Raw genomic sequence first — 69,904 nt, forward strand, 5'->3', positions numbered from 1 at the left:
AGGAGGTTGTTGGGCAAGCAAACACACAGAGAGAGAGATGTATAATAATTTCTGTAATAAATAATTACAGAAAGTATAACGCTAGGTCTAATAATAATAATGACATACAGTATGATAACAATAATAAAAATAATATGATAAAACAAGACTGCAAGACTCACAAGAAGGTGAGGCAGGCAAGGATCAAAACTGAGATGGCAGCATGCAAAATCAAAAATTCAATTAACAAACAAAGTCTAGATATACAAGAAATCCAAAATCACAAGAAGAAGGTGTGAAGATGAGCCAGTAAACTAAGTCAAGTCAAGTCAAGTCAACTTTATTTGTATAGCCCATTTTTACAAGCAGTTTGTCTCAAAGGGCTTAACATAACATCAGCAACATCCTCTGCCCTTCGACCCTCACATTGACTAAGGAAAAACTCCCAGAAAAACCTTTAACAGGAAAAAATGGAAGAAACCTCAGGGTGAGCAACAGAGGAGGGATCCCTCACCCAGGACGGGCAGACGTGCAATGGATGTTGTACAGGCAGGAAAGCAGTTAACAACATGAGAACGACATTATTAAAAAGACAAGTAAAACAAAATCTCAACTGTTTAGTTTCACTTTTGATACCACCTCAATATGATTTTAACATTTCACAACTAAGGAGGGAGCACATCCTTACTGTGCTAATTAAAATTAAGGTGTACTTGGGGCAGCATTACATGTGCTCTTGTTGTCTTCATTGATGTTCTGGATAAGAGGATTAGTTAAATGTATAAAAATCACAGCAATAATAAAACAAATCTGATTCTACTGATAGATATTGTGTAAAGAATCATTGGAACTACTTTGAGCTTTTGCAATACATTATATTTTTAAAGCAAAACCATAAGCTCAATTCAGTACACAAAACTGACACTTGCTGTTTAGGCTACAGCAGCATTTGTTTGACACCCATACAGAAACACACACATAAACATTCCCAGTTATAGTAAGTTATGAGAATAACATCATCCTAAATTTTTGGGGTTTCTAACCTCTTTCCTTATTTCACTTAAGATTTGAAATATTGCTCCCTCAGCTTCATTCCCTACTTCCTATAGGCATGGTGAGAGGAACAGATTTCAGGCTGTTGCCTCTGGTTGGTACAGCCACTGTGGAGCGAACAGAGATCTGGATCAGATAGTGGGATGCAACAGAAGAGAGGGTGGGGTGGGGTGGAGGTGAGGAGGGGGGCGATGAGACAATCTGTTACATCTCAGGAAGACTGAGCCAAGTTCTAAGCTGACCTTTCTGCATCAAAGCCAAACACAGAAGTTCCTAACAAATCCATCATATTTTTTTTTTTTCTTTTGAGCCCTGATGCAACATCTGATTCTGAAACTAATATTGTATTTCATGCAACTATTGCATTCAAGGTCTACTGGCTTACACAAATTTTACATTTTTTCTTTTCTTTTTGTTGATTTTTTTGAATTTGCAAAAGAAATTTGACATAAAGCATAGTTCAACACCCCTTGATTTACAGCAATTTACAAGAATTATAGAATTACATTTGAATCTGGTCTTTGAGGGAGAAATGAGAGAATCAAAGCAGCAACAAGAATTTGCAGGAAGACCTAAACCTCTCTTAACAAAGACATATAGGAACATGAAATCTTAGTCCAAATTAAAAATCAATACTACCAAAAGTTAATTATAAGGAGGTTGGCATGGTGGTGCTGGAGCTCAACTGCAGGGGCTAGGGACTGAACCTTCTGACCAGTGGAAGATCACTATGCTTCCTAAGCCACAACTACAATATCCGTAAAAACAACGTTGGATTTGAAATATGAATGACCGTTTACAATCTGTAATAAATTCTAAATTTAAATTCTGAAATTATTACAAAGAATACAGACAGGCCGTACCTCTTGGCCTTATTTGTCTCTCTAAGTCATTGTGGACTTCAGGAGGAACCGGCCCAGCCACACCCCTCTCACCATCAACAATGTAGCAGTGGAGATTGTCAGCAGCACCAGGTTCCTGGGGGTGCAGATAACTGACTCTTTAACCTGGTCCAATCACACTGGCACGCTGGTAAAGAGGGCCCAGCAGCGCATGCACTTTCTTCGCCGGATGAGGAGAGTACAACTACCCGCTCCCATCCTCACCACCTTCTACAGAGGAACTATAGAGAGCATCCTGACCAGCTGCATCTCAGTCTGGTCAGCGGCCTGTACTGCCTCTGACTGGAAATCACTACAGAGGGTGGTGAGGACAGCGGAGAAAATCATTGGGACTCCACTCCCTCCTCTCCAGGACATTGCAAGGAAACGCTGCCTGACCAGGGCCCACAACATCACCAGTGACCCCTCCCACCCTCACCACGGTCTGTTCTCACTGCTGAAGTCTGGCAGAAGATTCCGCAGCATGCGGTGCAGAACAACCAGACTCGCAAACAGACTTCATATGACTTCATATACCATAAGACTGCTTAACATAATATGATCACTTCCCCTCCTCCCCCACACATACACCACTCAGGACTGCAGCCAATTTATTTACTGTGCAATATATTTATATTCTGTACAATCTACAAAATTACTCTTTATTACTAATACTCACTGTGCAATAATAATTACATATGTATATATCCTGACTGACTTTTTATACAAAATATCTCCTTTTTCAAGTAATTTTTACTGCATATTTATTGTGTATATATTATATTTTTTACTTTTTTTCTTTTAAAGAATATTGTCGGTAATTCCTGCTGTGCTTGAGCCATTGTACTGAAATTTCGTTTCGCGATGAAAATCCAAATGACAAATAAAGAAAGTCTAAGTCTAAGTCACTTTCCTTGTAATGATATTCAAACCAGAGTGTAAACACTTACAGTGTGTAGGCACAAAGGGTCTCCCAAGTTCACCCAAATGGTTTTCATTCGCAACAACCTTTCATGAAGGTTTATACGCTGTGTTGGGATGGATGCAGATACTATATCTCAAAAACTGGACAAATAACTTCACTAAATGCTCATCATGCCAAAGTTTCCTCAAACATCAAGGCCAATGAAAGCAGTTTTCTGGCTTGTGGTTAACCATACCCCTCACTCAGCTTATGGTCTGACTGGCCATGATGAACTGTGTAAACTGTAAACCAAAGGCAGCTGTGTTTATGTCTCGAAACTGAGATATTTTCTCATCACTTTAGTGAACTCCTGACGTTATTACAGTCGGCAACCGTGACCTCCTGGGACTGAAACCTGGTCAAAGGGCAAGCTGTGGGTTTCAGGTCCCACACTTAGATGTTTGGCATAGCTGTGAAAAATATTCAGTAAATAAACAAGAGAAAAATAGACCCCACCTAAACGTCCTTCTCTATGAGTAAAGTTTGCTGAGAGAATGTACAAAAAAGTATTAGGAGGACAAGAAAAGTGCTACAGCTATGTTTTTTTTAATGTGTGTGTTTCTGCTGGGGGGTTTCGGTTGGTGGAAAAAATGGGCTTTTAAGAATGTATTTAAGTAAGTAGCTAATAATAATAAAATAAATGGAACCAATAGAATAGTGTCATATTAGTTTTTAGAGCAGCTGTAGCGGTTTTCTTTAAAAATAAAAATGTCCTCACCATAATATCTTTGATACAGTCCCTAAAAACTACAGCAACAAGCTGTTTGAGGGGTTTCTTTGTAAATTAAAACACATATTTGTGAGCCATTTGTAAAGATTTATCTTATTAGGAACCAATGAGCTTGGGAATGAGAGCCAGTGACAGGGTGAGGGACATTGTTGGTTCGGGATGGGCATTGCTGGTTTGGGTCTTTACATATGCACATGCACATAAAATAAGAATAACATTATTCTTTAAGCTTTCTACAGTTATTACCGCAATTTACTTTACCGTGGGCAATGTCATCTCATCAAACACTTGCTGAGGACAGACAGTAAGACATTGTATTGAGATGCCATCTTCTTTCACTGAGGAGTGGAACCAACCTCAAGAGATTACAAGAGAACAGGACAAAGCAGACTTTGAGACAATACACATTTTTTTACTTTGTAGCTTTTGTGCACAATAAAGCTTTATTCATTAATAGATAGATAGATAGATAGATAGATAGATAGATAGATAGATAGATAGATAGATAGATAGGTGTACTTATACTGATCCCAGGCTGGGAAATAATTAAAATTAGTCAGACTGTATAGACTGTTAGTTAAAGCTATATTAGAGCTATAAAACTTTCCCACTTACAGAAAGCATAGTTACATTCAGTCCTCCCCAGAAAGGCACAGCCCAGCACCATCCGTCCACTCAACATTCTCTTGCAACACCATAGATACAGTATGTTTCCAGGGCAAGCCTGACTGTGCTAAATAATGTGGCCTGCTGCAAGAACTGCAGGCTGGTAATACAATGCAATGTTTTCAGGCAGTATTGCACTTAAGTTCAACATTTCTTTCAGTGTGGGAATGTTGTGCATAGCTTGAAGCAGGTATGTGACTGGAAAGCACAGTGAAGCATCAGTAGAGGGTTGAGTCAGACCCACCAAAGCATATGCCAGAACAGCAGGAATGCATAGAGATAGCAATGGTTAGACAGATATATTTTATATATCTGATATATAGATATACTATATATCTATTATACTAGATACTATATAGATATAGTTTCAGGAAGAATACGGGTGACACCTGGTGCATCTCATTTCATTATCACTGAAGTTAGTAAATGACGGTGTAGACAGTCTCCTCACTCATTAAATAATTGGCCTTTGCTGTGTGATGTAGCACTACTACTGACAGCTAATGGATGGATTGCCACAGAATTTGAAGCAGACATTCATTTTCTCCAGACAGTGAATCCCACAATCAGTTTGCAACCAAGTATCTGCAAAATTAATGCTCTTCGTGTTTGCTACTACCGGTAATCAGCAAATGTTAGCATGCTAGCATGTATATTTAAACATTGTCTTTATCATAATCAGTACAACCAAAATTACCTCTATTTTGATTTGTGTCAATTGGGTATTACATTCATGAGAAACAGACTTTGCTAGAAGATTGTAAGCACACAGTGCAAGAATGCAGAATTACCTTGTTTCTTGAGGCTATGTAATGCATGTCTTCAGAATTACTTATAGTCTGGTGTTCCAAAGAAATGCATGTAAATGCCAGACCACGGCTTTGGTATGCCCACTATCCAACCTGTGACTCCAGTGCATTTAATAAATTGCTGTCTTTCGTTCAGTCAAAGAAATGTGGCACAGGTACAAAAGATTGTTGTGCACAGAGTCATGAAAAAGACTGAATATTTGTTTCTATTTACATTAATCCTGTAGTTTATTGTATGTGACAAACTGTCATGATATTGATGATAAGACAATTATCTATTAAAATACAGTTAGTTTAGCTTTGTGATGGTCTCAGGTTAATTTAAGCATTTTCCCTTTGAGACACACTGGCTGCACCCCACATGGCTGTGCCAGTACACAGTCAGTGATTTTCAATTTTTAACAAGGGAGATGGCCCAATGGAAGAACCCCCCCTACCCCCACACCAACAACTAACCAACACACACACACATACATATGTATATCTTCCAAAGGACGTTATTGTTGGATGCCTTAACAAACCCACAATGAACCCACAGAGAATTATCACCAACTCTGTAGTCCCATCAGCTCTACAGGGCATTTTTATGTCTTTTAGCTGTTTACAACAGCAGAAGGCAGCTGTTTTCATTCAAAAAACTCTGACAAACCCACAGCGTACTACACATCAGACAAACATCAGCAAAGTTAGCTTTCAGCTGGTGTACATAGTAGAGCATTTAGCAGCTACAGACTGCCATGTTTCCTTCAGGAGTTGGTGAAGACCAACAAGGAGCTAAAAGGACAGGGAATGTTAATATGTTTGTCAAATGGCCTTAAATGTTTCCAAATAAATGTGAATGTTCCTCTTGGCTTACTAGATGTGTTAACACACATTTTATTTACAGCTTGTAAGCAACAACAAAAAAAAAGACTGATAACCACTGACCCCTACTGTACCGCAGTGTTTACAGAGCTTGAAGAGAGTAAACATGTTATGACGTGAGTGTAGTGAACTTTAGGACTCATATCACATCTCACTGTGGATGTTCCCTTTCCCGACTTTAATCCTGGTCAAGTCACTAGAGGACAATAAGAGACAGAGAGAGCTGGCATGGTGCCTACACAACCTACGTCAAGATTGTCCTTACCGTAATGATTCACTTCCTGTTTGGCAGCACTACATCTCCCTAGGTAGTCAGTCACAACCCCACATGGATAATTCTGCTTTTTCACAACTCTGACTCATAAGGAGAAGCCATGGCCTCTGAAGCCAGGAAGGATGCCCACCACATGGCCTCCACCAGGAGAACACAAACAGGAGTGGTAAAAATGGTTTATCCTCAGTACAGGAGGTCCTGCCGTTCAGCAGCTGTGAGCTCACTGCTGTCATTCTTACCACACATTCTTATCTTTATGAGACTAATTTTTAATCCATCTTCTCAGAGTGAACTTCAAAGCATTTCACAACACTATCAGGTCTGCAATCTAACCTTTAGAGTATATGACTGAGGTGTGGGCGTGGGTATGAGAGCGTGTACATGGGAAATATGGGAAGCCTAGTGTATGAATAAAATTTTGTCTGCTTGTATACACCTGGAACCCTCTCGCTGTGAGGGACAGTTCCAACCACCACACCAGTGACAGCATTTCATGACTGTACACCAACAGAGCTGGTCCAGTCACCACCCTTTGGTCCTTAGTGAGATAAACAAGTGCTGCCATATTGCATTTTGGGAAACTTAGCATGCAAAGACCACCACAACACCCCACTATAGGCAGAACAAATTTTTCCATTATATATGTTGTATTTACATAACATTAATATAACATTTTCCAAAATTGGAGATAATATTGAAGATAACAGCTGACAGTGAAGCTGATGGTGAGAAAATGGGAGCAATGTGTGAATAATATATGAACTGAATATGAACTGTATATGACTGAATTGTGCACTGGATTCAGTTAAGGGTCCTGAAGCCTTGACCTTAATCCTGGTGCCTATTATATATTAATGTTCATTATTATATATAAAATGATAATGTGAAAACAACCACTGTCAGCCCCTCCACTGCATGAATTTACCACAAAAATGACCACTTATTCTTAGATTAATCACTCAAGTGAATTTTATTAATATAGCTAAAAATCCCAACTATAGCTACTCAAAAAAAGAAGTGAAAGAAATAAAAGAATAAAGAGAGTAAAAGAAGTAGAGATCCCAAACCAGAAGCAAAACCAGGTGTCTGTCAACCGCCAAAAACCCTCAAAGAATAATTGAAAGAAACAAAACAGTCGCTTTGGCCGTCCATGAGGGAATGTGGGAATTAATCTGGAAATGGAAATCTTATGGAAATATCAGGAAAATGCCAGCAGTGGAAATAACTTTTTCTTCTTCTCTGGGAGCGGAAACAGTCGCGTGAGTTAAATGTTCGCTACTTAGGAACTTCAGTAAAAATGTTTCAAAAGCTTTTGAATAACCTGAAGATAATGTATAAATTAATTCCAAAAGTATATTCGAACATATTTTAAATCAAGAAGGAACTTAAGACTCTGTGGCTTTGACGATCAAATCTTAGCACTGCCTCCTTGTTGCATTTCATTGGGAATTCTTTCCAATTGATGCTAAGATGTCACTGACTGGACCTCCTCTTAACTGGTCAATAAGCAGGCGTGCATGAGCAGCTGACATAATTGCTAATTTTAGTCACACTTTCAGTTTTGGAAAAATTGTTGTAGTTGTCTTCCAAAAGCAGGCACTGTAGCTTAGTTGGTCAAAGCACCTTTCTTGTGAACAGGAGCTCCTGTATTCAAATCCCAGTAGCGCCTTTGCCTGAGATGTGGATGGTGCCCATCCCAGCGTGGATCCCTGCCAGCATTCACTGTCCCAGCCTGAAAACCTCATCCTTCCGACAATCTAAAGCTTCTGTGCCAGTGTTGTAAACACCAACACTCCCTGATACCACGTTTGAGGAACAGTAACCAGACAACATCACAAGGAAAACCAGAAAACATTTTCTCCATAAAATATGATCACCAGAATCAGCTTCTTGTGGGAGATCATACCTGAGATAGTGCGAGGAACAGATGTTTGGGGCACAGAGTAGGAATGCAACAAGGAGCATTGTGCATCATCAAAGGATTTTTAAGGTTTAATCTGAAGACAATACGACTTAATTCCTAAATTTATTGTTAATTAAGTCAGGGTCAGTCAATGTTTAATCCCAACTCCTCCAAATTAGACAGTTAAACTATTCAAATCATGGTGGGTGGGATTTAACATTCACTGTTGAACCCCACCCCATTCCATAGACTACAGACAGGTACTCCTCATACAACAAGTACTATACTGTTATGAGTACTGTGTACTGTTCAATCCACCCAACACCTTAGCATTGTTGGGTGTAATTAATGACTTCTGGCATGGCTTTGTATTACATTTTCCAAAACATGTCCTAATCCCTCTGTCACTACTCTTAAACAGGCTACTGTTTACTGTGTTTCTGTGCCATTGGGTGGAGTAGATACAGTGAATACCATCAACAGTACTGCTGTCTATCAAAGCCTCAGCCCCACTGCCACCACATCAGGGAGCCCGGATCAGAGTGATGATCCAACTTGCCGCAGTGCATGCTGGGAGCTCAGGTTCCTCTGAGGCACTTACGTTTCCAACAGTTGCCTTTTTTGTCTCACTCAAACTCACATCTTCCCCGACGAGCCTCTGTCTCGAACGAAGCGCATAACGACACACGCTGAATGAATTCACAGCACACATGCAGAATTTGATAGGGCTGACATCAAACATAGAAGTGGTGTTTGCACAGAGGACACTGAGGGCATGATAAATGTATGGAAATCCCTAATGCTTATATTCCCTTTTGAGACCCACTTGTAATGCCAGTCACATAGAATTTTCTTTCAGGCTTGTGCAGGAACAGACTCTTTCACCTGAACTCATAGGATCACAATCCTGACAAACTTGACTAGCATAGAGAAAGACTTTCTCATGTTGACAGTGACTGGAATGGATGAATTACCACATGGACCTACTGGGCACAGGACTAGGGGATAGGAGATTCTAAAAGTCTAGTTTCTGTTTTGAATAGCCACACTCCTGGCCTCTTTTGACCACATTTTTGATCATATTCTGCTACTACTAAGTCATATGACTTTGCTCTTGTGGTGAATTTCTCATCACCAGCCAGTGTGCCTTCTTTTCACCCACAGCCTAAATTCATCTTTGTCAGTACAGAGTGTGTTCCCAGACTTTCCCCTTGTACCTGAAATGCTATCGTGACTTTTCACACATGTTCTCCATCAGTTGGACTGGCTTGAGTTGAAATGCGTAGCAGAGGTTTTAAGAGAAGAAGACTCAGGTAGAGGAGGGAGATAATCACTCCAACATGCACACAGGAGGGGATTGACTGATATACTGTGCCAGTAAAGAGGCTTTTGAAGTCTGCTGGGGGAAACAAAGCACTGTCTGAGAAAGAGAATTTCAAAGTTTGCAGCAGTTTTGTGTACAGTGTGTAAGAGGCAGGGGTGGAAATGAATAAAGGTTACCATTTCTAAAAAAAAAAAAAACTAAGGAACTAAGGTCATACCAGAACAGCAGAGAGGCATTTAGACTGTTAAAGCTGGGAAAAGTGTGACATGCAGAAATAAATAAAGCATGGAAGGTTGTTATAAGGGAACCGACATGCAGATACAGGCACTAACAAAACCATATCGTCTGTTTCCTTTCCGAGGACATATTTACACAGACCGCATGTGTTTTCACTGGAGGCTCGGTTGTTACGGGCTGGATATTTTGAGCGTGAGTGGTGACAAGTTGCAAAGTTGATCTGGCTCACTAATAAAGGGTCACTGATTTTAGCTTTATAAGTGAACTTGACCTAAAATGTTTTTTACATTTAAAGTTAGACGCAAGCAAATTAAACCCTCTGAGCAGATCAACGTAGGGAACTGATCCCTTTCTAATTTTCCAGATGCAAAGGATCCAATCCAACTTCTCATTTAACAGCAATTTAAAAACCTAAAAATGAAAGCTGAATGGGAAATAGTTACTCAGTTAAAGGAGTATTAAAAAAATGAATGTGTTCTCAGCAAAGTGTTGAGCATAATTGAACTTAATAAATGTTGTGGAGATGTAAATAAATACTGAATTTCAAGCTATTATAGTACAGGTTTTAGCGTAAAGTTTACCATCTAGCTTTTTTATTTGTGTATTTGATTGATTATTTGAGTATTCTTTTATTATTTCCGCTTTTTTTTTTTTTTTTGGAGAATTTATGGTTTGTATCAGTAACTCCCACTCATAATTGTATGTCCGTGACAACACAAAGATTATCAGAGGCAATAAAGGGTGACTCAGATCTGACAATCAGAACGTCACACTAACGCTCAGAGCTTTCACTGCCACAGCGGTCTTGCAGAGTAGAAAAATTATTTATTTGATCAGCCAGTGAAGTCATCAGAATGGTATCATCAGTCGGCCAGCCAGTGTCACTAACACTTCTGTTAAAATAAGAAATAAAGATAACCATAACTCTTAGTTTCAACTTTCACAAAACATTTCTGAAGCTTCACAGCAAAACAGGATAGCAGCATTCTGCTAAACAACTAAAGAAGCTGTTGACTTCATTAAATACATAAAAAAAAAACAACCTATCCTTCACCCTAACCATAACACTAAAATTAAAATAAACTGCAAATTTAAACTAAAGCTCCAAAAGAATAGAGCTGTTAGAGCCCCAAGTAGGGGCGCGTGTATGAATCTGGAACTGAAGCTTATAACAATATGGTACATTGCGTGTTCAAAGCGGATTTTGGGCGGACGCACAACAAAAGAAAACAGACCTCAGATATGTTTTCCATCCTGTGAGCAGCTTGGCCTGCGGTCATGTGTGTACCTCTGCAGACATTTCCTGTCCTCAGTATAGCTGGCTCAGCACAGCCCTCACCTGAGGTTAAACTACCAGACAGCAGGGATAAACAAGGATAGGTCAGAGATGAGCTCTTCATTCTGTCCAAGGAAATTTCTTTTATTTTCTGGTAATGAAAAAGCCCAACATAATGTCCCCCTTTCATTTGGACACATAAAAGAAGATGGAAGCGGGCAAAGTGGACCAAACCGGAGCCTGCAGGGTGTTTTAACTGTGGCAGGGCCTTGTGGCGGAGAGAAACCCTTTGTTTGCGCTTGGCTTAGAATTTGGTGGTAGAGACGAGGGTAACAGTGGAGATGGAGTGTAAGGTGTAGCGCAGGTCTACACTGAATTGAATTTTCAGTGTTTAATATTACATTGTATACCTCTTTTCCTTGAACCACTGAATAAATATGATTTGAAAGAATGCAATCTATTTATGGGTACAGATATTCAATGGTTGGCCTTTAATTAAGAAGAAGAAGAAGAAGAATTAGCTTTATTGGCAGTATATATATTTTTACATACACTGAATTCGTCTTCTGCATTTGACCCATCCTTTGTTGAACACACACATGCAACACCCAGCAAATTACATGCAGTGAAACACACACAGGAGCAGTGGGCAGCATCAAGCGCCCAGGGAGCATATTGGGGGGTTAAGTGCCTTGCTCAAGGGCACATCAGCCGGCTAATGGAGGGGGGAAGCATTTTTCGCATTAATCACTCCACCACACCCAAATTTTTCCTGCCCGTCTGGTGGGGGAATCGAACCGGTGACCCTCCGATCACAAGCTGCTTCTCCAACCTCTAGGCCACAGCTAAATTTCATACATAACCATATTTGATATTCCATAAGGTAATATAAAGCACATTGACTGCATGTCCTGAAGTTACTGAAGTTATTTATTTACTTCTGTTCAGTTATTTTAAACACACCAACAAATAACTCACAAATATAGTGGGACATTTTGCAGCAAAGCTAAAAGCTTCAGAGAAAACAGATAACTATTAGCTTAATATTAACTTAATATATATTTTTAGGCAGCTCTGATGGAGCTCAGGATTTATCATGCTGCTTTGTTACAACTAGTTTATTTTTAACTGCAGCGCCCATGGATATGACTGTGATCCTTGCATCACATACACAAACAACAAGGCTCTAAACATAACAGTGCCGCTGGTTAATGCTAACTCAGAGTCCTGCAAAAGAAGCATGATCCAGCAGACCTGACAGGCCTTTACCAAAACTAAACCGTCACATGTCATGTACGTTTGTTTTACTGCATGTGCACTGCTGTATTTAAAATGTTGCACTGCCTCAGTTCTAGTGAGGACAGCATGTGGATGACTCTGTTACGTTCCTCCTTAGAATGATGAGAACAGTTTAGAACACAGTATAGTTGACAGGTAGACTATGGTGACCACTCATAAAATGACAATTATAAATGACAGTAGGAAGGTTTACTACTGCTTAAATACCTGGTATCTTACCTTTTTGCTATATACTGTTGAATTCAATATAGTGTCCCAATTTAATCATATGATCTTTACATTATCTTATATCACATGGTCTAGACCTGCTATCTTTGGACAGTGTCATGAGAAAACTTTGTTGTTTTGGTGCTATATAGATAAACTGAATTGCATTGAATTGAATCTTGAGTTATTTAGATTGCTGTGGGCCGCATCCATTATTGCAGATAAATATGATTGTAATTAAATGTGATAGCATCTTATTTGTAGTGGTCTGGAAATAAGGCATTGTGAAAATGTAAGCATAGTAAAATTACAGATATTTAGCAGTGAGAACATCATCAGACAAACACCAGGTCATGAGCTAAGGCATTTTGTTCTGATAATTACACGTCATTATATTGTGACTATAGAGTGTCTTGAAATCCCTTACAGGCACCACTTCAAGTGTGCATCTATAGAACAGCTGAATGACTATTAACTTTAATTTGAGTTCGAACTGAGTTTTGATTCACACCAGCAAACCTTTTCTAAGACAGTTAATATTTCATGTGCAAATGAACCTGTCACATCAACCGCATTTTGTTTTTTTTTTTACAGCTTTGCTGACATCTAGTGGTAAATGGTGGTAGTGCATTGGAGCTTTTACACAGCCAGTGAACCCATACACATGGTGTTATTTAATAAGCCGATTAGATCTTTGTGAATTATTTTGGCTGTAATGTCCATGACTCAATTTCCATTTTTGTATTTGATTTATTAATGACTTATTTTTGTATCTCACAATTTGTATCTACATTGACTGCATGTAAATTTGGAGACATGAGTGATCTTGAGTTAATCTTTGTAAAACCCAACATTCTTCTCCTAACATTTCCTAACACACAGGCCTAACTGCTCTCCACCATCTAAACATGAAAACATTAATTGAAAACCAGATCCTGCTTCAGTGTGCCTGAATGTCTACCTATAACTGATGTTACTACTGAGGCTGCTATTCTCACTCCAGCCCACTGCGTAAAGCTTATCTGCACCTCTCACTATACCATATAATACTATCAGAATCCCCTAAAAAGTTTCAGACATTATGACCTATTGGTGAACAAATCATAATTGATTTTCCAAATGAATTTTTCAACTTGCATCGCTATTCTTGTTGTCTTCTCTTATTATTTTGTCAACTCAAGTCAATAACTGTGATTCAGAATTCATAATTAGTCTTTATTTCTAAATAAATCTCTTCCAAACATTATAAACTTCCAAATTCAGGATTAGTCATGTTTTCACTGCAAACATGTGTGATAAATAGAAAAATGTGTCTCGATACAGTTGATCTCTGTCTCCAGGTGGTGGTGCTGTGTATTAAAATAACAGAATAGAACAAGAGTTCATTTCTATCTTGAGAAACTGTTCTGCCTGAGGTAAACATTTATTTTATTTTGTTTGTTTGTTTATTGATTGAACAGGAAAAATAAAATAATAATAATTGATGCCTAGATAGAAATGAGTAATACAACAGATTTTTACACTAGGTCTAACTGAAGTTAAATTGAGGCTGGGTACCTGGATAGCCATTTAACTTGAAGTTGTGTGTGTCTGTGTGTGTGTGTGTGTGTGTGTGAGTGAGTAAGTGACAGTATATACTGCATGAATATGTAGATTTTCATGTATGTAACCATTGGATACTTCAAAACAGTTTGGCTGTTTAAGTCTTTGTTGTTGATTTAGCCAGTTATATGTATATAATATATACATATGTATATGAAGATGCCTCTGAGACAATTCAGCTCATAACAGCAGAGTGTAAGATGCAAGCAGGATCAGCATACATGGAACGCCATAACCTGGTTGGCATAATGTACAGGAACACCTGCAGTCCATGTCCAACTGCAAATTCTCTACTGGATTGACGTTTGGGCTTTTACTCGGCCACTCCAGAATATTCACCTTGTTGTCTTTAAAGCATTTCTGTGGAGCTTTGGCTGTATTCTTTTGGTCATCATCTTGCTGGAAAATAAATCCTCTCCCAAGTTGTAGTTCTGGTGCAGACTGAATCAGATTGTCTTCCAAGAGTTCCCTTTATTTTGTTGCATTCAGAATCAGAATCAGAATTCCCCAAAGGAAAATTGTTCTTTCTTACAGACGTTTTCCGACCAAAAAAATGAAAAGATAGGAACAAAAAAATAAACATAAAATAAAATGGTAGTAAGATATCTGCATATATATGTTTACACACACATTTCCAGGTGTGTCCGTGTATCTGTCACAGTACAGAGTTCAGTAGTTTGATGGCGACAGGCAGGAATGATTTCCTGTGTCGCTCTGTGGTGCATCGTGGCAGTATGAGTCTGTTGCTGAACGAGCTCCTGTAGCCGATCAGCACATTGTGGAGAGGGTGAGAGGGAAAGTCCAGTATAGTTCTTATTTTGGACAACATCCTCCTCTCAGACACCACTGTCAGAGAGTCCAGTTCCTCTCCCACAACATGGCTGGCCTCTTGATGATTCTATTGAGTCTGTTTGTGTCCCTCACCCTCAGGCAGCTGCCCCAGCAGGCAACAGCATATGTGATGGCACTGGACACCACCGACTCATAGAACATCCTCAGCATCGTCCTGCAGATGTTGAAGGACCTCAGCCGCCTCAGAAAGTAGAGGCGGCTCTGGCCCTTTCTGTTCAGCGTGTCCACGTTCTTGCATCAGTCCAGTTTGTGGTCCAAGTACACCCCTAAGTACTTGTACTCCTCCACCACCTCCACAGTGTCCCCTTTGATGTTGATAGGGGTCACTGGAGCCTTAGTCCTCCTCAGGTCCACCACCAGTTCCTTGGTTTTTGTCACATCGAGCTGCTGGTGGTTTCTCCTGCTCCAAGTGACAAAGTTGTCCACTACAGCCCTGTTCTCACTCTCACCACCTCCAGTAATACACCCAACCACTGCAGAGTCATCAGAACATTTCTGAAGATGGCAGGACTCTGTGCAGTACTTGAAGTCTGTGGTGTAAATGGTGAAGAGGAAGGGAGAGTAGACGGTCCCCTGTGGAGCCCTGGTGTCATTCATTTTACCCTCTACCTTTACAAGCCCTTCAGGGCCTGCTGCTGATAAGCATCCCCACAGCAGGATGCTGCCATCACCATGCTTCACAGTGGGGATGATGTGTTTGCAGTGATGTGCAAGAAGAAAGACAAGAAAAGAACCTTTTACCAGTTCCCCACAATTAATTTAATATGAGCTTTCTTCAACAATGGCTTTCTCCAATTAAGCTTTGACTGGTAAAGAACCCGGGCAGCAGCTGCTTTATGCAGAGCCTCTCCCATCTCAGACGCTGAAGCTGTTAATTCCTTCATAGGTATCTTGTGGCCTCTCTCACTAGCTTCCTTCTTGCATGGTCACTCAGTTTGTGAGGACAGCCTGCTCAAAGTGGATTTACATGTGTCATATTCCTTCAATTTCTTAATGATGATGATCACATCATCAAGTTCACTGATGACACGACTGTGGGGAGCCTCACCACCAAGAACGACGAGTCAGCTTACAGAGAGGAGGTGCAATGTCTGTCCCTGAACGTCAACAAAACCAAAGAGGTGGTTGTTGAGGAGCACAGAATGACCACTCTGCACTCAGACAGCTCCACAGCAGAGACTGGAGCACTAAATTCCTTGGTGTCCACCTGGCGGAGAACCTCACCTAGAACCTCACCTAGACCCACTGTTAAGAAAGCCCAGCAGTGGCTCCACTTCCTGAGGAAGCTGAGGAAAGCTCATTAACTGTCCTTAAGGCTGTCTCACACACCTTTTTCTGGCCAGTGATGCTCATTTTGTGTTCACTGTTCTCTCTTGTGCATGGTCTTTGTGCATTATGTATGGTCTGTATAGTCGCTGTGCTCTGTGTATAGTCTTAGTGCGCTGTGTATAGTCCTTGTGAGTCATGCATAGTCTGGGTTGTTGGCACTATGTACAGTTATGTACAGGTTGTATTTAATCTCTTTTGTAGTGTTAGTGTAGCACCTGGTCCCTGGAGGAACTTTCGTTTCACTGTTCAGTGCACTACTGTAAACAGCTGAAGTGACAATAAAGAAAAAAACAACAGAGTTCTTGGATGGAAGAGAACTCTGGCTCTCGAAGAATATATCCCGCTTCCCAGCACTCCCCTTTAAAACCACAAATAATCTTGATAATATTTCGATTTGTTTATGGATCATAAATTATTTTATTCTAAATACTTACAAGCTGTTATCGGTGACTTTTAGTTCTAGTTTCTCCCCCTCCTTACAATCTTTATTCTAAGCTAGGCTAATCAAGCCCTGACTCCAGCTCTGTACTCAACACATAGACGTGACAGGAGTCCACCTTCCCTCCTCACTCTTGGAAAGAAAGTGAGTAAAAAGATTTCCCACAATGTTAGACTGTAACTTTAACTGTGAGAGGCAGAATAAATACCGGTAGTTTGGTTCATACAATGACTATTCAGTCTTTCGTATTCTCTATCTTTTACTTTATTGTTGGGACACCTCAGCCTTGTCTTTTTAACTGAATACATGCTTTGTGCCCTTTCTAATAATAATTTCTAAATAATTTATATAGGTTATATAGGTATAGGGTCATACTGAGATCATAATAGGATATGTGTCACATTTAGGACCACCATTTAAGCGGGACAGAAAGGCATTTTAGTGTGATATCTTTTACTGTTGAGAATGTCATTAACAGACCAGATGTGAATCACACATCTGATTTACAGCCCATTTCAACAATCCTGGAAAAATATATTCACATAAATTCACAGGCTATATATGCTTCTAATATAAGATTCTTACATATTATTTTTCTCCCAACAATCCAGGTTCATTCATGCAGAACCCACATGTATATTTTCTCACAAACATTAAAAGATATTTTTCCCATGGTTCATTTCTTTGCTGTCAGTATTCTTACCAAGCATAACAAAAGGTTGAGAGATGCAAAGCAGAGGAAAAGCCTGCTCTGGGACTGAGCTATCAGAGCAGTCTGAGCCAGGAGTCAAGTCTTTTTTCCCCAGATGAAGAACAGTGGTCCTTCCTGCATTTTCTCACCGAGCTGCTCCAGCTCTGCTCTTCAGCAGCTGTCAGGAACATACGGGAGATGCAGGGGAGTGTGTGTGTGTGTGTGTGTGTGTGTGTGTGTGTGTGTGTGTGTGTGTGTGTGTGTATGTTTGCGTGTGTTAGTCAGTGAATCTTGGAAGTGCTTCGAGCACATTTGCTAAGACAGTCCATCACTTCTGTCTCACACCAGAGGATTACAGAGGAAGCTGGGAGGTGTGGTATTAAGAAGGAGAGTAGTGTCTGAGGAGATGATGACTGTTTTAAACAAATCCTTCGGAATAAAATATAATAGCCCTGAACCTTTGTTATTTGTCACCTACGCACCCATGGCTGTCTACTTAACTCAAGTGGAAATAAATCAGTTTACTCTTTTCTGTTGACATTCAAAGTGAAATGAATATACCAGTGTACAATAGTCAGTGTTAAAGATAAACTAATGAATATTTTTTTTATTTTAGCAATGGATCAAATCAAACTCTATGGAATTTTTTAGCATCTTTTATCTTTTGGTTTTACTGCCTGCCCCTTTCCTGTTTTGTTCAGTCTCGCAAGTCTCTTTAATCTCATTTTTAGCCACAACAGGCTGCTGTGTACTACCTTCTCAGTACCAAAGAGACACAGAAAGTTAGAACATAGTGGTACATTTAGCAGTAAAGAGCCAAACATTTTATTCTCAGGTGTTGGTGGGAAGCAAAGATTATTGGAATATTGAAACACCGGACTTAGAATGAACATTAATGTTGTTTGTCTCAGCATTGCTACTGATAAAATAAAATAGTAGCAAACAAGAAAGCACTTTATACACCAGGGCCTGTTTCACTGACAGTGACCACAGTAATGGGTAGTTAGAATAAATAATTGTCAGGTGATATGCCTAGTTGAAACAGATGTTTCGATGTGATGGGGCAGCAGCAGAATGGTGGCAGCATGCCCAAAATCAGTAGATTCCTATTGGAAGCAGGGATTTGTGCTGCCACACTGTCTTGCAAAAACACACGATTCTGGATTTAACCAGACAGCGAAACATCTGAGAATCTTTCAATTATTACTCTTGACTCTGAGCTTTTGTTTTGGTCTAGACACTCCTTCTAGTGGTTTTCGCTTTTTTACCAAAGGATGATCAATGGCTCCTGCTGCACTGACAGTCTCTTGAGCAAGGAAAACTAATGCTTGGTACTCCTGCAAAGCTATAATTTTGGAATCTTTGAATTTTACCCTTTTATATATTTATGTGTGAACAGGAACTAAAAGACTCATCTTCAGGGAACTAGCACAGGGAGCTATGGGGCATTGTTTGATTGTAAGTGTTGGACCACCGAATGTTTTACTCTGTAAATCAACACTGTTCCTAACTCCCACTTTAGGCAGACAGCACTCTTCCCACACATTATCACTCATGACAAGGTTGTGTGATCATATTTCATTTAGTGGTTTAATTCCTCCTTTATAGAAAATAAACATTTTAGATAGATTGGAATGAAACCTATAAGAGCTGACTGGGGCCATTACTTACTCCCATTTAATGGATGTGGAAACACAAGCATAAAAACAATATCTGTTACTATTAGAGGAGTAAAGGAATGTCCATATTGCTCCTCATTAATAGAGTGGATAATAATCTATCAACTTCTGACAGATAACTGGTCATAACCTTGAACTTTTACTTTAATTTATCCACTATATCACTGAGTTTGTGTAAATATGGCCCTCATTAAGCAGAAGTTATTCTACAAAAATTATGAAACAAATCATAAGTGTTTCTGGTCACAGCAAAAATATGTTAAAAACTGAGATTTTGATATTGATCATTTTGACAAAAGGTTATATGACACGTGCATGGTGCATATAATATGAATCAACAAGATACAACGAAAGACATTAAACTATGGTGCAAGGTTATGTGATGTGATGCAACAGGACGGGACAAACAACAGCAAGCTACGCAACATCAGGTTTAACACAATAAGATATGGTGAGATAAAATACGGTACAATGTTGTCAGCACGCACTTCACGAATCTTAGGAATTTCTAATTTTGTTGTGTTGCTTTGTGCAAGAACACATTTTAGAGGAAAAAATAAGAAAACATTATGCATTAGTGCAAACAATACTTACAGGGACTGATTTATTTATTGATTTCATTCATTTGAACTCATTCCTGTTATTCATTTTAGATATTTATTTATTTATTCATTTTAAGATCATATTAATTTTCTGTATCTACAGTAAACTAAAACCGATAAGCATTGTATGTTCTTATCTTCTCATGAAAAAAAAAAAAAAATATTATCATCCTTGAAAATGCAAGGTCCATCAACAGTTAAAACAACCCAGTCTTGGACTTTTGGCGCAACTGCACTCTGCACACTGACTGAAATCAAAATATTCCGGAATCGAGCCTGTCAGGCCTCTGATGTACGATTTGTAATGGGATGTTTCCAAACCAGTCCGTCCATATGGCTGCCGACACGTTCAGCAACACCCACCGCCTACAGAGAGGGACTCTCACTGCTCCACATCTGGTAGACAGACTCACTCTCTCTCTCTCTCCCTCTTTCTCTTTCACACACACACATTGCACACATTACACTTAAATGATATAGTCAACTTGTGACCTTGCAAGACGCTTTGCAGGCATGATTTTGTGCAAGTGTGACGATGTTTGGCAAACACAACATCACAGGTTAGGTTGGGCTAGGTAAGTAGAATTAGGGATAGTTTCAGGGTTGTACAATGAGAAGAAGAAGTCCAACTAAAAATGCTGACGTAGAAAGGGACGTTGTGTTTACAGAGACATTAATAAAGAGCCTCTCTGGATGTGAGGTTCTGCCAGTTGCAGAAACTACATTCTTCTGCAACCGGAAGTCACCATAAAAAAGAGCAGGAAGCCCCAGTCACCTCCAGTTCTCTCTGCTTCCCCAGACAGGCATAAATCAACACGGACACACTCAGCTATCCATGACCACATCCTCTCAGCTTAATGGGCCCTCACAGCGTGGGATGGCCCCCTACCACCACTGTAACCATTCCTGGAGAGCCTGTCAGGGACAAAAAGGACATCTATCCAATGCCCCTTCACAATGGATATACCATTTTCCAGAGAGAGTGACGTTTTGTTGGGCGATATTGGAACAATGATGCTGTCAAGAGAGTCCACCGGTCCCTAAAATTATTAGGATTGAGTTCTGTTTTTTCTGTTTCACCCTTGGTGTTGCAGATGTGTGTGTGTGTGTGTGTGTGTCTTACCTGAACCAATCCAGAGCATAGCTGGACGGAGCTACCTTCTTCCTGTGATCCACTTACCTGCTCACCTGTTGCTCAGCTGGTCCACTCATCTACTTCTCTCGCTGCTTTAAAAGATCAGCTCTTCTTTTCGGCTGATGACAGATTATACCGTCAGCTCTTCTGGTATCATGTAATTTATTTTTTTTTCCTGTAATTTAACTCTTGTGTCTATCTGCTCAGGTTTGTTTCCTGCTCTTGCTCAGAAACTGTTTTTGGAAGTTGTCCTTGGAAATCTTTCATTGGAGACTGATATTTCATTGGGCTGCCTTTGTTTAAGACCACACGCACTCACCTGTCATCTGGACCTTTCACTGGATAAGTTTCTGGACTCTTTATGTTTGGTGTTACAGAGACTTGGTTTTGTCACTAATATCCGTGAGATTAACTTCAGCAAAGACTTTGTTAAACAGTTGTTTTTGTCGCATTCTGCTTATTGCGGTCCACTCCTTGTTGAAATCTAACAAAAATTCAAGCTGTGGCAAAGCTGTGTAATATATAGAAGGTTGTGCACAAACTTCCTAAAAGAGTGCATATGTTGAGCGTGCTCACATTTTTGCTGAGCGCTAAAATGAACGATGCAACTAATGAACGTGATTGTTGTTCCCATGAGAGTTAACGCACACTTGCGATGTTTTTTATGCGTAACTAGTGCATCTTGCAATTCAGATGCAGCAACCGCCGCTGCTGAAGCCAGTTTTGATTTCTAGTTTTCGGAACAATTCAGTACAGACTGATTAGCCAAGTCAACCACCTCAGTAACAAAGAGTAAGGTCATGAGTCTACAGTCACAAAGTTAACTCCTCTCCAGTTTAACTCACGGCATTTTGTAAAGAACAGGTTACCTTCATGCTCTAATGACCAATCAATCAGAGTTACTTTGGGTCCTTTCACACTTTTTTCAGATGATCACTGCCCATGGCACCATTCAACTATTCAGCCCTCCTACTTCTCCTGAGGGGGAGAGGCTTTGATTTTTGCTCCAGTCATATCCCCAAAGTCATTGCTAAAACACAGTAATGAAAACAACTGTAAACTATTATTGGATTGTTTGGGGCTGGCATACAAGTATTTGACATGTCCAGCCTTGAAGTGTCAGTATTAAATCCAGTCAGATGGGTTTTCATTGGCTTCACTTCTCGGTGATGGTGGGCGATGACCTCACTAGTGGGACTCGGCCAGACACCATCAGCTTTACTGGGTAATTACAACAGGATGTGTCCCAAGACCGGGCCATCACTTTACGCACATAAACCAATGTGAGATACTGGTCACAGCAGTGAGCCTCAATACCACCCCTGCAGAAATAAAGACCTTCTTTGCTATGTGCGTGTCTATGGCTTGCTTTGGATACCCCAGAATAAAAATGTACTGGCCAAGACAAGGGTTCCTATCATTACATAGTCAATGACAAGGGGCAGATTCTTTAAGATCAGGAGGACAAGACAAGACTTATTTGTATAGCCCATTTTTACAAGCAGTTTGTCTCAAAGGGCTTTACAGAACATCATAGCAACATCCTCACATCAACTAAGGAAAAACTTCCAGAAAAACCTTTAACAAGGAAAAAATGGGCCTCAGGGTGAGCAACAGAGGAGGGATCCCTCACCCTCAGGAATTCACTTAAAATCACAAATGATCTGGATATGTCAGATGGAGACTACAAGAATGATGTCCTGTGGAAGGTGAGACCTCTCCTGAGCAGAGTTTGACATGGCTGTCTTAATCTGCCAAGACCAGGGAAGGTATCTATTGATGAACAAATGGATCCCCCTTACTGACCGTTGTCCTGTACGACAGTTTGTTCCAGGGAAACCAAATGCAGCAAGTCTTTGTTCTTGCTGATCCAAATGGCTTGGTATTGGACTTGGTATTGAACCAATGAAAAACAGGATCCCTACAGAATGCAAGTCAAAGATTTCCACTGATGATAACCTGCAGAAGAAAGGAAAGAAAATGTTTGGAGATCACTGTGACAAAGTGACTTAACAACTAACCAGTTCTCATGGCTTCTATAGTTCATTGAACAGAAACCCAGAATAGCTGCAGGAGATGGTCAAACAAGAACAAGAGTCATGTGAGCACCTTCAGACCTGCTGTGGCGTCTAAATACAGCAGCAATATGGAAGTGGATATGTCTGATTGCATAGTCAGCTACTACAAGATGTCAAGAATAACCAGAAAACGGGAAGATGCCAGACATACCCAGCAGACCTAAAAGAACAATGAGGGTTTGTTGGGAATGTCTGCCTGAGAACCCTGTGACCCTGTGTGCTTTGAATTGCACAGTGTTAACTGGCTTAGCATTTATGTTTTTATCCTTTTCTATACCGTTATGATGTATGCATCCAAGTAAGCTTACTGCATCCTCAGAATGGTGGTAGAATTGAAGAAAATGATGGATGACAGCTACACATCCTGTAACGTCAAACGTATCATATTTGATACATGAGTTTTCGGCCCTCCACATGAGTAGTGTAATATTTTTTTCCCTGAAAAACCTGATGTATACAATCTGATACATGCAGTGTACAGATATGATATTTGATTTTTTTTTTGTTTGTTTATTCAGAGGAACCAATAAAGGCTCCAAGTTCAAAGAATTGGAATAATTCTGTCAGTTATTTAATGGTTTGGGCTTTACAGGGTCAAAGCTGACACTCATACACACAGTGAGGGTTATCTCATCAACAGGCCACACACAACAGACTGGGGCATGCTTAACATCAACTGTGATGCCAGCTTATGTTATAATCAAAATAAAAGCTGAATACAGAATTTATGTCACTGTTGATATTATTTCACTCTTCTGACAGAGTGTTTAAGTAGAATTATGAAAGGTTGTGTGCCAAATGAATTACACAATGGAGTGCTTTCAAAGTCATCTGGAGGTACATAGTCATACTGAAAGCCTGTCTTGACAGTAAGTTTGATTTTTTTATAGCATTCTGTTGAACCAGATCTAGTACTGAACTGCTACAAGCTGAAAATTAGATGGATATCAGTAACTGAAACGGTGATTCAATCTATCACCTCAAATTTCTACCAAAGTGCTTTATAGAAAGTTAAGTTTTAGTTCACATGTGAGATGACACATAACTGCACATACAGCAAGCAGCAAAATCTGAATCAGAATCTGATAGTATTTGGTGAATTGCTTGGAAGCCACACCCATTTAACATTTTTTTTTTAACTGACAGCTGTGTTTTTAGTTATAAAAATGTATTGTTATGTATAAATATGTATTGCATCTGTTGTTCTGCTGTTATTTTAACTGGAAAAGAGTCAGCACCAGCTAAAAAATTAGAAGCCTGCTAATGTTACCTGAATGTTTTGTACATTACTCTTTACTAATAAGTCTGTGTTTAAGAAATCTGAGTATTGTGCCAATCAGGAACTGGATCCAGAATGGAATCATGAATCTAAACCCAACAGTAACTAAACCTGCTGCCAGCTTCAAATGTCAATTACAGAAAGCTTGAGCTGTTGCTGATTTTCTTTTCCCTCTTTTTTGCATAGGGGTTAGGAACAAATTACCGATGTGGAGTGTACTTGGAGGGCGGTCAGAGTGGTCAAGCCTTAGCTCTGCATGTCGTTTTGTCTGCCATACAGCAAGACATTGCACAGTTTGGCTGCAGATAACACGAATGGGTGAGAAGGAAGAATTATAACCACTGTCTCAGGAATACAATGAAATACAGTGAACCATTACCAGAGCTAACTCCAATAGATAAAATGTCTCCAATAAATATAAATTATGAATGGATGACCATAATTCATGTTTCCATCCAGCTGCTTTTGTGTGAATAAAGGAATGTTGAATTGAAAAAATTGAATAGAAACAGCAATTTTCAAAAGAAGGAACATTTTTATCACAGCAGCTGTATTTCTATCCAAAGCTTTTATGCTGAGATATGAGGCAAACAACACTTGTGTGTTTATGGGTATAATGCAGGTTTCCAGATACACTCTGTGTGTTTTTTTTTCATTGATTACTGAAAAGGGCTGATGTGGGACTAAACTTAACTGTGTAACTGGATTTGTGTAATTGTGTATTTACGAAATTTGCTCAAAGCCAGGCTGTTTCGCCTTGCTTTGAGTCTCTATGCTAAGCTAGGCTAATCACATCCTAACCCCCAACTCTGTACTAAATACACATATGCCTGATATGGTTGTGCATTAATATAGTGACGCTCTAACTGTCATCTCTTTCTTGTTAATAAAGTAAATAAGCATATTTACCACCATTTAACGTTAAATTTCCTTCAGTTAAATTACCAGCGAGTGCTGGCTCAAATAGCTCTGCTATTCCTCTCTCCTTTTTCTTTTCAGAGAAAAAAATATTTGGAAAAAAAACCTGTGCTTTGGCTCTACCCACTGAATTACACTAGCCAATGTTTCCTCTGAGACCTGTTTGTACTAAAAGTCCAGTCAGCTGTGGGTCTATCATCAGCACGCCCCAGCATAATGACACAGACAGCAGCACATTTGATTTTTCACACTATACCATCAATATCAGCCACACACAGTATGTCCCTTCACCTTTTGACCCAGTCAGCCTCCATGGCTGCTGATGTTATTTTACGTCCCCTTGGGTGCAGCTGCAGTGCAGTTTCCTGAGCATTTTGGTGCTTTGTCTGGCCTTCAGCCTGCACAGTCAGGAACTTCAGTCCAGTCACAGTGAGGATTTATGAAGCCCTCACTGTTGGGGGTGAATCTCCTGTGCAGTGGGCAAAGACTTTGTTCTTTAAACAATAACATCCACAAGCAGAACTTCAGCTATGGTGGTATAGATAGACAGAAGTAGGATCTGTGTACATTTTGAATGAGCTCCAAAGAGAGACTTTATATTCATATTCACAGATGCATAGTTTCCTTTTTTCTTTCCTTTTCGGCCATTATACTGTGGAACACAGTTTTTTTATTATTTTATTTGCAATTAGAAGTAACTAACGGAAAATTCATAATTGTTTACGTAAAGTTTAAACAAAGCAACAATACCATAATTGCAACTTACTCTGCAACAAGCCGTGCATTCGGAATTCTACTTCAATAATAATGAGTAAATAAGTAAAATATGTAATGTTGTATCTTGTACTCATTTCCAACGCCTCAAATACGGCACAGCTATTTGCAATTTGTTTTCATTTTGCACACTGCAAAGGACTACAGCATTACTAACTCTGCCCAGATGAGACCACCCTATATGTTATGTTCCAACATATGAAAGTGGAGACCACAACATGAAAATGTCATGCAAGTCAAATGATAACAGTCAGACAAGGCATACTTCCTTTTGCCTGTAGGTGGTGAAACAGAATTTCACCATTTTGCCACAGCTGGGCAGTTCAGCGGAATCTCAGAATTTGAACAACTTCAAGGTGTAAAGTAATGTTAGTTATGACAACCTGCTGTTTTATGGCGGAATAATGAAATTTACTGTGCCGCCAAGGCTACACAGTTTAATTAAAAGTCAAGATTTGAACAGCTTGTTAAAATTGTAATGACCAAATTTAAAGGCGATCAGGTTAAATCTCTAGGAGTTGAAATGCAACAAATGTAAATACACCGATCAGTGCTTGGTCATCTGTCTAAGGTCTCACCCACAGTGGAAGCTCACACAGTAAAATTATCTGGTGTAAAGCAGCTGAGCTCTATCAAAGCTGTCTTTAGTTTGGTTGCTTAAATGCCCCACAGTATCTGCTACAGTGACATTACTGGAGCATAGAAATGTTTAAAATGACAGACAGCAGCCTCGGGGCCTCTCAGTGCAGATTTGGATGATGTCAGAGGCGATTCCCACATCACTCATGTGTAACAAGCAGGGCGTATGTGTGTTGTGAAGCCACCAGTGAAGGCGCATCTTACTTACTGAGCATCAGAGTTGACTCGAAAATGACAACTGCGTCATTTGGGAACCAGTGATGATGTGCCGTTAAAAGTTTGTCTGCTGTATACTTTTGAGCAGACAGTGTAGGATGTTCAGTGAAAACAGCTGCCTAACAGCTAAATATATTTTGACAAACGCAGTTAAAATCAAAGGATCTCTTTAAACAAATACAATGAGCTGAAAGAGGCTAAAATGCTTCTTAGTGGGGAACTGCAGACTTTGCAGAAGATTTCATCAATCCTGCTGCATCTGTATGCTCTTTCTCTACCTCTCATTTCTTCTTTCATCTCCAGTTGCATTGTGGCTCACATTCATTCTCTCCTCATGTTCTGGACAACACATGCCAGACCTCTTCTGAAATGTGTATGGGGGGAAAAAGAGAGACAGTGATGAGAGATGGGTTTAAACATGTGCATGAGACAGCTGTTGGCACGTGTGCTTGCATATATACACTTGCATGTATGTTTTCTATTTTGGCTTTCAATATCAAAATATGAGAGGAATGGCCTCAGTTTATTTAATCATAATCTGTGGCTTTTGGTGGTGGCAGACTATTGTTGAGAAAATTTATTTTGGACCAGACTGATATTGTTTGAAGCTTCTTTGGAACTATATTTTTTTGCAAGATATAAACAGACTTAATTCTGACTGAGACAAGTCCAAGCCCAGGTTCAAGACTGAATCAAAAGGAGCTGAGTCGAAGTCAAGTTCAAATGGGCTTGAGACAAGTCAATACTGAAACCGAAAAATCAAAACAGTGTTTATTTAATATTTTTCATATACATCCTGTTGTCTATAGTTGCAGAAAGAGAAAGAAAAAGAAACTAGACTTGGACGACAATGGCATAAGTCCAAGCCGTTACCACAGGACCAAGTCTGGTCTGATTCCAGACACCCACAAGACTGAAATAAACCCACATTAAAAAAACGGCAATATGTGCCCCATGCTGGGTTTGGATCATGGAAACTGTCCCCACAAGATAAATGACATTATACGTAGTTTGTTCTAATGCATAATAACTGTAACAAAACTTCTACAGTAAAAAACCTTATTGAAAGACGTTGGATGTGTAGATGGATGGGTTAGCAAAGCATGTGCCTGTGACATTGACATGGGAGACCATGGTATGCTCCTGCACTTTATGCTAAGCTAGGCTAACCACGTCCTGACTCCAGACATCCACTGATATCCATCTTCTCACCCCCAGTCACTAAAAGACTGGTGCTGAACTATTCCATTGTCTATTATTCTTATTCCTCTTTCTCTTTACAGGAAAAATAGATACTCTATCAGTGTCCTGAAGCAATATAACCCACACTTCAGTGAGACATTTGGAGATTTGGATCTCTGGCAGAACTCCAGCCTGGTAGACTCCCTCAGGACAGAGATAGCAAAAATGTAGGTTTATCTGTCAACAACCTGCTGTCTTTCACTTCCTTTCTTTTCCTTCTCTAGCTTTATTTAGCCCCCAGGGAGCAGACAGCACCTCACCACAAGTCTCCATTTCACCAAAAGCCCTTTATTTAGCTTTTCTGTCAGTGCCTTCTGTCTGCATCTCATGTTCCTATTGGGTTTTTTCTGTTATTGCACTACATTCTCTGAACATTCTACTGAGATCACTTCTATTAATTAGGTGCCATGCACCTTGACCATGAGGAGAAAATGGGAAAAAGAGGAAACGTCGTCTTCCATGCAGTCTGGTTGTTTGTGGTTGTGTGGAATGTTGACTGAAGCTCCAGAGCAGGAGGTTTAATGAAGGACTGGTGTTGTGTCGGGAGCCAGCGGTTGGAAAAAAACAGCAGGGCAATGACAGCATGTGGCACTTTGGCAGCCGAGGAGACTGGATCAGTAGTGGTAAAACGTCCTGATGACTGGAAAACAAAACCCTGGAAAATTGCACAGCGACTGGTAATAACACACTGAGCTGAATGAAGGATGGTGGAGAAATTAGATCTCTGGAAGAGGGAAGACCCTGGAAGTCCCCAAGAAAATAACAGCAGAGACAGAGCTAAAGAAAAATGTGGATGACAAAGTTGTCCATAATTATGACACAGATCATTGAAATGACACTCACTTTATACTCAACTGTGCCGGATTTCTTTCTGAAGCCCATAAAGGTGTTTTTTTGTTTTCATTTAAAATGTAAATGGCAGTATGGTTTATAAGCAAACAACAAGTCCTGTGCGAATGCCGACAACACAACATAAGGAGCTTCTAAACCATCATCAAGGGCTATAAATCTGTTTCCTTTAGTAAATTGACCAAAATTTCTCTATGCAGATTGAGGCTCACTGCTTAAGGACGGTTAATGGCCATCAGCCTGCCTTATAGAAGGTAATTCTGCGGTTTTGACAAACTTGATAAATAACAACTTTCTGCAGGAGTAGTGATGGAGAAACCTTTAGGTGATTAAAAAAACAAAAAAAAAAAGTTTTGTTTTCAGTTTTTGCGTCTCATAGGCCAAGAAGACAGGGTGTTTCATCACCTGAGACTGTTGTGGTCAGCTGCCTTATTGTCCTGTCAGCTCTCTGTGGAGAAAATGTGGAATTAATCAAATTATGGAAAAAAAAAATTCCTTCACAAACCTGTCATTACACAAATGACACCTCAACAAAACAACCTCCCACATCTACTCTTCCATTTTTTCCTCTATTAAGGGCTTTTTGGGCAGAGTTTTTCCTTATCTGAATCAAAGGTCTAAGGACAGAGACTGTCACATGCCATACAGATTGTAAAACCCCTTGAGAAAAGCCCCTTGATATTCACAAATATCTGCATTAAAATTAATCTCACAACTGTGTTCAAGTAGCCCTGAGCAGCAGATGATACTTAAACCTGCAATGTGTAACTTTTGTCTCCCTGTTCTGCTTGTGAGAGTAATTATACAGAAATAACAAGTTCACACAATGCTGATTGTGTTGTTCACCTAATTACAATAGTTGTATGAGACTAACAATGAAATTCTCACTTAAATATGAAGTATACCTTCAATAAACACAGATATTGTTGTTGAATAAACATAGTTTTCACTTCAGTGAGAAAATATGTTCATAATGTGGTCATGAACATGAAGGCTAACAGGTCATGTACACCCATGAAGGTCTGGCCTCAAGTACAACATAAATAAAAAAGACGTTTGTTGTCACATTACAAATATTGTTGATAATAAACTAAATGCTCACACGACTTGAGAAGAAATTTCCTGGCTAACTGTCTGCTTCGTAGTCTGTGTCATTTTCAAAGCCTGACCAACAGCAAAATCTATTTTAAAAAGCTTTGCACTTAGCTGTGGTGGCTGATGTGAATTTTCATGAGGTGCGCCACAGAACTGTTTACTTCTGTCACAAGCTGCAGGCTTTCCACCACGTGCACAGTTGTGTTGTGCGCATACATCTTTTCTTGTGCACTTTTATGCATCCTTATATTTATTTAAATCCTGCACAAGAATGACAAAACCCTTCACAAAAATTTAACATACACTGTACTTGTATATAGCACTGTCGCCTCATAGCAAGAGGGTTCCAGGTTCGAATCCCGGTCTGGGCCCTTCTATGTGGAGTTTGCATGTTCTCCCTGTGCCTGCGTGGGTTTTCTCCGGGTACTCCGGCTTCCTCCCACAATACCAAAAACATGCACATTAGGTTAATTGGCTACTCTACATTGCCCCTAGGTGTGAGTGTGAGAGTGTGTGGTTGTCTGTCTTTGTGTGTTGGCCCTGCGATTGACTGGCGACCAGTCCAGGGTGTACCCCGCCTCTCGCCCGTAGTCAGCTGGGATAGGCTCCAGCTTCCCCGCGACCCTGACGGATAAGCGGTATAGAAAATGGATGGATGTACTTGTATACAATTTGTCACTTAGTCCTGGCACTGGCAAAACAGACATGGGAACTTGGCTTGGGTCTTGAGGAATTGTAATGGTTTTGTTTCGCTGACAGATAAACTGTACAGCTATAATGTTACTGCTGATTTCATACTCTGCTCCAGTTGCCAGCCTCACCATCACACGGAATCTTTGTTGCTACTCAAAAGTCATTTTTATATGAATGACTATGAACTTATTAATTCAGTTCAATTTAATTTATTTTTTTATAGCGCCAGTTCACAACAAAAGTGATCTCATGACACTTTCCAAACAGAGCAGGACTAAACCATACTCTTTAGTTTAGTCTTTAATGCAGAGAGATCCAACATTCCTGCATGAGCAAGCATTTGGCCACAGTGGCGAGGAAAAAACTTCCTTTTAGGAGGCAGGAACCTCGGAGCAGACTGCAGATCTAGGTGGGCAGCCATCTGCCTTGACCGTTTGGGGATAGGGGGGTGCTTTGAAAAGCACTGTATTTAAATTCGCCCAGAGAGCAGGGGTAACGTTAAAAACCTTTTTCTATCATGGTGAGTGAGAAATGTATCAATGTTTTCCAACTCCCTGAAGAAAAGCACAATTTATTTCTATACAGAAATCCAATTTTGACCTTCAGTTTGCTTAATAGTTGTTCTACATGGATCTTAAAGGTGAGTCTTATATCCAGCCAGAATGTTGTTAACTTTCAGCAGTTTCAGTTTCAGTACCCTAAAGAGATTGGATATGGCTTATAGGCTGGATACTCTTAAGTGATTGAGTGCTTACATTTAGTTTTGCCAGAATTGAAAATGTTGTGATGAGAAATATCTGTAATACATCGAAAGCAGATTTGCAATGGCCAGATTAAGAGAGGAGGGAGTGAATTACAACTTGGGGTGGCTGATATTGTTTACATATATATATATATGCTCCTCCTATACTCCTATACATAGGGGGACTTGACTCTTGACTCATTAGAAACTATTGCAAACATGTGTAATGAACTTTCTGTTCTATGACTTGATCCAAAACTTGACACTGTTCTACCTGTGAATCACAGTTTTTGCTAAGTAGGAAAACAGATGGTAATTATTTAATTCACTAGGTCACCACCTTTATGTAATGGGACAACATGGGCAGAATTACACCTGATGCTAATGGTAAGTTAAATATTTGAATAAGGTGTTGCAATTAAACGGGTACTGGGATTAAGGAGGGAAGGATCATTGATGTCTTGAGCATAACTGCTTTGGTGGGATGCTTAACTGTGTTGTTTGTTAATGTGAGCTCTATCCTGACTGATTTAAAATATTTGATGTAGATTAAGATGTAAAGATGGGGAATGGTAGATTCCAATAGTTCCAGATTCAATAAAGTGAATTTAATTGAAACTTACAGTTAGGGCTGGTCTAGGCCGGCCCCTAGTTATGCTGCTATAGGCTTAGACTGCCGGGGGTCCTCCCATAACGCACTGAGCTCTTTCTTCCTCTCCCTCTCCTTCTGCACACATTCATGTCCCATTAATGCATATCACTAATTCAACTTCTTCCCTGGAGTCCTTGTGTGTTCTCGTCTCACAGGTTCCCATGGATTGTGGTTGGACCTCCTGCTGCGGTCCTGCTTGAAACTTACTGTGATTACTACTGTTTAGACTTAATCTATATTAATTCTGTTACTACTCTGTACAGCTACTACTGTTATTACTGTTACTAATACTGCTATCATAATCACCGTAGTACCTCCTGTATGCTTCATTGTCATTATCTACAGTTCCAATATTTCTATTATTATTACTGCTGCTACACATCTCTGCTGGAAAGTGTCATGAGATAACTTTTGTTGTGAACTGGCGCTATATAAATTAACTGAATTGAATTGAAAATTGAATAACTATTAATTGGTTACTACCTCCAGAGTAGATGTTCAGCCTCTCTTAACTCTTTGGTAGTGTGACAGGACAGTAAACCCTCTTTGAGAAAATCTCCACCTCCTTTTGCTCTTCTGTCAATTATACTGTAACCACCGAGAGTTAGCTGCAAACCTGAGACTTTCTGAGTGAACCAAGTCTCGAGTCAAAGGTGTTTTCAGTGGTCAGTCATACATGTGGAGAAGCAGAGACTGCATGACGAATGTTTGCCATTAACATTTGCAGGCCGTGGCGGACTGAGTGTAGTCCATCAGCTGTATAAAGTATACAACGTTCCCGAGCAAGATTCAAACTGTCTATGAAAGAGAGCCCATGTGAGGAGGATTGTGACCTTGAGCCCTGTGAGCAAACTCAGGAATCTGGAGAAACGAAGACATGTACCAACACTGGGACCAGAGATGAAAAGTACTTCTACAGTGATTTTGAGCAAGTTAAGAAGAAGAAAAAAGTCCTACACTGCAGGTTTAGCTTCCTTGACTGTATTGCCTGATTCCTATCTTTACTTATTATTTAGTATTTATAAATCAAATTCAAATTCTGGATTATCCATGATGGTACAGCTGACTAACAGACTGGAGGGAAGATATTGATATTAAAAATACCAAAATCAGTTTAGATTTTTGCTCATCTCTTAAGTTTGTTTGTTTGTTTTTTTCTTTATTTAATTTGAAAAGAGGCGATTGAATTTCTGTTCAGGTGGCACTTTCTAGCTGGGTGGTGTGCAATGTCCACTGGGTGGCAGTGCATGATGATTGAATAGGTGGTGCACAGATTGGGTGGGGTCTTGAATGGAATGGCTCTCCATATTGACTTGTATTTGCTATCAATGATTTTAAGTAAAGGAGGTATTGGAAACTTCTCACAAGTTGCAAATTTTCTGCAGGAATTTTCCACTGCTGAGTCAGACTTTCACCATCTGAAGGGTCATGAAAACATATCTTCACCTGCAGAACAGCAAGGGATAATGTCCTCTCTCTGACATGACCTATAACTGTAAAGTCTCCTGCCATGGCTAGATTTTCTAAAGCTGCAGAAAGTGGTGTAGGAGGTGTACATGTTTATATTGAGCCTGATAATATTAGCCACCATAGACTAGTGGTCATCATCTAAGACTGTAGCAGTACACCAAGGTAAAAACTCTCCAGGATGTCTCCCTGAAAAAAGCTGCTTAGATTTGCACAAATATGGCTAGAAAATGTCCCATTGCTGTCTTAAAATGAGCTAGTTTGTTGATTGGTTGAAGTGATCTTTGACAGTTGTCTCTTCCTTGGCAGTCAGTGCACTTGCTGTTGACAAATCCATCTCCAGATGAGAGAGTCTGCTGATGTGAAAGTGATGTGACATGTTGAAGTGATACCTGTGTGCTATACAGTGTATATACAGTATACAGTGCTAACATTTTGGTGACTGGGCTGCTTTTCGAGTAAAAAAAAAAAAATTGGGAAGTGAGCTTTTCAGGTATGGAGTTACTTTGCGTTTGTACACCTTCATTTCTTAGTCCAGGCAGCCAAATCCCTTGTACCACAAATAGTCAAAGTGGATCTCAGTCCAACATCTAAAGCTCTAAATGGGTAAAACAGCTGTCAGTCAGAGTCCCCTGCCAGTTTATTGGAGGGCTTGTGGTTTCCTGTGTTTCGTCATTCAGTCTCATTCAGCCATAATCTGCAGAATCTGAACAACTTCCTGAGCACAAGAGAATTCCTTGGCCTGAGATTCCTATTTTCCACTGTCTGAATCAACATAGTCTAATACCATGCTGTGGTATTAGACTTACAAAGGTTACCATCACATTATTAAACACAGTCAACTGGGGCTGAACAAAATAACCATCTGAATGAGTTCTGACTCTTCTGTCTTAGTTTATATGAGGAATTGTATTTGGATTCATTTTTGTCTCCAGAAAGAAAACGAAATCCACAACCTACCTTATAAGATTTCAACATGAACTTTCAGTTTATGTTAACTATTTGAATAAATATGTAGATTTTTTTTTTTTTTACAGATGGCCATTTTGAATATTTTTCAAATGAACAGACCACAATGTGTCTGTAAAATATGTAAGAAAGAGATCATCCATGGTCAGGGATTTTCACAAAGTGACTGAGTCACGGAGAAACTGAAGCTCTGCTTCAAAGCATTGCTCATATCTCTTCTCATTTTCTGCTCTTATAAAAGATCAGATTTTTCACACTTGCGGCTTGAACTGATCAGATTTGTTGAAATATTTATCAAAGTTAGAAGATTCCTAACTCGGTATGTGCCTACCTAACACCAGTTCAGTGTTCTTACGAAATCATGTTGTTAGGAAAAAGCAGGTCCTTGAATAGAAAGAGGAAAATCTTCAGCTGGCTGTGTTGATCTTGGCATGGCAGATTGTAATGACAACATGACCCTTCCTGCTGAAGGAAAGCTGCTCCCTCAGGGGTCAAGGTACAAGGTTCATCCAAGATCAGGACTGACACTGGCCAGATGCATTCCACAACCCCCACCTTTTAATCCTCCTCTCAGTGAAAACACAAACCAAAATACAGCTAACCTCATTTGGAGGATCTCACAAACTTTTCTCACTAGCTAGTTCAAGAAGATGTCCATGAGAGATGCTTTATGATGGCAGGTAAAGGGAATCACCTTTTTGCAGCACACTCACACCTCTTTTGTCATTTCAAGTGTCTCAGTATCTGGATAAAAGTCAGATGGGATTTAAGACACTTAGATTTATACTTAACCACATATGTGCATCTCTGTTGACTCTGATTAGATTAAAGACATGATTGTGAGTTGGCTCTGTATTATTCACATTTTGGATAGGAGCAGTTTTACCCTACCCCAGATGAGATGAACAGCCCTCATGAATGAACATTATTCATTTCTATTTCATTCCCATACAGGGAGTAGTGTCATGTACTGCTTCTATCAAACAATGACACACAGTAATGAAACACATGCACAGAGAGAAAACACTGGGTAAAACATTCAACCACAAGTCAGCCTTGAGATGCATCTGAAGGAACTGAAAGCCACAGAGCAGCTGAAGACTTGAGCTGAATCAAGTGAGTGAATTACCAGCTGCTTTTACAAGCTAGAGGCTGCAGCTGACGGCCAACACATTGCAGTATGAATTAAAATGCTCACTCACTGTAGATGACATAAAAACATACACAAATCAAGAGAAAATCTTTTCATTGATGAATATCCAGGGGTTGATTTTATGATTTGGGGATTCACCACACATGGGACCTCCATTGTGCCTTATTTTCGTTATTTCTATAATCGACAAAGTTCTTATTGGCAATGATGGCATTCCCATCTGTTACTTCTAACTATAAAGGCTGTGAAAATGCTCACAGTGTGGCCTACATTCAAAATTTTACTTTAAGTATCATCAGCAAAATGTACTCACAATTAATTTACTTGGGGCTCATTTTACATTTTACATTTAGAAATGTTGGCCTTTGAATAAAGATAGTTGCCACTATAATCTATTGCATGATGTTTGATTCGTTGATCATACTGTACATATTTCAATTCAATTTCAATTTATTTATTTATATAGCACCTTATACAATCAAAATTGTCTCTAGGTGCTTTACAGAGACCCAGAGCCTGAACCCCCGAGCAAGCAGACAGTGGCAAGGAAAAACTCCCTTTTAACAGGAAGAAACCTTGAGCAGGATATATTTGACATGTAAAGTTTGAACCTGCAAAAATAATAAGCTGTCCGATAAATGTAGTAGAATAGAGTAGTAAGTACACTGAAAGTAGACACTAAAAAATGGTCAGAGCGTATTAGTATACACTAATAAAAACAAACAAAAAAAAAGATAATTAAAGAAGCGCTTTAGTAAGTAATTGTAGGATACATATGAGTTGGACCTAATCATCATAATAAATGTATAGCTGTTAGGGGACCCTGAGTGGATACATGATAAGAAAGACACGTTTTTTGTTTTTTGGGGGTTTTTTTTTAGATTTTTCTGATTTATTCTTATTAGAGATCCAAATATTTGCAAGTAAAAGCATGTAAACTTTTGGACGGAGCGAGAAGCAAAACAAAAGAATGAACACAAGTTAACCAGTTACATCATTTTAGAATGCAAAAAATGTCTTGAGAAATTTGGCTTTATGGTGATGGTGGTGGTGGTCGTGGGATCTCTTTATTTTTGATAAATTATTCAAATTCAAAAGCATGAGTGCTTTCAGTTCACTTCATTGTACAACACACAACATAAACACTTTTTAGTGAATGCTCAAAGAACTACAGCAGGATTTGACTGAAACAAATCCTTGACAGTGCAAAATCCAAGTCCTTTCATCAATGCATAGTATCTTTGGAATGCTCTCTGAGTTTCATTGTCTGTGTTTTTTTTTGATTTCTCACCAAGGTTTCCTTATTTCTGTCCTGTCCAATAACATCATGGAAGGTCATAGGTGAGGATGCTCTGAGCTCTGCTCACTGTCGTGGCTGTCCTCTTCATTCGCCGGTCTCGGTGAGTTGGCAGAACGCTGCAGTCCTACTATTCCTGAAAACTCAGACGGCAGTAACATCCCTTTTTTCACATTTACCAGTTCTTTCTCACGAGCTGCTACCCCTTGCTGGCCTCCCTTCACACGCTTCCACTTCATTCTCCTGTTCTGGAACCATACTTTCACCTGCAAGCAAACACAAGGCAGTGAGATATCGTGCTGGTTTCTTCATATTCCACAGGTTAAACCAGCAAGAAAATACAAATTCTCTCATCAGCTCCACAATTTACACAATGGACAAGTACCAGTTAACCAGTACAGAAAATCCTCTTAGTACATGAACAGATACACACGTGTACATACTTGGACGATAAAGTTTGATTCTCTTCGTAGATATTTTAATACAATACTCCCAAGCTATAAGTTCATTCAGAGAGTCGGCAGAACTGAGTGATTATCTTCATCCTGGTAGTTACATGTTCTATTTTTAATGCTGGTGTTATGTCCTAGCAACTACACGTGACTACCAGGACATATCCCCGTGCCACACAGCAAAGACACACTGTTGAGGCAGATTTGTATTAAAAAGACTTTTGAAAATGCACATGTGATTTGCCTTACTCAGACTAAATATTTCTTTTACCTTTTACACTGAAATTCAGGACGATGGATTTTGGTGCATGATGTAATTTTGCTATGTTCAATGTTGTCATGACAGAACAAGGGAGGAAGTCAGGTGAAGCGGTAAAGAGGTAAACAGCAACAAAGTCCACATAAGGAGCAGGTTTGTTTCCCGTGTGAAACCAAAGTCACTTGCGTAATGTACGTAAGTCATGTACGTAACTTAACCTAAACCTAAAGTAAAGCAGCTTTGGAGCCTAAACCTAACAAAACTGTGACTGTTTCACAACATTAACAACATCACCACAAATATCAAATACGATAAAGGTCCAGTACCTGTTGCCGGTACAAGAACATATTTCTGCTGTTGCTACATGTCCACAGTGAATGAATTCTGGTCACGTTCAAAATTAGCAACCACCAAATACGGGTAAAAATCTACAGTGGTCAATAAAAGAAATCAATTGCTACTGGTCAGTTGATAAAATAGGACTACTTCGCTACAAACTCTCATTACTACATCATGAGCTGACTGACTGCATTTTGTTTTGCATTGACTATAACTGGATTGCAGTACTTTGATGCAAGCTCGCTGTTCACTGTCACTACGGCAGACTTGCTAGACTCTGGGGCAGGAGCAGTTTGGCTGTGGGTGTGCTGGCCTATCATGTTAAAATAAAACAACATCTGAATTTTTTCTTTACATTGATAGAAAGCACTATCGCACAGCACAACATACAATCAGTATGCCAGGAATATGTACTGCACTGTTTCTTAACCAATAAGCAGTTTTCTGGCAGCAGTTAATGCTTTCAGATTATCAGATTATCAACCATTGGCAGTTCAGAAAGTTAACTTTGGACCTGTGTCCTGCATACAGCATATTTGAGCAACTACTTAACAATTTTTTCATGAAATTTGGTATGGGTATTCATGATTCCCTAGGAGGATATATAATAATTCTTATGACTGCCTGACCTTTCCTCAGGCACCATCATCATTCAAAATTTTCCTCTTGTACACTGGATACCGCATATCAAAAATCTACTGGGCAGATTTTCAAGAAATATACTGAGAACATTTATTCTCCTAAGAGAGAATTGCAGAGAATTTGCAGTTGCAGCGAAATTTAACCAATGAGGGGACACACACCCAGAAACCTATAACTTTATTCTCACTCTCCAATCTTTTAGCCATGAATACATACAAGACTGAAAAACTCTTTTTAAAAAAAAGCAGGCCCCTTTCAGTTTTCTTTCGTTTTTCTTTCAATTTTCATCTCTGCGTTTTTCAAAGCATTTCAGAAAAATTGCAAGTAAACTGTTGTCTCTGAGTTCTCCAAGTAAGAGTGTAATGGTTTGAGCCAATGATTAGACAAGCAGTTAGCAGTTAGTATCACAGTGTTGTACTGTATTTCTACATAGTCAGATATGTGCTGACGCATGAGTCACACTGGCCTGCTGGTCAGTATTTGTGTCTCTCATAGTGATGAATAAGCTGCCACCTAAAACGGGTTCATCCAGTCTGGACCAATGAGACATACCCCCCCTGTCCTCTTCTGACACCCTCTCCAGTCCCATTTCCTATAAATCTATCATCCCTCCCTATAGCCCCTCCAGCACCCACTCCTTCAAACACAACCAGTAAGTACGGACCCATTTCAATCCACACTTATATATTAACAGACATAAACTAACATATTGTTTACCCTGTCCATACTTGGACCATTTGCTCTCTCAGTGGTCTTATCCTGATTTATTTTAGGAAGTGCTGAATAGTGGCCTGCCACTCAGTCATTAAGACTTCAGTTTACAGAATGAACACTGAAGTGTGTGGCTCATTTTCTCATAAACAGCTTGGTGCTAACCCAAAAACACATATATGCAGTGGTTTTAAAGGGGAATTAAGACAATTCTACCACTGAACTCACATTGCATTACTGACTGAATGCTGGGAATCCTTTTTGAAAACTTCAGTCTTTCTCATCTCATCTTCTACTGCTTTCATCAACCTAGTTTTTTCACAGTTTTTAGTGAAAAGGTTCAGGTAAATTCTCTGCACTACCTGCTCAGTATCAGAGAGCTAGTCAAGAGACTAGCTGGTAAACATAGTAGAGCATCAAGAGCTGAAGAGAGTCAGATATTTTTCTCAGAAGTTGGTGAAAGCAGGTGGCACGGTGGTGCAGTGGTTAGCGCTGTCGCCTCATAGCAAGATTGTTCCAGTTTCGAATCCTGGTCTGGGCCCTTCTATGTGGAGTTTGCATGTTCTCCCTGTGCCTGCGTGGGTTTTCTCCGGGTACTCTGGCTTCCTCCCACAATACCAAAAACATGCACATTAGGTTAATTGGCTGCTCTTTGTTGCCCCTGAGAGTGTGTGGTTGTCTGTCTTTGTGTGTTGGCCCTGCAATTGACTGGCAACCAGTCCAGGGTGAACCCCGCCTCTCGCTAGTAGCGGGGATAGGCTCTAGCTCCCCTCTTTCCAAATGGATGGATGGTGAAAGCCAAAGCAAAGCTCAGTATTGGACATTATATTCATCATATCAGGTGTAAATCAGCAACTGTTTGCTAGCATGTTCATATATTAACTTTATTAGGAACATACAGTATATTTTATGACAGATTCTATTTTTAACCATCAGGTGGTTTAGGTGGTCTTAGGTTAGTCTTTTAGTTATTTGATGCTGGGCAAATAGTGAACAGCAGGTTTATCATTTTTTGCTAAAAACAGCAGCTTGCTGGCACTGGAAACAAGATTGAGCAGAGCATTCAGTAAAATTGTGGGTGGTAAAATCAAAACAAGCTGCTGAAACACCTTGGGGTCAGGTCTAACTTTAAGGTCTGGTCATAAACAGGCCATATGAAGAGCATGTACTGTATGACACAAATACTCTGTTGTTAAAGAAACAACCCAGTTTAACATGAGTTGTAAATCAGTACAGTTGGTGGGAAGCAGAGGCTTTAAACATCATAGCAAAGACAGTATCCAGAATCAAACCTGTTATGAACAGATTTATTGGACTACTATAAGGGGCATTTGGAGAAGCAGCCAACATGAGGGGGCGTATTGAGGGACTTGGCTCCAGACAGGAAGACCTAAATCCTGGGTGAGTTATCCTGGCTGTTGTCTGAGCCAAAACACTGTTTGGTTCTAGCCAACCAACCTCCAAATACACTGCACTTGCACTTGGGGCTGCCAAGACTGCGAGGGTGTTGTTGGACAGAAGTGCTAGACTGTCTTCAAACCTATACAAAGACATATAAGACAATGTAAAGCTAGTGTACTAAAGATTTATACATTTAGCTAAAGCTTCACTTAAAGCTTCATTTCACTTTGATACTAACTATTACTACTTCTGTGTCACTGACATATTGACCTTTATTTACAGTAATAATGGCCAAACCACTGTTTAATGTAAAATTTAAAATTTTAGTGTTTTTTACTCTTTGTTTTCTGTGTAATACTGAAAATGGACTAAACCATGACCCAAAAACCAAGGTATTTACTGTTCTCTAACATGGATTTTGTGAACACCCCCACAACAAACTGGTTTTCATACCCTACATAAATTATTAGAAGCCAATGGTTGCCTGAAAGATGGGAAATAAAATCGAAGACAGCATAGTTTTACAAAATGGTATCAATTGGACTTGCAAAACTAGCAAAAACATTGCATTCTCTTTCCATTCTGCTGTCTAAATACAGTAAACTGATGCCTTATTAAGGAGGAACCCACCAAACATTAGCTCATTGTTTCCTGTTTCTCATTTCATAAATTTTAAAGCATGACAGCCTGTTCAGGGATCACCTTATGAACCTTTCTTTAGGTGCTATCTATTAGTCTATCATCTTTTCCCTACATACTAAACAGTAATATGGTATCTCACCTACATAATATTACCTCAGTATACTACCAATACAAGCAAAAATGGCAGTTGGCACACTATTCCTTCTACTTTCCAGAAATATCCTGCAATCATCCAGTAATCATCTCTTTTCAAAGTGACTGTTTGCACACAAGTGTTTTCACTTTTAACCCCCAAAATGAACAGCAGCAAGATGTGCTGGTGTCCACATCAGCACCACAACTTCATACCGTACAAATGTTTCTTTGTGAGCATTAAGAAAACCATCTGGACCATAGCATCACAAAGTCACTTCACAGACATTGAGAGCAGCATGCTGACATTTCAAAGAGTCTCTGTGGTTTGGAATCGATTAGCTTTGGAGAATTAGTATGACATGTCTAACCGTTTGCTAATGTCAAAACACCGAGGTTTTTTTCTCCTGTGTAGTCTTGTACAATCTTTTTGATGGGAGCCAAATATCAACTGCCCTCTTTCACAGAGTGATCAGTGTCACTGTGGACTTTTTAGAGCTTTCAGATTACAGTTAGAGCAACTATTATTATTATTGCTCTTTTTCAAATATAACATCAAGTTATCTGATCATCAGGAAAGTCTTAAATGACAACAAACCACAGCACTTTTCTGACCAAATTGTATACATCAGATACAACATAACCCTCTATTCCAAACAGGCCATTTTGGTATATATATTACCGTCTGACCCAGGAGAAACCTCCTTAAATCTATGATACAGAGCCATTACCAAATCACATTATCGTGTTATATACGTAATGTGTATGTCATGTGATACCACGTTCAATAAAGCAATAAAAGAGTATTTTTAACGTATGAACGAACATTAGATGATTCATCTTGCTTGCTGATTAATGTTTTGATGATGGATCTTTATAAGCAACGTGTTGTCTGAATGTATTCAACGTCAACACGTTCTCACTGACAGCTCGTCAGATGGAGCAGCTTGATCGGTGGCCATAAAACTTCAAACCATGACGCTCTTCTTTCCACTCTAACCTCATTTTTTCATATGCAGGGCTTCGCGTCAAGTTAGCAGTAATAAATATGCAACATCTGGTAAGACTTTCAAAATAAAGCTTGCCAACAAACATTTTACATATTATGGCTGTTGGAATGTTGTGAAATCGTTGCAGTTTGGTTAGGCACATTCAGGCACAAAAACTACTAAAAGCATGCCTTTGGTTAAAATGTAGTTAGTTAGTTTAGTTAGCTTATAACGTATGTGCATGTAATATGCTTTGTAACTTACATAATGATGATTCTGTATATTTTTGGTCCTTAGGAAATGTTCACATTTGTCTTTGACTTTTAGTATGCACAAATAAAAAAAAATGTGAGAAATCAATATTTCTCATTATTGTCATGCAGATAATAGAGTTATGTTCATCATAAACAGTGAGATGCAGCCAGGCGCCATATATCACGGCAGAAGAAGAAGGCGAAATAATGTTTGTTTGTTAAAGAATGCCAGTCCTAGCAAATAGTGATAAAAATATAGAAGACATGTTTATGTCAAGTGCTGATGTGAGAGACTAATGTGAACAAACAGAAAAACAAAAAGCTGCTAGCCTGGCTGTATCTTGCATCTTGTTAACTAGCAAGCTAATCACCAGTGTTTTGGTTTTTAGTCATGATAGTAATGATAGTGTGAAGAAATTGAAACACCTTGAAACTTTTTTTTGTATGTTTTTTAACATTGCTATTTTACATTTCTATTTCTCGTACTTAAACATAAAACCTAACATTAGCAGTGACATTGATGTTAGGTATGCTAGCTAACTTTAGCTCATGTTAGGGCTTCTTTCAGCAGTGGACCTCTGCCAAACCAGCATGACATCATCCATCCATCCATCCATTTTCTATACCGCTTATCCGTCAGGGTCGCGGGGGAGCTGGAGCCTATCCCAGCTGACTACGGGCGAGAGGCGGGGTTCACCCTGGACTGGTCACCAGTCAATCACAGGGCCAACACACAAAGACAAACAACCACACACTCACACACTCACACCTAGGGGCAATGTAGAGTAGCCAATTAACCTAATGTGCATGTTTTTGGTATTGTGGGAGGAAGCCGGAGTACCTGGAGAAAACCCACGCAGGCACAGGGAGAACATGCAAACTCCACATAGAAGGGCCCAGACCGGGATTCGAACCTGGAACCCTCTTGCTATGAGGCGACAAGCATGACATCAATTAACTGTAATCCAGCCCTATGAGAAAAAACAACAACAGACTCAACATATTTGATGTTTGGGAGTTTCAGGTAAAATCGTGGAATCTGTATGCTAGGCGTGTTTCAGAGGTGAGCATGAGGTATCGGAGCAGGCCTAAGGTCCAGGGTAGTGATGTTTATCATAATCGGATATGCAGATGACACTGTCTTTGTCCCTCGTCTCTGTGCCAAAACCCAAAACTTGAAACTCCATGCCAAAGCTTGAAATTCTAAAACTTGTGAAACTGAAAAAATACTGACAGAGTGAAAAAAGCAAAACAAAACAAAACTCAAGACTCAAGATAGACATGAGAAAAAAAAGACTGTCACTGTGAAACATATCAAAAATTTAAATCATAACTTCAGTGGAATTTTTGTGTCAATACAACCTTTTAAAATGCAATGTTTCCATGCCAATGTTTCCGTTTTCAGTTTTGGTTTTGTTTTCAATTCCAAATTATTTTTGATGCCAAAATTTACTGTCACTGTACTGATGGAGCAAGGCAGCAGTTTCCCTCTGCTCCACTAAGCTTAAGATGGAAATGACATTAATCACTTCATCTGACCTTGGGTAAGAGAGCAGTTCTCAAGTTCAAATGTAGGTCTGCTTCCTTTATTTATGGTTCAAGGATTTAGCTGTTCTTTAAAGACTTTAAAAGTTTAAAGAACGGCTTCACTCTTATCAGATACTGTGAAAATTGTGATAAATAAAGAAACTTCACAATCTATTTTACTTCGTAAGAGTATTCATTAAATGCTTTTTCTCTATCGTCCACCACTGAGCAGCTTAATAATGCATTTTTATCTATGAAGACTAAGTATACTTTGTGTTCTTGACACATGTACAGTATTGCAGTGGTGATTTATTACATCCCCAGACATTTCTTTTGGAACTTTGTTTCAAAAACTGTAATTCTCCAGTGTTAAACTATTTCTCAAGTGTTTATCAGCGAGACCTGTTGATTTTGCTGCAGTACCTAATGGATGTCAAATGATGTTAATAGAAGTCATGGGCCGTTTAATCTCCCCTTTAACTGTATTTCATGGTTTGGAGCACATCAGCTCATAGGATTGCGATGGCTATTTATTGTGCTGCTCCTGTTTCTTCCTTTCCTGCCCTCACAATGATTCACAGCAGGTACCGTACTTGTCGTTCCGTGAGGTCAAGGTTGACAGCTATTTCGTAGCGTCTCAGTCTGGTCAAATAGTTGTGGTGTGCAAACTCTGACTCCAGTTCCCGGATCTGTTCTTTGGTGAAGGCTGTGCGCTCTTTCCTGGGCTTGCTGTTCATGTCTGACTTATAGCTCCCGTCTTGGGACTCTGAAATGAAAAACAGAACATTTTCCAGCCACAGCTGAGTCTCCAAAAGTGAGGGGGAGGAAGAATAAAAACGGGGGTTGAAAAAAAATTAGAGGGATTTGATAAACTGCAGGGGCCCTTCTGAAACAAATATAAAATGAAACCAGGACCATTACGAGTGCCAATCACCTTTTATTGTGTCATACTGGTGTTGTATCCCATGCTCCAGATGGCTCCATTCAGTGTATATTTTATGGTCACTGAAAACTAAAACTATTTAGTCATACCATTCTTGGGGATTAATAGTCAAATATTAGCATCTATAGTACAAACTAAAAGCATCCAGAGCCTTTGGGTGACATACACAGGACAGGAGTCTAGTTTTGTAGTTTTCAGCATTATTTTCATTGTATCATCACTGTACTCATCAAGTAACTGCTGAGTTCTGGGAACAAATTACTGCAAGTGAAGCCAAATGAGATAGGAAATAAAAGCAGTCACAACAGTCAAATGAGATTATTTAAATGACTTGAGAAGAGCCTGACCTGATACTCAGATGCCAATATTAGGCAGTAAAATCCCATACAGATGTAGTAGTCACTCACAAGCGTGGTTATTCAACATTTGTGACGAAGATATCTGATGGAGGTTGGATTGTCCAAAAGGACATCTGTGCACTAAAATAGCAAACCTCACTGGGAATTTAAATTCCAGTTCCACAAGCATCTTATTCTGCATAACGTCCTGGTGAAAAAATAAATAAATAAATAAATTATATCTAGTAATTATATCTAGAAAAAATATGTATTTGTGCTAGGCCAATATCAGCTGACTGACATATCGGCCTGCTGCTACAGTTTACCCATGTCAGCACATCCAAATATATTAGCTAAATTGGCAGTGAGTTTACCACAGGCCTCATTGTCTGGGTTTCCTGTCTTATCTTACTTCTTTGTGGGGGGTGCTGGTTGCGACGTGAGATCCAATATTTCTGATATTTTCTTATTTCACATTGGACAAATCTGCAATGCAGAGTTACATAAAGTGCTAATATTTACTGTCATTGCAGGTCAACACTGGAAGCATTTGGGGGACTGTGATGAGAAGTGAAAAGTTCACGTCCTCTCACGTAATAGTTAAAGGTAACCTTTGGAGTTTCATTTTTAACATACAGTTAAAAAAAAAAAAAAAAAAGTTCTCTTTACATTCAGTGCAAGTGAGCTCAAACAACCTTCACAACTATTAGTGAAACTAATAAGTGGAATACTGTGAGAGAAAATGTATATGTGCATGTGTTTCACGCACTAAATAGAAACATTGGCACTAGATGTGATTCAGTAACCTAATGAGTACAATCCTAGTATTATTATTATTAGCTGTAGTAGTAGTACTGGTGGGATGATAGCCAAAAGTTAGAGTTATCAGGTCAAACTATATATTATTTCTGCAAGTGACATATATGTAGGACTCATGGAAAAACTGAGAAAATATTCTCACACTTCAGAATAAAAGGAAAAGCCACATGTTAATATAAATTTTAAAAGGCACGTTTTAGTTCTACTCAACAGTACTCATTGCATATAAACACTTTCCTAACTGTTCATGTGTTAGGGTGAAATCATATTTTCCTCACTCATCTTGTCTGTCAGTACGAGTATATTTTAAGTAGCCCTTTCGTGTATTCATGGTCAGTGAAAGATGAAAGTGAACTGAGCATTTTGAAAGCGCAAAAACACAGAATAATAATTTCTACACTGTTCTCCAGTCCGCACTGCATAAATCCAGCTGACATTTCATTAGTTGTGTAAATGTGGGATGTGCTGACAAACCACAGTGTGCCAGGAAGGAGACACCGTCTGTGCTGTAATGTGAGACTACAAACACCCAATGAAATACAAAAAGACATTTGCCATTGGCCATTTTGTGTCATATTTTCCTTTTGTCATGTTATTTCCTTCAGTGCAATTAATTATTTGAAATTATTTAGGCCTTGATTTACCAGATTTGTGTTTTCACCATCTATGCAGCGTGCTCTTTGAAGGATTGTAGGTCAATAACTATGTATATTTCATCATCACCAGTTCCCTTTTTTTAAGAAAGTAAAGTCCAGAGAAAACTGAAAGTGGTGCGGCTTCTGTGAGTGCCAATGAAGTTAGAGTTAGGAAATTGGATTTGGGTTAGGCTGCTGGCAGCTTCAGCATATCCTTTCGAAGTGTTCAATCTGTCAGTCAAAGCACCCTCTTTCCTGGCTGGGACATCAACTCTGGGAAATTAGAAAGTTCTCATCTTGGCACCCATTCCAAGCTACTCATCAGCGGAGCTAAATGATGCTGATATAGTGATTGTTAAGCCTTGTGGATACGTCTTGGAAATGTCATGCATGTCCTTTTACCATTCATGCACATGAGCGCAGCTGTAGAACTCTAAAATTTATGGCAGGAAGTTAAGTTTTATGCCACTGATACGTGACCTGCACTTTCACCATCACCTTAACTTAACTATTCCAGTGAGTCCCGTTAACAGTACAGGAGGCTTTGTTCGCTGAGGTCATAACCTCTGTGTTTTCTCTGGAAGGGAAGGGATTTTTACAGTCTGAAAGGGGTTTGCATTTCACTATTAAAAACACTCAGATAGTGAAAGTTTCACAAGTTCACTCTACTATTTCGAGACAGCATTATTACCGCAAGGTGCAGTTTGTAGTTTGGGATGATCTTCCTTAGCAGATGAAATTGTTCAGTTTTCATGACACTGTAAATTTCATTTTTTCTGATATCTTTAGGGGCTTCTTGTACATACTGGCTTAAATGTGTATATTAAGATATGTTATAAGTTATATAATTTCCACAAAATTTTGACTCTGCATGTTATAATAAATACATAAAGAGCTCTACATTTCCTCACCAATCTTTTATTCCTGCCAGCCTGGAGAAAGCTTAAAAACTGCATAGGCTTTCATGCTGAGAAATTACATTTACATAAAATATAATTGAACAGAATCATTTCAAAAATTCATATAATCACAGTTTTTAACTTTATGTTTATGGGATGAGGTGAGTCATTTTAAAATGTTATGTTTCTCAAACAGTTTCACAAATAATAATTGGTGTCAATCTAAAACCTTTTAATCTTTTCTATCGCACAAATTTCTTTTCAGATGCTAACCTAAATCCTCCAGCCATTAATTCAAGTTGCCTGGTCAGTTTGAATGGCAGACTGTAGACCAGCAAGTGGACAAACATGTCACAAGTAGAAATACTCACCTTTAATAATCAGCCATTATACACATGAGTTATGATTGTGGTCAAATGGCCACATGTCATCTGGCACTATGTCCCCAATACTTGTACAAAAGAAATTCAATTAAAATTTTGTACCTAAACAAATAAACTGCACAAAGTAAAGATCCGCGTGAGAGGAAAGGCATATGCTAATACTGATCTTTTTGTTTGTTCATCTTGAAAAAAAAATCTTAAGTCTTTTAATTTATTTGATCTTCAAAATGAAATGTATTTTAATGTTCATGCTTATTTTCGAATGAACTAAAAAAAATTTTACAAAATTTTTACAATTTTTTTTTTATTGAAAACAAATAAAATATTTTTTGTTTTGCTATTTTTCTTTTAATTTAAATTTACTCAAAAAATCTTTGGTCCCGTTAATCAATCAGTACTACAGTAGTACAGTTAATAAATCAAAGAAGATCAGAGAAATACTTCGTTAAATATGTAATGACAGTGGCTTGATTTTATATAGTTATAAGAATTTGGTGATGTGTAAAAGCCCAGTCAACATTAAAGCTCTATTAACAAATTAAGCTGTGAGTGTGTGAAACAAACAAATTGCATTATGCGCATCCTGATCTTACCTGAACTGTCATTCTTGCCTTTACTGCTCCTTCTGTCTGGGTCCTCTGAAGACAGACTTTGTCGGCCATATTCCACAGACACACATGATGCCCCCGTGGGGTCACCACTGCTGAGGCTGGGGTTGGTGCCGCACAGGTTCGGGCCCCCAGAGCACAGTTCAGGTGCTGTGGCTTCAAGCGGCGGCAGGCAGACATTGTGTCGAGCATTAGGTGAGGGCATTTGCAGGGGGACGGGCCAACCAGGTGGGTGCTGAGATTGGAGGGGGGGCTGCTTCTGAGACAGGTGGGCTGGACTGCCAAACACTCCATTGTCTTCTCCTCCAGAGTAGCCATAGGGGGGCGAGGGGCTGGGTAGATCCAAGAAGGAGACGTGGTCACTTCGATCATGCAGGGTCAGTGGCGAGTGGGTAATGGTGGGGTGCAGGCCCGGAGCTGGGGCATGAGGGCTGCGTAGGCAACCGAACAGGGAATGATCCATGGTGTGGAGAGCCCTCCAAACCCCACTTCTGCCTCTCAGATTCAACCAAAACTCCTCAAGAAGAACAAGCAAGAAGAGAGGAGAAGGAGTCAAGGATGTGAGTAGCCTAAGTCCCAACTCTCCTCTGCAGCCCCTCTCAGTTCAGACCTTCACACAATCTAAATCCCCAAAGAAAGCCGGTTGAAGGAAGGCAGAGATGGTGGCGCTGAAAGAAAAGGCCTCTGGTAATCCTGAGCATGTAGACGGTTGCCAGGCGGATGGTGGGTAAACAGTCAGAGGTGGAGGAGGATCTCAGATGACAGTGGAGGACGCCAGGACCAGTGTGGAAGGAGAGGGAGCTTCCAGGGAAGTGGTGCTGGAGAGGGAGAGAGGGGAAGGGGAAGGGGGGGTGTTATATATAGGTTGTAACCTGAGAGGTAGGTTGGGTCACTGGCTCACTGCTACTGACCACATGCATGTGATCATCCTCCAAACTGCAACACACAATAAATCTGAACCATTCCTATAGCACTGCCTCAGGGAAAGTGGGCAATTTATTTTGGAGCTGAGCTATTTGACCCCGCCGAAGCTTTTCTAGGAACTGCGTTGCATCAGCTGTTAGTTTTTTGGATGTGCAGTCGCAGAACTTGGTTTTCATGGTTTGTTCTTGTGTTGATGGTTAGGTGTAAGTTAAAACTGGCATAAAAGTTACTCTGAAATAATTGCGTTTGGTGAAATTATTGCAAGTACAGTGACAGTGATGTCTAATATTTCTACCTCATTGCTGTTGTGTTCTGCCAGAGTCTAATATGGGTCTAGCAGTACCCCCTCCCCGCCCCAAACACACACACACACACACACACACACACACACCAAAGATTTTTAACAGAGTTGATGTCATTTCCTGTATTCTGTTGGCTTTTTACCTGTGATTGTTATAAATGAGAATAATTACGGGTACAGTTGATGAAATAGATGAAGAAATGTACAGAAATTGATACGCTGACTATTTCAGAGCCATCTATAATAATAACCTCTAAACAACATTTTTGTTCACAACTCAGTGAGTAAAGTTTGCACACACATTTTTACACACATAACACTGTTACCAAGAGACACTTGAAGGAAATAAATGGGTCAGAATTTCATGACAAAATAACAACCATCTGTAGCTTTTCATATAAAGCAATAGTCTTGAATTCACAGGTTTTAGGAGTGTGTGTGTGTGTGTGTGTGTGTGTGTGTGTCAACAAATCCATCATTTAGTTTTGTGGCACAGGTCCCTGTTATGTACTTTTTTGGATAAAACATGCATAATACTTGTGAATATTTCAAACAGCAAATAACTTAAAATCCAAAACAAAATAAAAGTCATGAAATGCTGAAATAAATGTGACCAATTACAAATAATGAGGAGGTTGATGCTTTATGCTGTTTCTTTATTGGATACATTTCAAAACCTCAGATGATTACCACATTCCCAGTTGTATCAGCTAACATAATGGTGGCACTGCAGTGATTGTTAAAATATTCAGGGATAAAAATAAATAAAACATACAGTTATAGCTCCTCCCTGCATTTGGTACCTCCTTCATTTTGCTTTATTCTTCCCCTTCATCCCGTTCTGTTTCCTCTCTTACCTAACTTGTTCCTTCTTAATGTCATCAGTTTATCTTTCTTTATCTCCTTCCATTTCACTCTTTTCAAACATTTCCCTTCTCCTAACATATTAGGAGATCTTTCTGCCTATAGAACTCAAGATTAGGACTTGCACTTAAGTCAGACTTCAACCATGAAAATGTACTTGATAGTTGACTTTAACTTGACTGCTGGGGACTTAACTTACTAAATACTCAACTTGCCTGAAAACAGTTGAGTTGACTTGTGACTTGTTTTACTTCAAATTCAGCATGACTCGACTCCCTACACACTTGAAATTGTTTTCAGTAACACTCAACTGGTCTTGTGGCTTGTCCTAAACCTGAGCTTGTATTCAAGTAAGATTTAAAGCTGGTGGTGGGCAGCATTTTTTGCCATCACTGGGCAAAAATTCCATAATAATCTTTTATCATATTTAACATATTTTAGTAAGTAAAAAGAGAAAACTATACTTCTCCACCTCTTCTTAATTCCATTTTCAGGCTTAGAAAATTCAATTCAATTCAGTTCAATTTATATATATAGTGCCAATTCCCAACAAAAGTTATCTCATGATACTTTCCAATTAGAGCAGGTGTAGATCAAACTCTTTAATTCAACTGTAATATAGAGGACCCAACATTCCCCCTGGCCTTTGATGAGAGACTTTGATCCAATCACGGGTCATTTCAGAGAGAGGGTGTACATCGCTGCAGATGGTGAAAATCTGATTCAGGGGCAGAAAAACCTATGGAAAATCTTGGAACATTTGACAAAGAGGCATGATGACTATGAGTATGTGTGTGTGTGTGGGTGGGTGGGTATTTGTGGTGTACTAGCCTCTCATCCCATGATTAGATGATATAGCAGCTGCCTGCGGTACTCTTCATTGGGGCCACAAAGCACTGCATGGGTATTTTTAAAAGAAAAGATAAGTCGCAGTTAGGGGAACCTGCATCTTGGTGGGGTTTATGCAAAGGAGAGCGAGCCTCAGAAGAGGCTAAACCTAAAGAATCTACTTGACTCAAAACTAGTCTACCCAAAAACTCAATGGTAGGCCTCCTGAGATCTGGTTTTCTAAAGAGTCACCGACTTTAGACTTTGAGAGTCAACTATACCTGATGTTATTTGATCATTTTCTCAAGTTGAAGACTCGGCTTCAAACTCCCTAAAGAGTTGACTCAGTTTCAGTCTTGTCTCCCAAAATACTTGACTTGTCTTGACTGCAGGCTTGTCTCCATAAAAGTCCACTTGGCTTAAGACTTCATTTTGATCTTGCCACTTTACAGACTGTTTTGAGACTTGTGACTTGAAACATGACAAAACACAGGCCTTGCAGAGCCACAGTATTTATTTGTCATTTATTGATAATAAACATCTTTGAAAAGTAAATGTTCATGTTGTGTGGCATTCAGAGACTTGAAAAACAGTGGACCTGCCCTGAAGGATGCTAGACTTTACTTAAAGCCCCCAAAATACTTTCACATGAGTAAGTGAACCTCCTTCTACTGGCAGGAGGTGGCTGTTTTTAGGTAAAAGGTGGTATTGTATGTTATATGCACAGCACCAAACAACAGGCGAAGTTAGAGACTAGCTGGTGAACACAGTGGCGCTGAAAAGTAGAATGAATATTTGCCTGCTGAATGTGTACATTGGAAATTGTTCACAAACACGTTCACCATATGTAATATGTAATAATACATGAATGCTGTGTTAATAGATCTGTGTCAACAAGTGTCCAAAGAATTAATTAATGCAGCTTGAAAAATGTAGCACATGAATCCAGATTACTTTCATTAAAAAAAAAAAGACAGTTTCTGACTTTGGCACATGCAAACAGCAGACAGTGATGAAAAGCTAAATACAGCACAGCAACCATTTCCACGTTTTTTTCAAGTTAATGCCCTCAGAATAAGTTGAAAGAGCTCTCCAATGTCAAGTCTTTCAGCATATTACATTAAAGTTGGTTGAGGAAGACTTTTAGTGTCATTAGCAGTACTGTTCAAAGCTAGTGACTATTTGTGGAGCGTGTGATTATCCCTGCTTTTACAACAGTTCCATGAGGCTATATTCTACAAAAGCAAAGCCACGCCTGCTTACCTGAGGAGGATGTATCAGATCCGTGAGCTCTGCTTTAATACTGAAAATGATAGCGGCTGATAAACAGCACACATAAAGCTGGGCAATGAGGGAGGTAATGAGATCTTCATTTTGATAAACAGTTGGTGTAACAAACCACCATGATGGGCTCACTGAGTCCTGTGCCAACACATGCACCACATCCGGTGGTCCTGTTCAAGGTTCCCCAGCAAAAACACTGCGTTTACCTAACAATTAGGATAATTAGTAGCTCTGTAAAGTAATCCTTCAGCGTGGACCCACAGTGCATATTAATGTGCATATGGTTTCATTTAAAGGGGGCTCAGCTACAGCTTGACTGGCTCGTCAGAGATGTATGTGTTTCTTCTTACTGGATGTCAGCACCCCAAGGCTCCAATAATACTCCACCTCTAATTTGACAGCTCCCACAGGGGAGGAAGTTTTTCACAAATGATTTCACTTCATACCACACGTGTGTTTGTGTGTGTGCTGTAGATGTGTGATCAAAAGATACATTTTGTATTTCTGATTACTTTATGCAGTTGATATCCCTTAATCTGGCTGTGTACCAACCAGTGTATTGTGATTTTTTATGCAGTGTTTTTTTTTTCATGCCAAACGTTTCCAAATATTCATTGATTTTCCCAAATCTTATCTTATGTAGGCAGTTAAATACAAGGAATTAACATACTTTACTCATTATTATCTTTTTTCTTTTTTTTTCAGAGAAGTTTGTGCAGAGAGCGGCGAACTTAGATTTTTTTTTTTTACCTGCCTATATGTCTATTGGTCGCTGGGATATCATCGACTTGGAATAAAGGTTGTTCACTTTATTAAAAAAGTATTTTAAAAAGTCTAAAAAATAAAATAACATGTAAAGTACTGCTGTGATTCTTTAATAACATCAGTGAATAATGAAAGGCTCGCCTTGTGTTGTAAGTTTTCTCTTCGAGGAGACTGATTCAGGACTAATTTCACTTTTTCACTGTTTTTCTGCTCTGCCTAGGTTCACCTGTCCATCCACTGTCTCCATGTGTTTTTCTGCCTACCTGTTTGTGAACAGACTGCTCAGCTCCTTGGATTCCTGCTGCAGAAAATAAACACCACAAGCACTCATCCGCCGCCGCCTATGAATCAGCTAGTCAGAATACTTTTGTTAGTTAACGTTCTATCATCTTCTGTAAGGAAGATGATTTACCCACTCCTGGCCTCTGTGTGTGTCCTGCTATAGGGTCCCATTTTGAGAAATGTAACAGAAACACTGCACCATGTTTAGCTTTAACTCTTGGGATGACCAATATGTCCATCCCAGGTGTCCTCAGGGTCCAAGAAGGTTCAAAGAGGACAAGCATGTCAGATGTATTTGAGTGCTAAGCCATTAAGAGATTTATACATTAGTTTTCAAGTCAATTCTCTGAGTCACAGGCAGCCAGTGAAATTTTAAAACTGCGGTCATACTTCATGGTTTTAGTCATGACCTGAGTGGCAACATCCTGAATATACTGAAGCTGTTGTACAGCTTGTTTTGAGAGCCCAGAGACCCAGGAGACCATTACAGTAATCTTTTCTGATGAAATGAAATGAATGTGTGGATGAGTCTTTCTAGGTATTGTATAAAGATTATTCCTCTGACTTTGACAATGTCTTTCAGGTAGTAAAAACTGATGAGGTTATGACTGCGATGTGGCTGTGGAAATGATGACACAGATTTTTTTGCTTGACTCTAGGTTATCAGAGAGAAGGAATCAAACTGAGAGCTGGCACTCTGTTTTTGTGGCCCAAAGATAATTAATTCAGTCTTATCTCTATTTATTTGGAGAAAATTGTTTTTACATCCTGTCATTAATTTGCTCAATACAGTGACACAATGAATCAGTAGGTCCATATTCACCTGGTGTAAGTGATATGTATAGTTGTATATCATCTGCATAGTTATGGTAAAATGCTTTATTCTTAGTATCATTTGCTCTAATGGAGGGATATAAAGATTAAACAAAAGGGGTGGAACCCCACATGTCATGGCCATTTGGTTTGATACACAGCTACCAATCAAAACTAAACACTTCCTGTCTTGAAGACATAAACCATTTAAGGACAGTTCCTGAAATTCCTACCCAGTATTCCAATCCTACAATCCAACAATACTAAGAGAGAGACTTTTTCCTGAATCAGTGGTCAAGACTTATTAACTATTTGAGTGAGTTGTGTAAACAAGCAGTTTAGTACCGATAGTACCGATTTAAAAATCTGATGGATGCAAAATGTGTCATACCTATCCAGTTTCTCCTGAATGGCAAGTATCTCTAAAAGTTTAGAGAAATCCAATAATGGATTTGGATTAATAAAAACAAAAAGGTTAATAATTCTAGATTAGAATTCGGAATTAAAATTTTGGCAGTTTATTTTTAAGAAATATATAAAGGGTCCATTGGGTTCACTAATAAAGTTGTTTGGCGTGATAAAAGAAAAAAATCACGTCAATAAAAATGTATGACGTGATTCTTTTGTACTACATGTCGGGTCTCCTGTTATTTAAGTTTGGGAATGTTGTTACTGGAATAAGTTTTCAGCAGCCTGTGTGATTTATGAAGTTTAGACTGCTGCCTTTTGTTTCATGTACATTTTGCTTGTAAAGTGGCACTTCAGCATGATCTTTTATAGCTGTATGCCTCTTTAATGAGTTTTGAAAAGTTACATTTCCAAATGAGGAATCCATAGAGCAATAATGAAGAGCTGACGCTGGCCTCTGTTGTGGTGACTCTCAACATGTTATTTCTCACTGTATTTCAGATGCAGCCTGTTGTTGAGAGGACAATACTTTTTGATACACCAGCGTGTATATTTGTTGTTTTGGTGTTCAGTTAGATATTTTATTTAATTATTTATCTATTGTTTGAAAAACATCATTAACATTTGTTAAAAAAAAATCAAAGCAAAATTCAGGACCCTTCATAAGCTCAGACAATTTCTTACGGAATGGACACACTGCCCTCTGCTGCTGTAGTTCACATATAAACCAGTCCCATAAAGGGAAACAGCCGTAAAGAAAATAAATGATGATGTATTACCAGATGAATATCTGCATCTGCATATGATGATTTGTGATTTTCTGACCTTCATACAGTATAAACAGTGGGGTGTCCCAGAATAAAGTACCTCCCTTGAGATCACAGAAAGCTTTTCATTTTCTTAAGCATTGTCCACAAATTATGTTTTTTATGTGATTTAAAACAAGGTTCAACCTACTTTTTGCCCCACAAGCAGCACCGGTCAGTATTGGTAAGTCAGTTGTCCATTCAGAATTTATATGCAAGTTATCTGAAATAGTGATGTGGGGTGGTAGGAACATACATTGCAAACATTTAGTTTGTTTTATTCTTACCTGTCTAAAAAACATCAGTCACTTCTTCCGCTCATATTACCTGTAGTGTACCGCAAGATTCAGTTATAGATTGACGACACAATGATATACCATCCACTAACACCTGGTGACCCAAAAGTCTAGCTGAGGCTCTAGATTGTTTCAGTGATGTCAACTGTTGGATGGCCCAAAGTTTTCTCCAGCTCAAAATCAAAATCATACTGTTGAGTCCTTCAAACCCCAACACCAGTTTCATTGAGAATAGCCTTGGCCCTTTGTCCAGTCTTTGTCCACTATAAAGCCTGCTGCCAGAAATCTCAGAGTAACATTTGATTCAGATATAAGTTTTTATTGTTGTAATGTTTTTATTGTCCTTATTGTCTTGATCTTTATTTATTTCCACTTTATTGCTTTTATTACTTTATTTTTATTTATTTACTTTAATGTGATGTTGTCCTTTGCTTGTTTTTCTGGCTTTTATTTGTATTTATTCATATTGCTGTTTGATGTTTTGTGTTTTGTATTTTTTGTTTTAAATTTATCTCAACTTCTTGTGAAGCTGATCTTGTTTTTGTTTGGTCTGACTGTTGGCTATTTGTTGTTACATTGTCTTTTTGAGTATCATGTTTTTGCTTTGTCTGTCATAGCTCTGTTTAAATCTTAAAGGTGTTATATAATAAAAGTTATTATTATGGTTGTTTTGTTGTTGTTGATATATTATAATAATGTTATTATTATTTTGTTAAATGCTACTGAGTGGAAAAAAAAAAGAAAAAGGAGAGGATAAAAACAGAAACAGCATTTATACTCTCTTATAACACTGGAGTAGCCAGTGGACACTGCTAACCAAAGTGAAATTGGTAAGGATTTAATTCAGCCAGTAAACGCAGACCACATGTTGGTCTGTGTTGTTCTGTAATCAGGACACAGTTCAGTATTCCTGTTTTAGGGATAGTAATTGTGTAGGAGGAGGTCCCAAGCCTGCAGCCGTACACACTTGGAAAAAAAACGAAAAAAGAAAAACAAAACAGCATGGAGCACATTTTCTTTGCAAATGAGCCATGTCAGGCTTAAATGAAACTAGATTGACTTCTCTGAGAAAGCTGATTAATCAAAAACATATTAATCAAGAAAAACTCAACACTTTGCCCTCATGTAGAACCACACTGTACACTGGGCTACTCATCCTGAAGACAGCCATGTTGTGTTTTTACTAAAATTACAATCATACCATTTTTACATCAAAATTAGAACATAAATGTTGTTTTTTTAAAAAAAAATATGAGTAAATCTGCTGAAGTGGGTGATTGACTCTTTCCTATTTACCACCAAAACATCCGTTCAGTAGCATAAGCATGCCGGAAAACAGGAACAGTAGAAAGCAGTAGATTATATACCTCACCAGACTGCATCCAGTGACGAAGTCTGGTGTTATTGATGAATACTAAAGTTCTTCATCAATAACATTCTGAAATAAATACATCCTTTTGTTGTGGGGCTGCTGATGGCAACACATAATGAGTGAGACTTTTTGCTTGCTTTTCATCTCTGCTGAGAATAGCACATGTGCACCACTGATTGGGTACTGATGTGAAGGCCAGTGACAATGTCATGGTGATATAGAATAAATGCTGATTGTACCCTTTTCCCCTGAAGACAAAAGCCAGATGTTAGTGGGCGGGTGTCAGTAGGATTTTTGTCCAGGGTGAAAGGGGTATAAGTCTGAACAGGTTTAGAGTCTGCTGATGGTCACGATAATCTGTAAAATGGAAAATGTGCATCACTGCTGACAATGAACTGTTGATAATGTCCTCGTGGATTTGTGTAAAAGCAAATCCACTCTTTGGATACCTTCAGGCTCAATGTAAACACAGCTCGGATTTCAGTGTGTGCAGCCAGTTTCCAGCCTGGCTGAGAGAAAAGCTGATAGTGCCAACAGAGCCAGTCCTGATCCTGGAAACTGGAAATATGATCTACTGACTGCAGAGGACTGTCAGCTCACTGTGGCAGAAGTCCTGAATCTAACATCATTTACCACCAAAACATCTAAACTCTACTGGAGACAGGATAGCTGGAATAATTCATTAAATCAGTTTTAAGGGACCATTAATCAACACCTTTTCTGATAACATTTATGTCATGTACTTAAGAGGTTTTTGGGGTATGTTTACATTCTTAACCATTCAATCTTTATTTAAACTTGGGGATCTCTTTATGCTTTATTTCAAATCCTATTTCTCATAAATGCATTTTTCCGACATTATCAACTCAACTACAGTCAAACGGTCATTATGCTTAATAGCCCTCTGACCTCCAATAAACTGCATTCATCTTCCAATCATCTCTACCATGATGAATTGCTAGGACCCAAAGGCCTATTTCTCAAAGCTACAATTTCCACCTGTTGTATATTTAACATTCTGGTTTTTCTTACACACACATTTATACACATCTCATAACAACCATTTGCCACCTTTCCTCAAACAGTAGTCAACAGTAGTCTTCAATTAAGTGCAATATTTTTAAGGAGTGTGTGTAAGCAAAGTTATCTGGGTAACATCATATCAGCTTTGTGGCACAGGCCCCTTATGTACATTTTTGGCTAAACATACATATTTACAAACATTTCAAGGGAGCAAATTCATAACTTCACACAATTATTAGGTGCTCTGTTATATCAAGGCTGCAGAGCCTCACTGAACTACAGCGGCATACCACACTCGGTAAGAGGCGTTTTCACTATGACACAGCAGTCTGGAAAGAGCAGTGTAGTGTGCTCCAGAGTCGCACACTGCAAATCTATTTCACAGATATTGTGTTGACAAGGTCTGGTGACGTGTACATGTGGGAAATGTAAACCTTTAAACTTTCCACTGCAGAAAGACTCTATCTATCCTGACATTCATTTTCTATTTTCCCACTCAGCCTCAGTTCATTTATCATTTACCAAATTATCCAGTATATTGTCTCTTATGAGATTGAGAAACTGTATGAAACAGTGTATAGGATCTACGCCAAATCTGTATTAAAAATATATGTGTGCACATAAGTCAAAAATAATGAAGTTAATAAAACTTTGAGCACCACCCTGCAGACACTCTTTACAAATCATAGCCTATGTGGAAATGTGCTCACATTAATCAGCCTCATCTCATCTCACCCTCTACATGCCCAAATTCAGTCATAAATGGTCAATACAAAGCAACTCGTGAATGTTGACATGCTCTGGTCCACTACCGCCAAGACAGTGGTCATGGTGGAGCTGACCGTGCCATGGGAAGAGGGAATGGAGGCAGCTTCTGAGAAAAATAAGGAAAGGTATAGTGAGCTGGAAGCTGAATGCTTTGAAGTTAGGTGGGAAAACTCTCACCTTTCCAGTGGAAGGTATATTTTTTGTAACTGTTTTAGCACACTTTTTGCACTGTGAGCTGCCATGACAAGTGAATTTCCCCACTGCGGGATCAATAAAGTTCATCTTATCTTAGAGGCTATACCAGGACATTCTACCAGCGGTTCCTATAGACTGTCGGGATAACATGTACCAAACTAAGGAAGGCCCTCAAAGGTTTGCTTTGGTTTGCTTCATCTTAAGCAGAATAAAACAGGGAAAGAAATAATAATGAGCTGCAGGGTTTGTGTGTGTGGAGAGCAAAGCTTCACCTACACTGGCGAGGAGAGAAATATAGCGTGACAGCAAATGACAAAACACGGCGACTCTCACACTGTGTTAAGTTTAGCAACAGTGGAACCCCACTGAGTGGAAACTGGGCAGGATGGCGGGATGAGTAGATGAACCTGAACACAAAGAAGAAGGTAAGTAAAGCTGGAAATCCAGAAGCGAGCGCTAAAAACTACTTGGCCTGAAGTGATACCACTGAACAGTAGTAGACAATCTGGCAGAGATGGATGGGTGAGCCAGTCTTTTAAACAGCAGAACTCGAGAGGAGTTGATTGTAGGCTAATGTGAAACAGGTGTGTAGGAGAGGGAACTGCAGGTATGAGACACGAAACAGAATGAGGAGAGCATGCTGAATCTAATGCCTGCCTGGATGTCGACGGGGCAGACATTTGGCTCAAAGATGCAAGTTGATGACAATCAGTGCCTGGACACTCAGGGGAGTGACATGATGGCTCCAAGACTCGAGCAAGAGGAACAAGAACTCTCAGAGCAAGACAGTCAAATCACGGAGGCCACATACTGCAAGGCTAAAGGGAATGAGGAGAACATGCTGAAGCTAATGCCTGCCTGGATGTCGACACGGCAGACATTTGGCGCCAATATGCAAGTTGATGACACTCAGTGCCTGGACAATCAGGGGAGTGACATGATGGCATCTAGACTGGAGGCTGAGAAGCAAGAACTCTGAGCAATACAGTCAGATCATGGAGGCCACATATAGCGAAGATGAATTTGCACCTGAACAATCACGTGACAAAGCAACAAAGCAGGAAAAGAAAAAGAAATCAATGAAAAAGCAAAAAAACAAGGGTGTAAAGGTTGAGGATGCTCCTCAGGAGCGTCCAACATCTCCCACCCAGACTGCCTCAAGTGAAAACTCTGAACAGGAGAAGGAGGAACAGAATGAAGAGAGCATGGTGAACCTAATGTCTGCCTGGATTTTGAAAGGGCAGACATTTGGCTCAAAGACACAGATTGATGACACCCAGCACCTGGACAATCAGGGACTGGAGCCAGAGAAACAAGAACTCTCGGAACAAGATGATAAAACCACAGAGGCCACAAACAGCAAAGCTGAAGTTGTCAGGGGCAGCTGGCACACTAAATACAAAGCTCTCCAGGAGATGTTCAGACAGAAACAGGAAGATGAAGAGAAGAATGATCTGGATGACCTCTGTGTGGAAATGAAGAAGAAGAAAAAGAAAAAAGGCCACTTCCAGTTTTTCCGGAAGTTATTCAGATCTGGACAACAGAAAGAGTTGAAGAAGGAGGCCATAGAAGCAAAAGACGCAGATGATGAAATGAATAAAAAAGAAATGAAAGAAGAAACAACAACAACAACAGAGAAGAAGAAGAAGAAGAGCCTTATAAACTGGATAAAGAAGAAGGTTTTTAGGCGCTGTACGGACAGCAACAGAAATGTGAAAGAGGTTGCTGGATGTTCAGCTCAGGTTGAGCAACAGTAAGTTCCCCTAAAATAACACCCCTCCACCCCATTTCCACCCTCGTCTCTGTCCCCTTCACCCCTTTTTCTTTCGACCATTCTTCCATTTCTCCCTCCTACCTTCCTCCATCTCCCTCAGCTCCCTGCTCATCATCTTCTCCCCATTCCTGCCTCCACCCATCCTCCAACTCTGTCATCCCCACCCCTTCCTCTTTCCATCTTCTGCCCCCCATCCTTCTGCCTCTCTCTCCCCGTTATCCTCTCCCCTTTCCACCCCCCCTTATCCCCACCTTCCAACATTTCCCCTCTCTTCCATCTCTCTATCTTTATTTCCTCTTTTCCCACAGCATAAAACAAAATACACACAAAAAAGATAATAATAAAATCCCCTCCTTGAACTGCCACCTTAATGTGGTGGAAGGGTTTGAGCACCCGAATGATTCTAGGGGCTATGTTGTCGGGGGCTTAATGCCCCTGGTAAGCTCTCCCAAAGCAAATAGATCCTAGGTGACAGGTCTGACTAAGAGCGGTTCAGAAACTTCTAATGAATAACATAACAACAATGACTGGACAATAAATCATGTGCAATAATGGGGACAAATGGTCACACCAGACCTGCAATAATACATGTGTAGTAATAATTGTGCAATAATCCTTACTCATGTAACACTACTACTAGGGTCAGTACCTACATACTTAGTCCCTGAAACAAATTGGTACAATAATCAATCCATCCACTAATCATAACTTGAGGGACTCTAGTGTGAATAGTCTTTTTCTTTTCTGTACTGTGTACAGATGCAGGTACTTGTTTCCTGTGTATTTATTCTTTTTGAATGCACATCCTTCCCGTATACTTGCATGCTTTGCACCCTCTATATCTTGTTTGCTGCTGTGACACTATAATTTCCCAGTTATGGGATTAATAAAGGATTATCTTATCTTGTCTGTGTATGTTTCCCGGATTGGCATTACCAGGGCCCCACCCTGGAGCCAGGCCTGAGGTTGGGGCTCGCAGATGAGCGCCTGGTGTCCAGGTCTCTGCCCACGGGACTCGGCCAGGCACAGCCCAAACAGGCGACGTGGGTCCACCCTCCCATAGGTCCACCACCTGCAGGAGGGTTCAGAAGGGGCTGGTGCAATGTGGTTTGCATGACAGCTGTGGGCGAGAGCCCCTGGCGACCCAAACCCCGGACAAAATCTCTGGCTATGTGCTGCAGTTGTCCCCGGTGAACGAGAAGGTCATTTCCCTGCGCCTTCGGGTTGGGGATAGGGAGGAACGGCCTCCCTGTTCTGAACCTGGGTGGTGTTTTGTCGTTGGACTTCTGTGCTGGCCACAGTTTTTCTATAACAAACACCATGTTCATGCATAAGGGTGTCCATCAGTACACATGGCACCAGGACACCCTAAGCCGGAGGTCAATGAATGATCGACTTTGAGGTTGTGTCATCTGGCCTTCGGCCGTATGTCTTGGATGCTCAGGTTTAGAGAGGATCTGAACTGTCAACCAATCACCACCTGGTAGCGAGTTGGATCCCCTGGGAGAGCCCAGACAGACTTGGCAGACCCAAATGTACTGTGAAAGTCTGCTGGGAATGCTTGGCGGAACCCTCTGTCAGAGGGATCTTCAACTCACACCTCTGGGAGAACTTCGACCAGACCCCGAGGGAGACATTGAGTTCAAGTGGACATTATTCTTCGGCTTCACTGTGGAAGCTGCTGTTTGGAGCTGGGGTCGTAAGGTCTGTAGTGCCTGTCATGGAAAAAAACCCAGAACCCAGTGGTGGACACCAGAAGTAAGGGATGCCGTCAAGCTGAAGAAGTAGTTCTACCGAGCCTCGCTGGCTTGTGGGACTCCCAATACTGATGGATATTGGAAGGCCAAATGTTCTACAGCCCAAGCAATAGTGGAAGCAAAAACTCGGGTCTGGGAAGAGTTCGGTGAGGCCATGGAGGAGGACTATCGGTTGGCCCTGAGGAAATTCTGGGAAACCGTCCGACGCCTCAGAAGAGAGAACAGTGCCCTACCAATACTGTTTACAGTGGAAGTGGGGAGCTGCTGACTTCGACTGGGGACATGGAAGGATCTCCTCTATCCTGCTGACACACCTTCTGCCATAGAAGCAGAGGCTGGGGACCCAGAGGCTGATCCATTCATCATCCAAGCTGAAGTCACTGAGGTAGTTGGGAAGCTCCTCAGTGGCGGAGCACCGGGGCTGGATGAGCTCTGGCCTGAGTACCTTAAGTCTCTGGATGTTGTGGGGCTGTCTTGGCTGACACTCCTCTGCAAGATCACATGGCGGTTGTGCACAGACACTGGACCAGGGTGGTGGTCCCTCTTTTCAAGAAGGGGGACCGGAGGGTGTGCTCAGTAGGAGAGGTGTGTGACAGTTGAACCTCGAATTCAGGAGAAATAATGCAGAGTTTACCCAACCGGTCCACATGTGTTTTGTGGATTTGGAAAAGGCATTCGACAGTGTTCCCCACAGCATTCTGTGGGAGGTGCTCCATAGGCCGGGGCTCTTTGCTAAGGGCTGTGCAGTCTCTACTCCTGGAGCAGGAGTCTGGTTCGCATTGCCAGCAGTAAGTCAGACCTGTTCCCAGTTGGCAGGGCACACATCCACACATCCAAGTGTCTTTCTTCCCGATTCTGAGTTTCTAACGCTTCACTCTTTGTCATTTTCAGCTCAGCCAGATCTCTGTTCTGATCATCCTGAAAAAAAACACACCATTAAACTGAGGTTTTGTATTCTAAAGCAGGTCAGCCAACAATGGTCTTACAATTCTAATGACAAGTTATAATTTACATTCAGAAACAATACTGGGATAAGAATTAACCTGAAAATTAACCTGAGCAGAAATATGGTTAGGGAGTATGATTATCAAAGAGCAAAGCTCTTGTTATTATAATGATAACTAGAAAATTTCATAAGAAACTTTGAGTGGGCCAATGTAGCTCGCCAAGACTCTATTGCCGGGACCCTGCCTGTGCACATCTTTCGATACACATGCACTTTTCATGTACATCTTGTAAAGCGATAACTGAAATAAGTCAAAAAGAGAACAATCTCACCAGACTATCAAATGTTGGGCCGAGCAGGATTCGAACGTAGAATGAAGAATGTGTGTCAGAGCATGTCAGAGTGTTAGGCCTACAAAGTTGCCAGGGTTTTCTCAGGCATTTAACATTAACATTGATTTCTATACGGAGGATTAAGCCAACTTCACCTGCTGCTCTGTCAAAATATTAAATGGTGTGAACACGGGGACTCGATATGTGAAAATTCCATATGTTATGTCCATTATGATGTTATTATTTATGTCCATTTTACATTTTGAATGAAGGTTCTATCTGAAAGCATGTCCAAATGCTAAAAGTTAGCTGTCTTTTCAGACTCATGTGGCCGATTTCCCCATGTGTCCTATGAGGAAAGTTGATTTTAGTTTCTCAGAGGTTTTTCAAATACCATTTATCCAATCTCTATCAAACCTCAGAACACACTTCTCTCACCAAGCCGGTCGATTTGATGTATAATTTGTATGGGTTGCTAGCGCTAGTTAGCTCTGTAATGATTTTGAGAGAGCAGAGAAAGCTCCCCCAAAAAAGAGCTAGAAAAAGGCCCTTGCCCTCTTGCAACCAAACGAAAAGTCGCAAGGCAAAAATTCTTTCACCATGAACGGCAGGCCAATTTCATCTTTCCTGGTCAAAGTATATTTTCGTACGAGCAGGATAGAAATGCCTTGGTTTTCGGGATCACCATCAAAAACCTTGACCAAATGTAACATGGGAGTGAATGAGAGGATGGAGGCGCGCTCCCTGCGCTTGAGGAGCTCCTGACCAAATACCGTTACTGACATGGCAATGAGTGGTACGCCATTCAATTCAACTCAATTCAATTCAATTTTATTTAAAGTGCCATCTTACCTGGGACGAAAATCCCTACTTTTTGATGTATAATTTGTGTATCTGTGATACACACTGCGGCCACAGACGAAAGTTGTTCAGCTTTTTTTCAGAAGATAAAACTTTAGTATCGTAAAGTATCATCACCGCTTGGCGGGAAAGTTTTTTCTTTGCTCCAAAATTTTCATAAAATGTAAACTGCTCCAGCTCAAAAATAAAAAAAAATGAAACACAAATGTATTAGCCCCATGCCTCCTTACCTGTTTAAACTTTGAATCATGTCTCTAGGTGAAACTATCGCAGAGCTAGACGGCGACAAAGAGACCAATGTTTTGTGATTTTGACGTTTTTTTCTCTCCCTTTTTCATTCAACATCTCTGTCGTTTTTTTTGCGATTTTCTCAAGAACCGTTTATCGGATTGGAACCAAAAAAGATAGCACACTATTCCCGATATGACCGCATGTCTGGATGCTCACGTAAAAGCTGCGGGATTGGTTACTCACCGAAATCTTGTCCGGAAGAAGGAGAATAGTAACTAGAAAATTTCACATGAAATTTTGAGTGGGCCAATGTCGCTCGCTGGGGCTCTATTGCCGGGACCCTGCCTGCGCACGTTGACCTCACACTGCGGTGAGGTCTTGTCTGGGTTTATGTCTTGTTATTTCCTGTTTTTTTGAAAAGTAACTCTCCTCTCGTTTCAGGTCACTTCCCATTGCCCATGTGTCTCCAGTTTGATTGTCTCCCCGATTACCCGATTGTGTTCACCTGTTCCCCATTACCTCCATGTGTTCAAATAGTCTAGTCTGGTGAATGGCGCCCCCCATTGGGTGATCATACAGATACAATAAAACAAACTAAATATTCAATAACCAATTTAAAGTGCACAACCATAAATATATAACTATATATTTAAATATGGGCAAGAAAATACACATTTCACATCACAAGCATAGAAAAGCACAACAATATAAATAATGATGATGAATATAAAAAACAACAATAAAAATAAAAAATACACAAATCCTAGTAAAACACTAGTAAAAATACACAAATCCTTCTCACATACAGAACTACAACCTGACCCTTCTGGCCTTTCTTGCTGCAAATTCGTCAACAGTGTCACTGTAACAAATCTTCTCCCCAATGTTGTTGTTAATGTTAATAATCCCAAGGCCAATAAGACGTTCCTGGGACATGGTTGACCTCAGGTAGGATTTGATCAGCTTCAGCTTTGAGAAGCTCCTCTCTGCCTGAGCCACAGTGACTTATAGAGTGAGGGCAATTCTGAGAGCAGTCCAAAAGTTGGGATAGATCTCAGATAGATCCTTAGATACATGAAAGTAATTGTCTCTAGAAGGCTCATGTGTTTTGATGGCAAGCTGGGGAATCTCTTAATTTCCCTGTTCTGTGCTGTCCAGATCAGAATGCCCCTTGAAGTGCAGTGTGGTACCAAGCGCCTTGCATTGATTGCTCCAAGAGGTCCTCACCAGAAAAGCTAGAGAAATTTGTCAAAACTCTAAATTTTTCTGCTACATTTTCCAAAGTTGAAAATCTTTCTTTGATAGCGGATGTGGCTGCATCAGCAACTACATTAAAAAAGACAATCTCCAATTTCTTCAGAGCATCACTGATTGGTTCATCACATGATTCATATGAGAAGTGCTGCTTTGCGGATCTCAGGCTTTTTTGTCTCTACATTCATGTCTTCACACATGTCCTTGGCTGCCATTTGTGCTGAGGCAAGACCACTTGCCCTGTATGCAGGAAGACTTCGCTCTGTTTTTTAAGAAGATTAAGGGCCAAGGACACATGTATATTGGGAGACTGCGTGAGTTTGCTGACATGTTGTATTTCAGACAGTATGTCATACCAGACAACAGAGCAAATACTGAAGCAGTACAACCTCCTCGGATAAGGACTGGGCCTCAGACTTGATGAAGGAGTCTTTGGTGTGCTCTCTAACCTCCAGTAATGCCTCTCTCACTGCCGCAGCCTGGTAGCGCATAGGCTCCACACTCTTAATCTTACTCTCCCACCTTGTATCCATGCACATCTTTACTGTAAGATTAGTGTGCTCTTTGAGTATGCTCCATCTTTGGGTGGGAGCAGAAAACAAATTGTAGAGCCTCTGTAGAATGCCAAAATAACTGGTGGCATCGACTGAACATTTGGCTTCATCAGACCCAACAAGATTCATGGTATGTGCCCCGCATGGCACAAACAAGGCCCTTGGGTTTTTTTCCAAGGAGCCTTGCTTGAACCCCCTTGTTCTGTCCATGCATGTTATTATCATAGGACTGCCCCCTACAGTCCTCAAAAGGAATTTCCAGTTCCTCTAGTCTCCGGGATGGCAAATGTTGGCCTGTGGACTCCTCAGCTTCTAGAAATCCCATGAAGTGCTCTTTGACGAGGGGGATGTCTGATGGTGAAACAACACGGATTACAACTGACAGTTGTTCAGTGTGGCTGACATCTGGAGTGCAGTCTAGAATTATGGAAAAGAATTTGGCTTGTTTTATGTCATTGACGATTTCTGAAATTATTTATTATGTTTAATTATTATTATGTTCATCCTTGGATGCAGTTGAGATGCTCCTTCATAACAGGATCAAACATGGCCATAAGTTCCACCTCTTTCAGGAAATTCCCATTTGATGGTGAGAACAATGTCTCACTATGTCCCCTAAGAGCCAAATTCCACACTGCCAGAGAATGCACAATAGCAATGAGACGTGTAAGGACTGCTCTCCATCTCACCCTCTGATCCTCCAGTAGTGCCATCTTCTGCTTTTCAATGGTCTCCTCCCTCTTTAATCTCACTGACAGTTCTTTCCATGCTGTCATGCAATTGTGATGTTCTGGACTGTTGCCATGTGCTCTGTGAGTAGAGTACTTGCATGTTTCCAATCAGTAAATCCTGAACTTGATAAATGAATCTGCTTCTTTGGAAACAATTTGCAGCAGAAGCAAAATAGGCTATTGTTTTTCTTTGAGTAGATCAACCAGCTTTTATCAATATTTTCACCGCTTACGAGTGTCCTTTTAAAATACTGGTGGTGATAAGATCTCCCATCACTCTCATTCCAAGGAAAAAAGAAATCTGATGCCACCTTACTTGGTCCTCTGCGTACCAACTCGGTCCTTATGCTCTCCGTCAGAGGTGATGGCCAGTCTGCAGGGTCTGTTGAAAGAGGCTCTTCCCCAGCGGAACAGCACATTTGATTTGGCACATTATTCAAAGCACATAACAGCGGAACAAAATATGGTTTTAAGAAATGGCAAAATTGGATTAATCACAACTAACAGGAGAAAATGTGTACAGGTAAAATTCACAAATAAAAAACACTGCTACTTCTGTCTTCAGTCACACACACACGCACACAAATGAGAGCAAAATACCGCCCACCTATAGGCTCCTGCTGAGGAGAAGCAGCAGCAAACTCTTCATGGCGTTTCTGAGACATGGCAGGAAATGCCTAGAAGCCATAGCAGCCGTAGAGGTGGATGGGATCTCCTGATCCTCTGCTACAGATGAGGCCTCTGTTGCTGGAGACTCATCCTGGGCAGGAGGCACTCCAAAATATTTTAGCAGTGCCCCTGGAAAAGTGCATCAATGTAAACATGCATGAACGGCACACTTAAATACATTAGCTATCACTTAATGTCATTACGCCTATTACATGCTATTAACCTCCAGATTATCCAACGGGGAGAAATGCTACATTGCCCAAATTCTATTAACGTTATACTGAGATAGAAAATAATGGGCGAAATGTGGGCAGCGTCCGTCTTTTTAAGGCTAGCTTACTGCACGGAAAATTTCTCGAGAACCGTTTATCAGATTGGAGCCAAAAGAGAGGATGCTTTCAGGGTGCTCACGTAAAAGCTGCAGAACTAGTTATGTGCCAAAATTTTGTCCGGAAGAAGGAGAATAATAAGAAGAAGAAGAAGTATGAGCAATAGTAATAGTGGCATTATGCACTAAAATCGGCCCCATTCTAGTGCATTGGGGCACTAATAATCAGAAGGTTGGCTCACCTAAGACCTTCTGACATCACAAAACCTGGCTGGTCTGAGAGAGAGAGTTAGACTGACAGTCACTCTGACATTAGACCTAACCAAATTAGACTAGGTAGAAAGAAAAGGAAAAATACATCACTTATTAGAATGATATTGTCGTGTAGGCTCAAAGCAGAGACTCAAAGCCACACCACAGTAATTTCTAAGTTTTAGCTGTGTCCAATTGTTCTGGAAAATCTTCCCTCGAAGTCCAGTAGAATCATCAACAGGAGACAGGATTCTGAGCAGCAAAGACTTTAATGCCGGCAAAAAAGGGAAAAACCGTTCACAAAGCACACTAGGTACACATGAAGGGTCTCTCTCAGAATGACTGGTGGCTTCACATTATATACCTTAAGGTCTGGACCTTTCCACGCCTATTGTCCATCCCTTTTGCCAACTTTGTTTTATTTACACCAATAGGTTTCTCTTTTTGTCCTGAAT

General features: G+C 39.9%; 1 protein-coding gene across 1 annotated transcript; it reads right to left on the reverse strand.

Annotated features, from left to right (window-relative positions):
• Window positions 1-36,799: 36,799 nt before the first annotated feature.
• On the reverse strand, window positions 36,800-50,448 carry meox2b (mesenchyme homeobox 2b). Its single transcript, XM_046418455.1, has 3 exons — window positions 48,817-50,448; window positions 44,800-44,972; window positions 36,800-37,124 (listed from the first exon to the last, which is right to left on the reverse strand). Exons 1-3 carry the CDS (start codon window positions 49,292-49,294, stop codon window positions 36,897-36,899), a joined length of 879 nt encoding a protein of 292 aa, XP_046274411.1. The 5' UTR covers window positions 49,295-50,448; the 3' UTR covers window positions 36,800-36,896.
• Window positions 50,449-69,904: the final 19,456 nt, after the last annotated feature.

The sequence above is a fragment of the Scatophagus argus genome, chromosome 17, assembly GCF_020382885.2.
Source record: "Scatophagus argus isolate fScaArg1 chromosome 17, fScaArg1.pri, whole genome shotgun sequence".
NCBI lineage: Eukaryota > Metazoa > Chordata > Actinopteri > Scatophagidae > Scatophagus > Scatophagus argus.

What these genes read in the sequence shown, in the direction of transcription:
- meox2b (XM_046418455.1), bottom strand. Translation starts at nt 49,294, where the DNA reads ATGGATCATTCCCTGTTCGGTTGCCTACGCAGCCCTCATGCCCCAGCT. An exon ending in AGGCAAGAATGACAGTTCAG is followed by an intron (nt 44,973 to 48,816) that starts GTAAGATCAGGA and finishes TTTTCATTTCAG; the next exon opens with AGTCCCAAGACGGGAGCTAT. An exon ending in TTGACCTCACGGAACGACAA is followed by an intron (nt 37,125 to 44,799) that starts GTACGGTACCTG and finishes GTTTGCTTGCAG; the next exon opens with GTGAAAGTATGGTTCCAGAA.